Below are 72,089 nucleotides of genomic sequence, written 5' to 3' on the forward strand. Positions count from 1 at the left end.
TTAACGGGACACACTCAGATTGGGTCACTATCACTAGTGGGGTACCTCAGGGGTCAGTATTGGGCCCTATTCGCTTCAATATATTTATTAATGATCTTGTAGAAGGCTTGAACAGTAAAATATCAAGTTTTGCAGCTGACACTAAACTGTGTAAAGTAATTAACACTGAAGAGGACACTATACAGCTACAGATGGATCTGTATAGATTAGAGGCTTGAGCAGATAAGTGGCAGATGAGGTTTAACACTGACAAATGTAAAGTTATGCACATGGGAATGAATAATGCAAATCACCCGTACATACTAAATGGTAAAACACTCGGTAACACTGACAAATGTAAAGTTATGCACATGGGAAGGAGTAATGCAAATCCCCTGCACATACTAAATGGTAAAACACTGGATAACACTGACATGGAAAAGGACCTAGGAAACTAAGCAGGCAGCTGCTGCCAAGGCCAATAAGATAATGGGTTGCATCAACAGGGGCATAGATGCCCGTGATTAGAACATAGTCTTACCAATTTACAAATCACTGGTCAGACCACTGTCACGGCTGAGGATGGGGGAAACCCTCAGCCGTGCGACGCCACGAGATGTTAGTCGCTGCTCGGCCAGGACAACAGAATAAGGGAGCAGGTCACCTCCTAACGCATCCCTAATCCGACCCTGACTCCTAGCTGCATGAGCCGACCTTGAAGGTAGGAGGGCTCATGCTCAGGAACCTCGGATCCCTACTCACCCTCCGCCGATCCCTGAACTAGGAAATGGGTAGACCACCTGTTCCTCCTGGATCCGGAGAAACAGGAGTCTAAACTGGCCGAGCTGCAAGGGGATATAAACATAAACAGACTATGGATATGGCAGGAGAGTGAAAGACTTCCACCTCTACTTGCCACAGACACACTGACTGGATCCCTGGACACAAGTGCTAAAGTCCACACACAGACATAAACACACAGGAAGCCAGAACCATAGCTGCAATAATAACAGACACCACATAAAAATAACTTAACATCACATAACAACATTTACGGTAAGAGCAGTGAGACTATGGAACTCTCTGCCTGATGAGGTGGTGATGGTAAGTACAACAAATGAATTCAAGAGGGGCCTGGATGTATTTCTGGAGTGTAATAATATTACAGGCTATAGTGACTAGAGATTGGTCTTTGATCCAGGGAGTTATTCTGATTGCCTTATTGGAGTCGGGAAGGAATCCCCCCCCCCCTTAAGTGGGGGAAATTGGCTTCTACCTTCTACCTCACAGTTTATTTTTGCCTTCCTCTAGATCAACTTGCAGGATAACAGGCCGAACTGGATGGACAAATGTCTTTTTCGGCCTTATGTACTATGTTACTATGTCACTATGTAAATGATCAGTTACAACTGCGGTACACTGCCTGTCAAAACAAAAGTCGTCACCAAAAAAAAAAAAGCCTTTAGCTTTGATTATGGCACGCATTCGCTGTGGCATTGTTTTGATAAGCTTCTGCAATGTCACAAGATTTATTTCCATTCAGTGTCTTGCATTGATGATGGTAGAGTCTGATTCTCCAGCACATCTCAAAGATTCTCAATGGGGTTAAGGTCTGGACTCTGTGGTGGCCAATCCATGTGTGAAAATTATGTCTCATGCTCCCTGAACCACTCTTTCACGATTTGAGCCCAATGAATCCTGGCATTGTCATCTTTGAATATGCCGTGCCATCAGGGAAGAAAAAATCCATTTATGGAATAACCTGGTCATTCAGTATGTTCAGGTAGTCAGCTGACCTCATTCTTGGAGCACATACTGTTGCTGAACCAAGACCTGATCAACTGCAGCAACCCCAGATCATGGCACTGCCCCGACAGGCTTGTACAGTAGGCACTAGGCATGATGGGTGCATCACTTCATCTGCCTCTCTTCTTACCATGATGCACCCATCACTAAAGTCTTTTTTTCTGGTTTGCCTCACTAGTGGTTTTCTTTTGGCTACACTGCTTTTCAGTCCCAATCCCTTGAGTTCCCTTCACATTGTGCGTGTGGAAATGCTCTTACTTTCACAATTAAATACAGCCCTGAGTTCTACTGTTGTTTTTCTCCGATTTGATTTCACCAAATGTTTAAGTGATCGCCGATTATGATCATTCAGGATTTTTTTCCCGCCACATTTTCTACTCGAATACGATGGGTCCCCACTATCCTTCCAGTTTTTTATAATGTGTTGGACAGTTCTTAACCCAATTTTAGTAGTTTCTACAATCTCCTTAGATGTTTTCTCTGCTTGATGCATGCCAATTATTTGACCCTTCTCAAACAGACTAACATCTTTTCCACGACCACAAGATGTGTCCTTCGACATGGTTATTTAAGAAATGTGAAGCAACTCATTGCACCAGTTGGGGTTAAATAACTTATTGCCAGCTGAAACATAATCGACCATGCAGTAATTATCCAATAGGAGGCTCATAACTATTTGCTTAGTTAAATCTTAAAGGTGGAGACTTTTTGGGGGGACAGGCAGTGTATATGACCATTTACATTTGAAGTTCACAATTAATTTAAGTAACATAAAAAATCCATCATAACATTTTCAAAGTTCTTCAAAACAAAACTTGCACAACTATATTAAATCATTTTTTGAACATGGTGTTTGAGCTGCAGTTAGCATGTTATAGAGCAGGAGAAGCTGAGCAGATTGATATATAGTTTTATAGGAAAGGATTCAGTAAACTTTGTACTTTATTCACTTAAATTCCTGTTCATTCTCGGCTTTGAAGTCAATGAGGTGGTCCTATCACTGATTGGCAGCCTTCCTTTCAAAACTATATCAATCTGCTCAGCTTCTCCTGCTCTATAAAATGCTGCCTGTAGCTTAGGCCTCATGCACATGGCCGTTGTTTGGGTATGCATCCACGCCACCGTTCCGGCAGCTCGGATGCGGACCCATTCACTTCAATGGGGCCGCAAAAGGTGCGGACAGCACTCCGTGTGCTGTCCGCATCCGTCGCTCCGTTCTGCGGCCCCGCAAAAAAATATAACATGTCCTATTCTTGTCTGCGCTTTGCGGACAAGAATAGTCATTTATATTGACAGCTGCCCGTTCCGCAAATTGCAGAAGGCACACAAACGGCTTCCGTTTTTGGCGGATCCGTGGTTTGCGGACTGCAAAAAACGGCACGGTCGTGTGCATGTAGCCTTACACTGCATTTTCATGGTTCCTTTTAAGAGGTCAGAGTATAAATTTGATGATCTATGCTCAGAATAGGTACTTAATATCTGATTAATAGGGTTCCAACTCATGACAGCAGTCTGAAGAGGCTATAGTTTTCTGGTGAGTGTTTTGACCCCCTCACAGCATACCAAACACAGTTCCATGTAATGTATATTGGCTGTGCTTGGTATTGGAGTCCAGGACCATTCACTTGATTGGGACCGAGATACACATAGGCCATGCGACTGATGAACATCACTGGCCTAGAAATTTGCCTCAGCCTAACCTGAGGATAAGTCATCAATGCTCTACTTCCGTAGAAACTCTTACATTTCAAAAGTCAAGCTGATCTCTGGTGGGTGTTAGCCACCTGACCCCTTGTACAGTCTTTACAACTAAACTATGAAAAATAGTGTTGATCGAGCATGTTCGTCCGAACACCAGTTCGACTTGCGCATCTCGATGTTGGGCACATGGTGTTATGCGGCCAAATACCGCATGTGCTCGAGCACAATGCTCAAGTCTCTTCCCCACATGTTTCTTGGCTGCTAAGCAGCTCATAAATGTGCAGGTAAGTACTGCCCTCACTGTAATGCAGTAGCCATGTTGTTTACTGGCTGTACAGTGTTTGGCTGGCCAGAACGCATCATCGGGTGCTATATCGGCTCAGTCTTAGTCAGGGAGAGCTGTGCTGAGGAGGGGACAGACAGTGTAGGCAGTGATATAGGAATATTTTTATTAGAAAAACTTTTCCGAGACCCAAAAGTCCTTTTAAGGACTATTGTGTGTGTGGCAGCAGCAATATATATTTTTAGTGCAACCTGCGCTAAATTGCTAAAAATTAACAGACCCAAAAGTCATTTTAAGGACTATTGTTGTGTGTGGCAGTAGCAATATCTATTTTTAGCACAAACTGCGCTAAATAGCTAAAACTTTACAGACCCAAAAGTTCTTTTAAGGACTAGTTCAGCAGTAGAAAGGAAAGAAGGTGGCACTCACCACAGTAGAAAAATTCACTCGCTTTATTCCTCCATAAGTAAAAAAGTAGAGGTTGGAGCATACATGCAGTTAATCACAGCAGGTGTAGCAGCAACGGCCATTTCACGCTGGACTAGCGCTTCATCTGGCCACTGACCAGGAGTGCCACCTTCTTTTGTTTCTACTGCTGAACTTGATTGATACTTTTTACTGGCTGAGCACCATCCTTAGGGCTGTTTCACACGAGCGGATGCCGTGCGTGGCATCCGCTCCGTGAAAGAGTGCCAAGACCCGATGCAGACTGCAGAGGAACGGAGCATTAACATGACTGATAATGTTTCGTGCCTCTCTGTGACCTCTTTACTACGAAATCACAGTGACAACTTTATCTCACTGTGATTTCGTAGTAAAGAGCATTATCAGTCATGTTACCGCTCAGTGCCTCTGCAGTCTTCATCGGGTCTTGGCACTCTTTCACGGAGCGGATGCCACGCACAGCATCCGCTCGTGTGAAACAGCCCTTACTGTTTCTATTTTTACACGGTGTAACATACTTGGTGTGGATGAAGACACGTGGCAGTGCCAATCAGCTCTGTACTCTCATTCATATATACCCATATTCCTTTTAAGGACTGTTGTGTGTGGCAGCAATATCTATTTTTAGAGCATCCTGTGCTAAATAGTGTGCAATAGTTAGGTCGCTGCAGACAGCGAAACTAGCTGCACCACATCTCCTGTGTAAAGTGTGCGCATCCCAAAAATTTGTGACATCCAGTGTACTTTTTCTGTAGACGGTGTCTGCTGCGGACAGTGACATTAGCTGTGCCCCAACTCCAGTGTAAAGTGTGAGCATCCAAAAAATATCTGTGACATGACGCCCTACGCTGAAAAAAGTTCTTGAGCTTCTTTGGGGCATTTTGTCACGCGTTTGCGGCCATAGGATTGCATAGGAACGCGCAAATATGTTATTTTGCGCGTTTGTGACCAGAAAAACGCGCGTTTGGCACATAGCAACAGTCAATAAAAGGCCACACCCTAGTGATCGACAAGTGTATAGCCTGACCAAGATAGTGGAAGACATTATCCAAAACAGTGCAAGAAGCCAAAGGTATTGACATGTGTGTTCTGAGTGTAAAAAAAACAAAACTCCTTGTGTGCACTGGTGTAAAAACTAACAAACTCCTTGTGTGCACTGGTGTAAAAACGATATGTAATAGTCCAGCCCAGCTCTACCTGTGGCCCTCCAGCTGTTGTCAAACTACAACTCCCAATATGCTGTGCTATATTTTACTTGCTGTAGCCTGTCCAGGCATGCATGGAGTTGGAGTTTTGCTACAGCTGGAGGGCCACAGCCTTACCATCCCTGTTCTAGTATATGGCCAGTCAATGGTTCCCCGTCACCCACATTCTGGCACAATGTAGTGGGCCAGTATGCTCAATTTGCACTTGTTCCAATCTGGCAATGTATTTTAAATTCAAATGTTGGCCTACATTTGTGGTGCGGATTTGTGTTATAAAGTTGATATGGATATTGTCTACGTTGAAACAATATTGTGCTTGTGGGCTATTGCAGCACTGGCACATTATAGGTGATTGTATGTCTATATAGTACCAGTATTGGGCACATAAATGGGACCCCTAATTCCGCCCACATTGTTTTCCCTTGTTAATGGACGAGTATTGGTGGGCACTATTGGGGCTTCTACAAGGGGCATGATATAGGTGAAAAAACGGCATTGCACAAATTAACTCTTCAAATCTTTTAATTCAGCCATTACAATAAACAAAGAAAATGGAATATTACAAGTTAAACAATTTTTGCAGCTGCAAAAGACTAAATAATATAAATGTATATGGCTTGCATTTGCCAAGGTAACTCCCCCTGTGGTGACATAAAATAAGCAGTGAAGTGGTCCCGAATGGCGGCACCATGTGTGGTCCCACGAACACCGCTGCAAATCTGACTCTCCATGGAATGGCTTAACGAATCCTCAAAATTGAAGCCATCCCTTTCTTAGACAAAATTGTGAAGAGCACATGTTGCCTTCACAGCCGAGATGGCGGTCTCCAATTTGAGATTTATGGGTGAGTGCAGAACTCGCCATTTGTTGGCTAATATGCCGAATGCGCATTCCACCACCCTGCGTGCTCTTGTCAGGCGATAATTAAAAACATGTCGCACAATGGAGAGACTACGGCTGAAGTATGGCCTCATAAGATGCTTACCTAGAGCAAATGCCTCGTCACCAACAAAAACAAATGGCATAGATGGATAAGTGGTGCCAGGCAGTGTGGTGTTCCCGGGAAGGTCAAGGGCATTAGTACTGAGCATTTGACCAAAGTCAGAATGCCCAAAAACAGCAGAGTCAAAGCTGCTGCCCTAGGAACCCACATCGATATAACGGAAACAATAGTTCACATCACATACCGTATTTTTCGCCGTATAAGACGCACCGGCCTATAAGACGCACCTAGGTTTTTGAGGAGGAAAATAAGAAAAAATATATTTTGAACCAAAAAGGTGCACTTTTGGTGGGTTTTGAACTAATTGTGGTCTGTGGGTGACGTACTGTTATGGGGGATCTGTGGGTGGCACTGTTATGGGGGATCTGTGGGTGACACTTATGGGGGATCTGTGGGTGACACTTATGGGGGATCTGTGGGTGACACTTATGGGGGATCTGTGGGTGACACTTATGGGGGATCTGTGGGTGACACTTATGGGGGATCTGTGGGTGACACTTATGGGGGATCTGTGGGTGACACTTATGGGGGATCTGTGGGTGACACTTATGGGGGATCTGTGGGTGACACTTATGGGGGATCTGTGGGTGACACTTATGGGGGATCTGTGGGTGACACTTATGGGGGATCTGTGGGTGACACTTATGGGGGATCCTCTCTGGATGGCACTGTTATGAGGATGAGGATCTGTGAATGACAGTTATGGGGGGGATCTGTGGATGACACATATATAGCATCTTATGCTATGTGTCATCCACAGATCCCCTCCATAAGTGTCCCTGTAGTGAATGACCCTCAATACAGGGGGTGGGGGTCGCATCTGCTTTAATGACAGCGGGGCCCGTGCAGTGACTATTCTACTACACGGGCCCCGCTTACTGTATAATCATATCTCTCTAATAGTTAATAGTTCTATGCATGTAATCGCATAATGAGCGCTAATGAGCGCTGTGTATTACCGTACTTAAAACTAGCAGCGCTCGCCGTTCGGAGCAGAGAGGAGGCAGGAGGCAGGCCGGGAGGACGGGCGCTTGCAACGTGAGTCATACGTCACGCGCCTGCGCCGCCTGCTTCATTCATAAGTGGGCGGTGCAGGCGCGTGACGTATGACTCACGCTGCAAGTGCCCGTCCTCCCGGCCTGCCTCCTGCCTCCTCTCTGCTCCGAACGGCGAGCGCTGCTAGTTTTAAGTACGGTAATACACAGCGCTCATTAGCGCTCATTATGCGATTACATGCATAGAACAATTAACTATTAGAGAGATATGATTATACAGTGAGCGGGGCCCGTGTAGTAGAATAGTCACTGCACGGGCCCCGCTGTCATTATTAATGCAGATGCCGCCCCCAGCCCCTCCTCCCTCACAGCTGATACACCCGCCGCACGGCATCGCGGCGGGTGTATCATTGAAAACTGGGCAAAATAAGCTACATTCGCCGTATAAGACGCACTGCTATTTTCCCCCCACTTTTGGGGGGGAAAAAGTGCGTCTTATACGGCGAAAAATACGGTACCGCAAAAAGAACAACAGAAAAGTATTTTTTGCAATTATAGAACTGACTGCCACTCCTCTTTGGCTTCAGAACGCGGATGTGTTTTCCATCAATTGCTCCTACACAGTTCGGGAAATTGCAGGTTTTTTGAAAAGTATCCGCAATTTTTAGCCACTCCTCCTTGTTTGGTTGGCCCATCACAACAGCATGAAGGACCTGCCAAATGGCGCTGCAGGTTTCCTTAACGATCACACTGGCTGTGGATTTCCCAATCTGAAAGGTGTAGTGAATACTGATCAAAGATTGGCTTGTAGCTAAATAGCTGAAAAAAATGAGAGAAAATAAAGATAAAAATTAATGGATGTTATTTTTTTTAAATGATAGTAAACTTACTAAAAAGCAAGTGGAAGAGCCTCAAAGATGCCTTCATTCGTCATCGGCGCAAGGAGAAGGAACAGAGGAGCGGAGCTTCGCCAAGTGCACGGTCCAGCTATGTCCATGCGGAGGAAATGGCCTTTCTAATACCATGCACTGAAATGCGTAGGAGAGTCCAGGGCATGCACATGCAGGAGAGGGTGTGGTATGACATGCATTCACTTTCATATCTTGCACATACTTATGTATATTTTCATGTTCACAGCACCGATAGTAGCTGGTCGAAAAGACAACAGCAGTAGGAGGAAGAGGAGGAGGTCACCAGGGACAGTGAGGCCTGTGCGTCTACGGGGCCACTAAGTCCTCCTCCACCCAATCCCACCCCTCCATTCCAAACACCCACACAGCCTGCCCCACCTGTCGTGGAACCCGAAAACATTCAGACTCACCGTCCAAAAAGGAAAAGAACAGATCGCCAGGAGGAACGGCTAATTGCATGCCTGGATGCACTTGCCCATCCAGCACCCAAACTCACTAGTGATGCCCATTTCTTACTAAGTTTGGAGGAAAAAATGCAGCAAGTTCACAGAAGTCGCATAACTGAAGCGAGGGAGGCCATAACAAGGACCCTAGACAGCTTAATTACACATTATGACATCACACAGCCCAACAATGCACCACAACATCCACCACAACATCCACCAACCACTCACACATACACATCACAAACATACCCACAAACTAACATACCACACCCTGGCACACACAACCACAATCATCATACAGCTATCCCTCCACCAGCATGGGCAACATCTCCACCACCACTCAAATGCAACCTGGCCAGCAATCAGGCGGAATGAGAGAGGCCATGCGGGATACCGAGCCACATTTTGCATTCCCACAATACCAAAACCTTTGAGAAATACCATACATAATTTGGTGCATCAGGGGTGTTCGACCTTCATTGCTAATATCTGAAAATTACCTAATAATTTTAAGTTAAAAAGTACGATACTTATGTTGATTGTGTTAAACACAGTTTGCGCATTTTTGGAGAAACTGTAAGATGTTATTACTTTTCCCAAAAATAAAAACATTTGCAAACTTTTTGGGACTCTTATTTCGAAGAGAGTGTTTCCGTAGGGAAAAATGTGGGCAAACTATGTATGTATGGTATCTATATGCCAAATTTAAAAAGCATACACATCCAATACCCCCCCTCAAAACACTTGAAACGTCACAACCACCAGTAGAAAATAACAAAGGCCACACTAATATCCAGTCACCACACAATGCAAATGCTTTATAAGGCCACAATTACAGTCTACTTACCGCAAAGTAATAATCAGTCTTTCCGCTGGTGGTATACTGTCCCGCATGAAGGTGTCCTGACGTTGCAAATGGGTGCCCAACAACCCCAGGAGTTCATGAAAGCTGTTGAAAACGAAAATGGTGAGGGTTAACAATACCAAAAAACTACAACTGGTACCTTCACAATTGGAACCCCACTACTATAACTAATGTATATGTACAAACCTGGTGATGGACATCCGCGTGTAGGAAAAAAAATTGTCTTCATGGGCCCGGAAAGTCTTGTACAGTGCCCAGAACTGTCCCCTTTCCTGTCGATTGGCAATGACAGGATGGACCCAGAAGCGTCGCCTGCTCTCTCTCCTTTGCCGCAAACGTCGGAGAAGGATTGCTGACACAATTGCCGGAATTTGTCGCCTTCTGGAGAATTCCATGACTGCAAACAATCCACTCTCCCAACACACATGAAATTTCTCACCTCCATTTCTCTCTCATTAGACACCTTTCATATAGATAGGGCTGTATTTTCATTGGACAACACTGCTGTCAATCACACAAACGCACGTTTTACGCGCGTTGACTATGGACAAAAACGTGCAACAAAAACGCGCAAAAAAGTGTGTTTTGTCGCTCATAAAATGCACATATCAAATACGCTCAGGTCTTAGAAAAAAACTAAGATAGAAACATCCTGCACAATATGATATGGAAAAGTGCGGATGTCCCTGGCCATATCATTAAAGAAAACCACAGAAAACCACAGAAATGCACTTTGTAAAGTAGATGCAAGCATTAGATGCAAGCTTTGTAAAGTAGATGCAAGGTGTGAATGCGCACCTATTATCTTGGGAGTAGCATTCCTCTGCACTTTTGCCCCCTCCCCTATCCAATAGAGCGCCTTAATTAGGCGGTACATATGGCTGTGCTTGCTCCTCCTTCCATTGGTTGCATGATACACATGGAGGTGACTAGGAGCAGCACACCATATGTGCGGCATCTTCGCTCCTGAACATAGAAGCCCAATGGCTTAGGTAGGTTTAGCGTAGGACCAACCTGACCTGAGACTACCTTGGCGCTTGGTAGGCGGGCTCAGATGTATTTTGTTCAAAATATATTGGCTAAGTGTCTCAGATATTATCATATCAGAATGAGGGCTTAGTCCATATATAATGCTTGCATCTACTTTACAAAGTGCATTTCTGTGGTTTTCTGTGGTTTTCTTGGATAATGACATTAGCTGCGCCACATCTCCAGTGTAAAGTGTGCACATCCCAAAAATATCTGGGGGATATCTCCTGTGTGACGCTTCCACATCCCAAACCTTTTTAAATTTGTCTGTGCATACACTCCTAATCCTACGCTACTGTATGTGTGACAGACTTTCAAGCATATATAACATTTAATATGAAAAAGTGAGCAGTAAGGGACGGGTCTGTGGCCGTGATGCTGATGGTGCATGCAGAGGACGTGGAGCTGGGTGCAGTGAAACTATGCCTGCTGCCAGAGCACAAGAAAAACAATCATCCACAATACCTAGCTTCATGTCCCAGTTTGCAGGGCAGCACATGACACAACTCTTGAAGCCAGACCAGTGCGACCAGGTGGTCGGTTGGATTGCAGCAGATAATGCTTCCAGTCGGTTAAGCACCACCCTGTCTTCGAGCAAGATAGCCAAGAGTCTCAGTAGCCAAGAGTCTGCTCAAAACAATCCTCACCCTGATCTTTCTTCCTCCCACCATGGAGAGTCTGGGCAAACAAGTGATCTCACACTCGGATATTCCGAGGAGCTCTTTTCAATGCCATTCCTTGATTTGGCCCTCTCACCAAGCACGCTTGAAGAGGGACAGATCTTGTACCCTGATTCCCAAACTCTTGAGCATCCAGAGTCACAAGAAGATGACGGTGGGGAACGGCAATTACAGTTTAATAAGGTGGAAGATGATGAGACACAGTTGCCAATAAGTTATTGGCAATTACTGTATCAAGAGGTTGATGAAGAGGATGAGACATAGTTGTCAGTCACTGAGGTTGTGGATACATCAACAAGTCAGCAGGATGAGCAGAGTGAGGAAGTGGAAGAGGACGTGGTGAATAGTGTTGAGCGCGAATATTCGAATTGCAAATTTTCGAATATTTAGCAAATCGTTCTATATATTCGCAAAATCGAATATTCAATTTTTTTTTTTTACTGCTCCAGTCAGTGCCCGTTGCCGCTTCTGCCGACTTCCGTGCTCATGGAGCGTCCCCATCACCATGGGAACGTCTCCATATACTAGAATGTACTGTCAGATTTGAGAATTACGTTGAAATCGCAATTCGATTAATTCAAGTTATAATAATCGAATTGCGATTTCTACTTAACACTGCTATATTCAATATTCGTTCATTCTAGCCTAATATGTAATATAGCAGTGCTAAGCTGTAATCGCAATCCGATTAATTCAAGTTTTTATAATCGAATTGCGATTTCTACTTGTACATATATTCTTAATATTGCTCTAACTTCGTCTTTTAGAATATTCGTAATATTCTAAAAGACGAAGTTAGAGCAATATTACAAAATTTCGTAAAATATTCTATATGTGTATTTTACGAAATTTCGTAATATTGCTCTAACTTCGTCTTTTAGAATATTCGTAATATTCTAAAAGACGAAGTTAGAGCAATATTAAGTATATACGTAAAAAGTTGAAATCGCAATTTGATTATTTCAAGTTATAAGAATCGAATTGTGATTTCAACTTAACACTGATATATTCCATATTCGTTAATTCTAGCCTAATATGGAACATAGCAGTGCTAAGTTGAAATCGCAATTCGATTAATTCAAGTTATAATAATCGAATTGCAATTTCAACTTCTTATGAGTGACGTAATCGTGTCACGTGATATGTACCCTGGTTTTGGTTTTGGTTTTGCATTGCTTCCAGTGGAGTTTTCTGTCTTAAAATCGTCGATCGAAAATGGGCAAAATTCGATTTCAAAAGGATGAAGAAGAAATTATTCTCACTGTAAGTAATATTGTATTACAGCACTGTATTTTATTTCATATTGCATGCATGTCAGAACAATATTTAGCATTAGCAACACTCGACCTACAGCTTTAGGCTACTTTCACACTTGCGTTCGGAGCGGATCCATCTGGTGTCTGCACAGACGGATCCGCTCCTATAATGCAGACGATGGGATCCGTTCAGAACAGATCCGTCTGCATTATATTTAAGAAAAAAGTCTAAGTCCAATTTGTAGTCAGACGGATCCGTCCTGACTTTACATTGAAAGTCAATGGGGGCGGATCTGTTTGAAATTGCACCATATTGTGTCAACGTCAAACGGATCCGTCCCCATTGTAGATTGAGTGTATGCAAATATTTTATTTTTATTTTTTTCCGTTCACATAGCTATATGAGGCCTTTTTTTTTGCGGGACAAGATGCATTTTTTATGCCACCATTTAATTTACCATGTTTTGCATTAGAAAAAAAAATGTTATATGTAAAATTGGGAAAGGGTGGGGATTCAAACTTTTAATATAGTGGCGTTTATTAAACTTTATTAACTTTTTTTTTTTACAGCAATTAGCCCCCATAGGGGTCTCGTACATGGGATCTTTTGATCCTGTCTCCTATTCATGATAATAGAGATCTATTACGGTCAATAGGATTCTTACACACTCCATTCTGCGCTGTGCCTCGTGCATAGCTCAGTATGGAGAAAGCCATGACAGGCCTGAATAGCTTCAGCAGCGTCCATGCTGCCATGGCAACCGATCGGAGCCCCGCGATCTCACTGCAGGGGGTTCCGATTGGAAGGAAGATGGAGGCGCATCATGTCACAGGTGCCGCACTGAGCCTTGATCGCGGCACCTGAGGGGTTGAATGGCAGGGGCGGCGCGATCGCCGGATGTCGGCTGTATCTTATAGCCGGCTCACTGCAGAGGCCCGCTCCATACATCCCCTGTCACGCAATGACATACCTTTACGTGATAATGTGTGAAGGGTGTAGGAAGGCGCAAGGGTCCGTCATTGACGGAAGGTACGTGTCACCGAGGTTCCTGGCCTCGGTGAGATAAGAACCAGTTATTTTATGTGTCAGCCGCAGCTAGTGCTCACTGACACTGTTTTATTCTTAGTGTGGCTGAAAAGCCGATCCGGGACGGTTCTTATTGGGAGCAGCCAAAGAGCAGGGTGGGTGGCTGTTCCCCTCGTCCAGGCCAGGTTTTGGGCTGGGGTTTAAAAGCCCAGCCAGAAGCTCAGCTGGGTGTGGTCTGTTCCTCCAAGTGAGAGTGGAGCTGTGAAGGCTCTGGGCTTCTAGGAGCTGCATGAGAGCCGCCAGCTGGAAGCCAAGCGCCCTAAAAGCCTGCTGTGGACATCCAGATGACTTGTTTGAGTTTGGTGGACTTTGAAAAAACCACGGAGGAATTCCTGCGGTGTGAATTAACACCAGGACTCTGCCAAGTGTTTGTTTTATTTTGTTCCTTGTTGTGTGAATAAACACTGACTTTTGCTTTACAACCTTGTTTTTGCCTCTGTACTGCGTCCGCTTACCTTGCCTACCAGAGTGAATCCCCACAATTGGTGGCTTGGAGCTGGCAAGCGCAGTGAGGCTGGTGTGAACGCCGAAAATATTTTTTTCTCACGGTTGTATGTCATATATCAAACCGGCTAGATTCAAACTGGTGTCAAGAGACGAAATGGAGGCTGTTATGAAGGCCCTCGTGGAAGCTAACCTGCAGCAACGCGAGGCTAATAAGCAGCAGCAGGAGACCAACCAGTTGCTGCTACAACATGTAATGGCGTTACAGTCAGCAGGAGCAACCCCAAGCTTACACGATGCCCGGAAAGCAGTACGTGCAGCGATCCCTAAAATGACCCCCGCAGACGATGTCGAGACCTACCTGGCGATGTATGAAAAAGTGGCCACCAGGGAGAAGCTGCCCCAAGACCAGTGGGCTGAGATTGTCGCTCCGTTTCTGACATCAGAGTCCCAGCGGGTGTTTTTCGACTTGCCTCACGCTCAAGCGGCCGACTACCCAAAGGTAAAGGGGGAGATCTTGGCAAGACTGGGGGTGAATGTGCTGGTCCGGGCCCAGCGGGTGCATCAGTGGGGGTTCAATCCGGCGGAGCCCGTGAGGCCCCAGTATTATGACTTGCATAACCTGTTACAAAAGTGGCTACAACCTGACGTGTTGAGCCCCACTGCTATGTTGGACCGGTTATTAGCAGACAGGTTCTGGAGGGCTCTGCCACCCCCTCTCCAGCAATGGATTGGCCAGGTCTCCCCAGGGAATGCGCTGGAGATGGTCGACCTGGTGGAGCGCTATGAGGCTACCCGGAACTTACAGGGGGGTTCTGTTGGGAGGGGGGCAGTCAGATCCCGTAACTCTCCACCCCGGACCCAACAACCGGTGCCCACCAAACCTGCCCGGGATATAACCCCTGTGGACCCCGCTCCAATAATCTGCTGGCGGTGTCGGGAGCCAGGTCATGTTCGAGCGGACTGTCCACGTCAGGGCGAACCCATGGACACGAACTGTGGCTTCCGTCAATCATTATATGCCAGGAAACTGTGTGCAGTGTGTGCTTCGGAGTCTCTGAACCACCTATGCCAGGTTGAGGTGGGAGACACTCCAGCGGAGGCTCTGTTGGACTCAGGAAGTCTGGTGACCCTGGTAAGGGCTTCCCTGGTACGCTCCGCTGAGTACACCGGCCGTAAAGTTGAAGTCATGTGTATCCATGGGGACTTAAAAGACTATCCTACTGCTATGGTGTCTCTGTCTACGGTTTCCGGCAGGTGGATCCACGAGGTGGCTGTTGCAACCCACCTCCACTATGAACTTATAGTAGGGAGAGACTTCCCGGGTTTCACGGCACTGTGGCCGGTTCCGAGAGTGACTGATATGCATGATACAGGTGTAACCCTAGCAGAATGGCCTGGCTCAGGGGGGAGACCAGAACCCTGGGAACCTGGGTCTAAAGGTCCCGCAGTAGGGGTGACCGCCACTTTGGTGGAAGAGGAGGAGACAACCCCGTTGAGTGTAATGGTGGGAGACATGGAGGACTTGCCGCCGGGGCCTGAGCTGGCAGACCTCAATGTCTCCGGGGATAATTTTGGTACCGCGCAACACCGGGATCCAACCTTGTCCCGAGCCTGGGAAAATGTGCTAATAATAGATGGTGAACCACAACAACCAGGGGCAGAGTTGGTGTTCCCCCGTTTTGTGGTCCATCAGGATATGTTGTATCGGGTTAATCAGCTGCGAGGTGAATCCATTGAACAGTTGGTGGTGCCTCAGGCTTATCGCAAACTCGTGTTAGAGTTAGCACACCAGCATGTTCTCGGGGGTCATCTGGGAATGCAGAAAACTCAGGACCGGATACTACAACGGTTTTACTGGCCCAGTGTGTTTAAAGAGGTGGACGAGTTCTGTAAGTCTTGCCCGACCTGCCAGGCAACTAGCCCCCAGCACCTTTTTCGCAGTCCCTTGGTACCCCTCCCGATCATTGAGGTACCGTTTGAGCGAATCGCTATGGACCTGGTAGGTCCTGTACCAAAGTCCGCCCGGGGACACCAGCACATCTTGGTTGTCCTTGATTACGCTACTCGGTACCCGGAGGCAGTGCCACTGCGACATACTTCTGCGAAACTTATAGCTAAAGAGCTAATGGAGATGTTCTCCCGAGTGGGGCTACCTAAAGAGGTCCTGACTGACCAGGGGACCCCTTTTATGTCCAAGGTCATGAGGGAACTCTGCAAGTTGCTGCGTATAAAACAGTTACGGACGTCTGTGTACCATCCACAAACGGATGGACTGGTGGAAAGGTTTAATAAAACTCTAAAAACCATGTTAAAAAGGGTGGTGACCAAAGATGGAAAGGATTGGGACCTTCTTCTGCCCTATCTCATGTTCGCAGTGCAAGAGGTGCCCCAGGCCTCTACTGGGTTCTCGCCCTTCGAATTGCTATATGGCAGACATCCTCGTGGCTTGTTGGACGTAGCCAAGGAGGCATGGGAACAACAACCCACTCCACATAAAAGCGTCCTGGAATATGTTACCAAGATGCAACAGCGGATAGAGACCGTTTTGCCTCTTGTCAGGGAACATATAGAGGCCGCTCAGCGAGCCCAGAGTCGGATCTATAATCGGCAGGCTCGGGTCCGGAACTTTAACCCGGGTGATCGGGTTTTGGTTCTGGTGCCGACAGTGGACAGTAAGTTCCTAGCCAGGTGGCAGGGGCCCTACGAGGTACGTGAAAAAATAGGAGAGGTAAATTACAAGGTACACCAGCCGGGGAGGCGGAAGCCGGAGCAGGTTTACCATGTTAATTTGCTAAAACCTTGGAAGGATAGGGAAACCTGTACGGAAGACAGCCCGCGACCGGGCTTTCTTGGACAAGAGGTTCCGGCTCCTAAGTCTGATGCAAGGGAAGCGGTTGCCACAATAAAAATTGCTGACAGCCTCTCCCCTAAACAGGCTCAGGAAACCAGGGAGTTTGTTAGTCGGAACACGGATGTGTTCTCAGACCTCCCTGGACGCACTTCCGTAATCCAACATGATATTGTCACCGAGCCTCAGGCAAAAATCCGGTTAAAAGCATACCGAGTACCCGAGGCTCGACGAAAAGCCATCTCGGAGGAAGTGCAACTTATGTTGCGGTTGGATGTTATCGAGGAGTCTAAAAGTGAGTGGGCCAGTCCGATAGTATTAATACCCATGCCAGACGGGACATTGAGGTTCTGTAATGACTTCCGCAAACTTAATGAGGTGTCCAAATTTGACGCGTATTCCATGCCCCGAGTGGATGAGCTTATTGAAAAGTTGGGCCAATCCCGGTATTTTTCTGTGTTGGACCTCACCAAAGGCTACTGGCAGGTACCCTTGACAGAGGCTGCCAAAGAAAAAACGGCTTTTGTCACGCCAGAGGGGCTGTATCAGTACAAGGTATTACCCTTTGGTCTACATGGTGCTCCCGCCACGTTTCAAAGGCTAATGGATATTGTACTCCGTCCACATCGTCGATACGCTTCGGCGTACCTGGACGATATCGTTGTCCATAGCACCGACTGGGAAAGTCACCTTCCTAAAGTACAGGCTGTAGTGGACTCCCTTCGAAAAGCGGGACTAACAGCTAACCCAAAGAAATGTGCAATAGGGTTAGAGGAGGCTAAATACCTTGGGTATGTCATTGGACGTGGAGTCCTTAAACCCCAAGTGAGCAAAATAGAAGCGATACGGAATTGGCCCCGACCTGCCACCTCTAGACAAGTAAGGTCATTCCTGGGAATAGTGGGCTATTACATGAGGTTCGTTCCCCATTTTGCCACTTTAGCGGCTCCGTTGACAGGGCTTTTAAAGGGACGGAAGTCCGTGATAGTCCGCTGGAATGACCAGGCGGAAGAGGCTTTCTCCGCTTTGAAGTCGGCCCTGTGTGGGTCCCCGGTTTTGGTGACGCCCGACTTCAAGAGGGAATTTGTGGTCCAGACTGATGCCTCTGAAGTAGGCCTCGGTGCGGTACTGTCTCAGGAAGTCAACGGGGAGGAGCATCCCGTTGTCTTCCTCAGCCGTAAGCTCACTCCAGCGGAGACCCGGTACAGTATAGTGGAGAGAGAGTGCCTGGCCATCAAGTGGGCACTCGAGTCTCTCCGCTATTATCTGTTGGGGAGGAAATTCCGTCTGGTGACCGATCACTCCCCTCTCAAGTGGATGAGCCAGGCCAAAGAGAGGAATGCTCGGGTCACCAGGTGGTTCTTGTCGCTGCAAAACTTCAAGTTCACAGTAGAACACAGGGCAGGCCGGTTACAGGGAAACGCGGATGCCCTGTCCCGAGTACACTGTCTGGCGTGTGTTCACCCCCTCAGGGTTGAACAAAGGGGGGAGGTATGTAGGAAGGCGCAAGGGTCCGTCATTGACGGAAGGTACGTGTCACCGAGGTTCCTGGCCTCGGTGAGATAAGAACCAGTTATTTTATGTGTCAGCCGCAGCTAGTGCTCACTGACACTGTTTTATTCTTAGTGTGGCTGAAAAGCCGATCCGGGCCGGTTCTTTTTGGGAGCAGCCAAAGAGCAGGGTGGGTGGCTTTTCCCCTCGTCCAGGCCAGGTTTTGGGCTGGGGTTTAAAAGCCCAGCCAGAAGCTCAGCTGGGTGTGGTCTGTTCCTCCAAGTGAGAGTGGAGCTGTGAAGGCTCTGGGCTTCTAGGAGCTGCATGAGAGCCGCCAGCTGGAAGCCAAGCGCCCTAAAAGCCTGCTGTGGACATCCAGGTGACTTGTTTGTTTGAGTTTGGTGGACTTTGAAAAAACCACGGAGGAATTCCTGCGGTGTGAATTAACACCAGGACTCTGCCAAGTGTTTGTTTTATTTTGTTCCTTGTTGTGTGAATAAACACTGACTTTTGCTTTACAACCTTGTTTTTGCCTCTGTACTGCGTCCGCTTACCTTGCCTACCAGAGCGAATCCCCACAAGGGGTTAAAGGCGTAACTACTTTTTGATTATATTTTTTTTGTGGATATTTCTTTGAATATTTGTATAATAAAAAAATTGTGATGATATGCTTTCATCTTTATCCTTCAGCGCTTTCTGGAGAGGGGATACCCTTGGACCAGCAAGAGGGTAGAAAAAGAGGCCATTGTGCAGTCTGTCCGGGTCCAATTAAAATTAAAAACCGGCTTATGGCGTGACCCCAAGGCCATACAAAAACAGTTTTGTGACCTGAAGCGGCTACACAAAGAAAAGGTCGATGAGTACAGTCGGCGATTATGCCCAGGTACAATGCTTACCTGATTGTTGTATTTCTCTCTACAACACTCAGTAATGTATACATTCAGTTATGCTGCTAATCCGTACAGATGTAGTAGGGTTAACACACAACCTCTTAACTCATCACCTAATCCTGAAACACAAGGTATTTTTAAAATATCTTAACGCATTTAATTGCATGAAATTTACATAACACGTCTCATAAAGCATGTGTGTTACCTCTGCTACATCCGTGTTTCATCCCTTTTATAATACCTGTTGTGAAATGTACAAAATCTTCCGGTTACATCATACAGCTCTACCTCGCTGAGATTGTTCATATATATATAGTTATACACACAGCGCGGTACCGATGTATGATGTCACCGGACGATTTCATACGTTTCACACGTTTATATCCACATAAACTGCAAACATCATTCTGCATTCCGGTCAACGTCCCCGACCATTACATACATCCCCCACTTAATTTGCATGGGATTCAAGTTCCGCAAAAACTATAAAACGCAACCATCGATTTAAACAAAACTTGGTATACACATCCCTTGCTACCTGGAAATAAATCTTGCAGGGTCTCGGCTCTCTACAACGTACACGAGATTCCAAAAAAATGACCTGTATTATCCAATACAAGCGTGCCAGCTTTTCAATTACCCTGGGTTCACACCTGAGCGTTCTGAAAGGAGCGCTCTGTATGCGCGATTGTACCGGCGTTTACAATCGCACATAAAGAGACAAGCGAACGCCCATTGTCGCGCGTTCCTGAAAGTCTATGTACGGGAACGCGCGACAAAACGCCCCAAAGAAGCTCAAGAACTTTTTTGAGCGTAGGGCGTTTTTCAGCACATTCAAACGCGCTGTAAAACGCTAAAGTGTGAACCAGGGCCATAGGGAAGCATTGGTTTTCATGTGTTGAGCGTTTTACAGCGCGTTTGAACGCGCTGTAAAACGATCAGGTGTGAACCCAGCGTAAAATCCTAACTGCCAATTGACGGGAGCTGTGGAGTTCACAGTTAAAGGGGCGTTCACCGTGAAAGTCACTGTGTATTAGGGCCGGTCACCATCAAAGTCACTGTTAAAGGGGCGGTCACCGTCAAAGTGACACTTAAAGGGGACACTTTAAGCCTCCTTCTAATTATAAAGTTACCATGACAACTAAATCAACAGATCTTCAAAATGCGGCTTAGCAGACAGTATAACGCTGGCAGCCCCTTATCTAATTTCCGAACTGTTGTTTGGGTTACCTAAACATCCAATAACCAGTCACAATACCCTATAGGGCACCTTCCTAACAAATCCCATGTTACCTCATCCTACCTTGTAACTTAGACTGTTTTTTTTAAAAAAAAAAGGTAAATCCACAATTGGCATATTTCATAATCCCATGCAGATTCCACCATATAGGAATTTCTGGATCTTTACCTTGGTTATGGTTTATGAGTTGTTTGTGTAAATTCTTAACATTGTGTCATTATTACAGGTCAACCCCTTCCCATGATCCGCCACCACAAAAAAATTATAAAAAGAACGCAAAAAAGTTAACAAGAAGCAGGGAGAAAATGTGGAGGCGCCCATGGAGGAGGAGAGGGCAAATGTCGAGGCGGCCATAGAGGAGGAGGGGGAAAATGTAGAGGCCACTTCCCCCCAAGATGTATGCGAGACAGAGGCCACTGAGGAGGAGGCCGGACCTTCCCAGCCACCTGATTCCGCCCCCACCCCCCAGCTCCAGAAGAGGAGGAAGAGGTGGTCTCCATCCCCCACCGGGAGGGTAAATATGTGCACACATTACTATAATTTGATATACATAACATATTCACAAGCATCCCACGATCCCCCCACCACTCTGCATCTCCGGAGCTGTAATGCACATGTGTAAGGAATCTGACTAATAACAGCCCTTAGGCTACTTTCATATTAGCGTTCGGGGTTCCACTTGTGAGTTCCGTTTGAAGGCTCTGACAAGCGGCCCCAAACGGATCTGTACTGCCCCAATGCATTCTGAGTGGACGCGGATCCGCTCAGAATGCATCAGTCTGGCAGCGTTTGAGCTCCACTCCGCTAAGCAGGCGGACACCTGAACGCTGCCTGGCCGTGCGGAGGCGTGCGGATCCATCCAGACTTACAATGTAAGGCTACTTTCACACTTGCCTTCGGGGCTCCGCTTGTGAGTTCCGTTTGAAGGCTCTCACAAGCGGCCCCGAACGCTTCCGTCCAGCCGTAATGCATTCTGAGTTAATGCGGATCCGCTCACAATGCATCAGTCTGGCACCGTTTGTCCTCCGCTGCTTGTAGCGATCGGGTGTCCGAGTGGCCGTGTGGAGGCAAACGGATCCGTCCAGACTTACAATGTTAGTCAATGGGGACGGATCCGTTTGAAGTTGACACAATATGGCTCAATTTTCAAACGGATCCGTCCCCCATTGACTTTCAATGCAAAGTCTGGACGCATCATGAACAAAAAGAAAAAAAACGCAGGTGTGAAAGTAGCCATAGTTAACATGGCTGCCTGTTTAGCTGAGTTGCATTTGTACCCCGGTTCACAAACGATTATGCCTGGGGGCAGCGTGTTTGTTTTTTCCATATCCGTAATAGATTGTCCCTCTGCATCAAGTCACGTTTCGCTGAGGCCTACGCTTAATGGCCGGTTGTGAAGTGGTTAAAAGTGGTAACAATAAGGGGACAACAGAAACGAGTGTTATATTAAAATTAAAAAAAATGCACTATTTGTCTTATAAGTAGAGTTGAGCGAACACCTGGATGTTCGGGTTCGAGAAGTTCGGCCGAACTTCCCGGAAATGTTCGGGTTCGGGATCCGAACCCGATCCGAACTTCGTCCCGAACCCGAACCCCATTGAAGTCAATGGGGACCCGAACTTTTCGGCACTAAAACGGCTGTAAAACAGCCCAGGAAAGGGCTAGAGGGCTGCAAAAGGCAGCAACATGTAGGTAAATCCCCTGCAAACAAATGTGGATAGGGAAATGAATTAAAATAAAAATTAAATAAATAAAAATTAACCAAAATCAATTGGAGAGAGGTCCCATAGCAGAGAATCTGGCTTCCCGTCACCCACCACTGGAACAGTTCATTCTCAGATATTTAGGCCCCGGAACCCAGGCAGAGGAGAGAGGTCCCGTAACAGAGAATCTGGCTTCATGTCAGCAGAGAATTAGTCTGCATGTCATAGCAGAGAATGAGGCTTCACGTCAGCCACCACTGCAACAGTCCATTGGCATATATTTAGGCCCAGCACCCAAGCAGAGGAGAGAGGTCCCGTAACAGACAATCTGGCTTCATGTCAGCAGAGAATCAGTCTGCATGTCATAGCAGAGAATGAGGCTTCACGTCAGCCACCACTGCAACAGTCCATTGGCATATATTTAGGCCCAGCACACAGGCAGAGGAGAGAGGTCCCGTAACAGACAATCTGGCTTCATGTCAGCAGAGAATTAGTCTGCATGTCATAGCAGAGAATGAGGCTTCACGTCAGCCACCACTGCAACAGTCCATTGGCATATATTTAGGCCCAGCACACAGGCAGAGGAGAGAGGTCCCGTAACAGACAATCTGGCTTCATCTCAGCAGAGAATCAATCTGCATGTCATAGCAGAGAATGAGGCTTCACGTCAGCCACCACTGCAACAGTCCATTGGCATATATTTAGGCCCAGCACACAGGCAGAGGAGAGAGGTCCCGTAACAGACAATCTGGCTTCATGTCAGCAGAGAATTAGTCTGCATGTCATAGCAGAGAATGAGGCTTCACGTCAGCCACCACTGCAACAGTCCATTGGCATATATTTAGGCCCAGCACACAGGCAGAGGAGAGAGGTCCCGTAACAGACAATCTGGCTTCATGTCAGCAGAGAATCAGTCTGCATGTCATAGCAGAGAATGAGGCTTCACGTCAGCCACCACTGCAACAGTCCATTGGCATATATTTAGGCCCAGCACACAGGCAGAGGAGAGAGGTCCCGTAACAGACAATCTGGCTTCATGTCAGCAGAGAATCAGTCTGCATGTCATAGCAGAGAATCAGGCTTCACGTCACCCACCACTGCAACAGTCCATTGTCATAAATTTAGGCCCAGCACACAGGCAGAGGAGAGAGGTCCCGTAACAGACAATCTGGCTTCATGTCAGCAGAGAATCAGTCTGCATGTCATAGCGTAGAATCAGGCTTCACGTCACCCACCACTGCAACAGTCCATTGTCATAAATTTAGGCCCAGCACCCAGGCAGAGGAGAGAGGTCCCGTAACAGACAATCTGGCTTCATGTCAGCAGAGAATTAGTCTGCATGTCATAGCAGAGAATGAGGCTTCACGTCAGCCACCACTGTAAGAGTCCATTTTCATAAGTTTAGGCCCAGCACCCTGGCAGAGGAGAGAGGTCCCGTAACAGAGGATCTGGCTTCATGTCAGCAGAGAATCAGTCTTCATGTCATAGCAGAGAATCAGGCTTCATGTCAGCCACCACTGTAAGAGTCCATTTTCATAAATTTAGGCCCAGCACCCAAGCAGAGGAGAGAGGTCCCGTAACAGAGGATCTGGCTTCATGTCAGCAGAGAATCAGTCTGCATGTCATAGCAGAGAATGAGGCTTCACGTCAGCCACCACTGCAACAGTCCATTGGCATATATTTAGGCCCAGCACACAGGCAGAGGAGAGAGGTCCCGTAACAGACAATCTGGCTTCATGTCAGCAGAGAATCAGTCTGCATGTCATAGCAGAGAATGAGGCTTCACGTCAGCCACCACTGCAACAGTCCATTGGCATATATTTAGGCCCAGCACACAGGCAGAGGAGAGAGGTCCCGTAACAGACAATCTGGCTTCATGTCAGTAGAGAATCAGTCTGCATGTCATAGTAGAGAATCAGGCTTCACGTCACCCACCACTGCAACAGTCCATTGTCATAAATTTAGGCCCAGCACCCAGGCAGAGGAGAGAGGTCCTGTAACAGACAATCTGGCTTCATGTCAGCAGAGAATCAGTCTGCATGTCATAGCAGAGAATCAGGCTTCACGTCACCCACCACTGCAACAGTCCATTGTCATAAATTTAGGCCCAGCACCCAGGCAGAGGAGAGAGGTCCCGTAACAGACAATCTGGCTTCATGTCAGCAGAGAATTAGTCTGCATGTCATAGCAAAGAATGAGGCTTCACGTCAGCCACCACTGCAACAGTCCATTGGCATATATTTAGGCCCAGCACACAGGCAGAGGAGAGAGGTCCCGTAACAGACAATCTGGCTTCATGTCAGTAGAGAATCAGTCTGCATGTCATAGCAGAGAATCAGGCTTTACGTCACCCACCACTGCAATAGTCCATTGTCATAAATTTAGGCCCAGCACCCAGGCAGAGGAGAGAGGTCCCGTAACAGACAATCTGGCTTCATGTCAGCAGAGAATTAGTCTGCATGTCATAGCAGAGAATGAGGCTTCACGTCACCCACCACTGTAAGAGTCCATTTTCATAAGTTTAGGCCCAGCACCCAGGCAGAGGAGAGAGGTCCCGTAACAGAGGATCTGACTTCATGTCAGCAGAGAATTAGTCTGCATGTCATAGCAGAGAATGAGGCTTCACGTCAGCCACCACTGCAACAGTCCATTGGCATATATTTAGGCCCAGCACCCAGGCAGAGGAGAGAGGTCACGTAACAGACAATCTGGCTTCATGTCAGCAGAGAATCAGTCTTCATATCATAGCAGAGAATCAGGCTTCACGTCACCCACCACTGTAAGAGTCCATTTTCATAAATTTAGGCCCAGCACCCAGGCAGAGGAGAGAGGTCCCGTAACAGAGGATCTGGCTTCATGTCAGCAGAGAATAATTCTGCATGTCATAGCAGAGAATCAGGCTTCACGTCACCCAACATTGGAACAGTCCATTGGCATATATTTAGGCCCCGGCACCCAGACAGAGGAGATGTTCATTCAACTTTGGGTAGCCTCGCTATATAATGGTAAAATAAGAATAGGATTGAATGAGGAAGTGCCCTGGAGTCCAATAATATATGGTTAAGGGGAGGTAGTTAATGTCTAATCTGGACAAGGGACGGACAGATCCTGTGGGATCCATGCCTGGTTCATTTTTATGAACGTCAGCTTGTCCACATTGGCTGTAGACAGGCGGCTGCGTTTGTCTGTAATGACGCCCCCTGCCGTGCTGAATACACGTTCAGACAAAACGCTGGCCGCCGGGCAGGCCAGCACCTCCAAGGCATAAAAGGCTAGCTCTGGCCACTTGGACAATTTAGAGACCCAGAAGTTGAATGGGGCCGAACCATCAGTCAGTACGTGGAGGGATGTGCACATGTACTGTTCCACCATGTTAGTGAAATGTTGCCTCCTGCTAACACGTTGCGTATCAGGTGGTGGTGCAGTTAGCTGTGGCGTGTTGACAAAAGTTTTCCACATCTCTGCCATGCTAACCCTGCCCTCAAAGGAGCTGGCATTGACACAGCTGCCTTGGCGACCTCTTGCTCCTCCTCTGCCTTGGCCTTGGGCTTCCACTTGTTCCGCTGTGACATTTGGGAATGCTCTCAGTAGTGCGTCTACCAACGTGCGCTTGTACTCGCGCATCTTCCTATCACGCTCCAGTGCAGGAAGTAAGGTGGGCACATTGTCTTTGTAGCGTGGATCCAGCAGGGTGGCAACCCAGTAGTCCGCACAGGTTAAAATGTGGGCAACTCTGCTGTCGTTGCGCAGGCACTGCAGCATGTAGTCGCTCATGTGTGCCAGGCTGCCCAGGGGTAAGGACAAGCTGTCCTCTGTGGGAGGCGTATCGTCATCGTCCTGCCTTTCCCCGCAGCCACGCACCAGTGATGGACCCGAGCTGCGTTGGGTGCCACCCCGCTGTGACCATGCTTCATCCTCATCCTCCTCCACCTCCTCCTCATCCTCGTCCTCCTCGTCCTCCAGTAGTGGGCCCTGGCTGGCCACATTTGTACCTGGCCTCTGCTGTTGCCAAAAACCTCCCTCTGAGTCACTTCGAAGAGACTGGCCTGAAAGTGCTAAAAATGACCCCTCTTCCTCCTCCTCCTCCTCCTCCTGGGCCACCTCCTCTTCCATCATCGCCCTAAGTGTTTTCTCAAGGAGACATAGAAGTGGTATTGTAACGCTGATAACGGCGTCATCGCCACTGGCCATGTTGGTGGAGTACTCGAAACAGCGCAACAGGGCACACAGGTCTCGCATGGAGGCCCAGTCATTGGTGGTGAAGTGGTGCTGTTCTGTAGTGCGACTGACCCGTGCGTGCTGCAGCTGAAACTCCACTATGGCCTGCTGCTCGCACAGTCTGTCCAGCATGTGCAAGGTGGAGTTCCACCTGGTGGGCACGTCGCATATGAGGCGGTGAGCGGGAAGGCCGAAGTTACGCTGTAGCGCAGACAGGCGAGCAGCAGCAGGATGTGAACGCCGGAAGCGCGAACAGACGGCCCGCACTTTATGCAGCAGCTCTGACATGTCGGGGTAGTTGTGTATGAACTTCTGCACCACCAAATTCAGCACATGCGCCAAGCAAGGGATGTGCGTCAAATTGGCTAGTCCCAGAGCTGCAACGAGATTTCGCCCATTATCACACACCACCAGGCCGGGCTTGAGGCTCACCGGCAGCAACCACTCGTCGGTCTGTTGTTCTATACCCCGCCACAACTCCTGTGCGGTGTGGGGCCTGTCCCCCAAACATATGAGTTTCAGAATGGCCTGCTGACGTTTACCCCGGGCTGTGCTGAAGTTGGTGGTGAAGGTGTGTGGCTGACTGGATGAGCAGGTGGAAGAAGAGGAGGAGGAAGCCGAGAAGGAGGAGGTGGCAACAGGAGGCAAAGAATGTTGCCCTGCGATCCTTGGCGGCGGAAGGACGTGCGCCAAACAGCTCTCCGCCTGGGGCCCAGCTGTCACTACATTTACCCAGTGTGCAGTTAGGGAGATATAGCGTCCCTGGCCGTGCTTACTGGTCCACGTATCTGTGGTTAGGTGGACCTTGCTACAGATGGCGTTGCGCAGTGCACACTTGATTTTATCGGATACTTGGTTGTGCAGGGAAGGCACGGCTCTCTTGGAGAAGTAGTGGCGGCTGGGAACAACATACTGTGGGACAGCAAGCGATATGAGCCGTTTGAAGCTGTCTGTGTCCACCAGCCTAAATGACAGCATTTCATAGGCCAGTAGTTTAGAAATGCTGGCATCAGGGCCAGGGATCGAGGGTGGCTAGGTGGGAATTTATGCTTTCTCTCAAATGTTTGTGAGATGGAGAGCTGAACGCTGGCGTGTGACATGGTTGAGACGCTTGGTGACGGAGGTGGTGGTGGTGGTGTTGGTGGTACATCCCCTGTTTGCTGGGCGGCAGCAGCAGAAGAGGCCGAGGTGGCAGCAGCAGAAGAGGTAGCAGGGGGAGCCTGAGTGACTTCCTTGGTTTTAAGGTGTTTACTCCACTGCAGTTCATGCTTTGCATGCAGGTGCCTGGTCATGTAGGTTGAGCTCAGGTTCAGAACGTTAATGCCTCGCTTCAGGCTCTGATGGCACAGCGTGCAAACCACTCGGGTCTTGTCGTCAGCACATTGTTTGAAGAAGTGCCATGCCAGGGAACTCCTTGAAGCTGCCTTTGGGGTGCTCGGTCCCAGATGGCGGCGGTCAGTAGCAGGCGGAGTCTCTTGGCGGCGGGTGTTCTGCTTTTGCCCACTGCTCCCTCTTTTGCTACGCTGTTGGCTCGGTCTCACCACTGCCTCTTCCTCCGAACTGTGAAAGTCAGTGGCACGACCTTCATTCCATGTGGGGTCTAGGAGCTCATCGTCCCCTGCATTGTCTTCCACCCAGTCTTGATCCCTGACCTCCTGTTGAGTCTGCACACTGCAGAAAGACGCAGCAGTTGGCACCTGTGTTTCGTCATCATCAGAGACATGCTGAGGTGGTATTCCCATGTCCTCATCATCAGGAAACATAAGTGGTTGTGCGTCAGTGCATTCTATGTCTTTCACCGCTGGGGAAGGGCTAGGTGGATGCCCTTGGGAAACCCTGCCAGCGGAGTCTTCAAACAGCATAAGAGACTGCTGCATAACTTGAGGCTGAGACAGTTTCCCTGGTATGCATGGGGGTGATGTGACAGACTGATGGGGTTGGTTTTCAGGCTCCATCTGTGCGCTTTCTGCAGAAGACTGGGTGGGAGATAATGTGAACGTGCTGGATCCACTGTCGGCCACCCAATTGACTAATGCCTGTACCTGCTCAGGCCTTACCATCCTTAGAACGGCATTGGGCCCCACCATATATCGCTGTAAATTCTGGCGGCTACTGGGACCTGAGGTAGTTGGTACACTAGGACGTGTGGATGTGGCAGAACGGCCACGTCCTCTCCCAGCACCAGAGGGTCCACTAACACCACCACGACCATGTCCACGTCCGCGTCCCTTACTAGATGTTTTCCTCATTGTTATGGTTCACCACAACAACAAAAATATTATTTGGCCCAATGTATTGTATTCAAATTCAGCGGGATATAAATTTGAGGCCTAGTATTTAGGCGCTGGGTGACCAGTATGGATTTACTGACAGAATTAGACTTGGAAATGCACAGTAGCGTGTGTGTGAAGTTATTCTGAATGACCCTATGTGCACCTTGAATATTATATACCCTTTTAGGGATAGATTTCAAATAGCTCTGATATAGCAGAAACCACTAAATTATGAAATTGCTAAATTGGGAATTGTATTTCAACCCAGAACAAAAAATGTGCTTTGACGGACACTAAATAACTTTCCCAGCCACAACAGGACAGCGGTAACTAGAGATTTAGCGGGATATAATTTTGAGGCCTAGTATTTAGGCGCTGGGTGACCGGTATGGATTTACTAACAGAATTGGACTTGGAAATGCACAGTAGCGTGTGTGTGAAGTTATTCTGAATGACCCTATGTGCACCTTGAATATTATATACCCTTTTAGGGATAGATTTCAAATAGCTCTGATATAGCAGAAACCACTAAATTATGAAATTGCTAAATTGGGAATTGTATTTCAACCCAGAACAAAAAATGTGCTTTGACGGACACTAAATAACTTTCCCAGCCACAACAGGACAGCGGTAACGAGAGATTTAGCGGGATATAAATTTGAGGCCTAGTATTTAGGCGCTGGGTGACCGGTATGGATTTACTAACAGAATTGGACTTGGAAATGCACAGTAGCGTGTGTGTGAAGTTATTCTGAATGACCCTATGTGCACCTTGAATATTATATACCATTTTAGGGATAGATTTCAAATAGCTCTGATATAGCAGAAACCACTAAATTATGAAATTGCTAAATTGGGAATTGTATTTCAACCCAGAACAAAAAATGTGCTTTGACGGACACTAAATAACTTTCCCAGCCACAACAGGACAGCGGTAACGAGAGATTTAGCGGGATATAAATTTGAGGCCTAATATTTAGGCGCTGGGTGACCGGTATGGATTTACTAACAGAATTGGACTTGGAAATGCACAGTAGCGTGTGTGTGAAGTTATTCTGAATGACCCTATGTGCACCTTGAATATTATATACCCTTTTAGGGATAGATTTCAAATAGCTCTGATATAGCAGAAACCACTAAATTATGAAATTGCTAAATTGGGAATTGTATTTCAACCCAGAACAAAAAATGTGCTTTGACGGACACTAAATAACTTTCCCAGCCACAACAGGACAGCGGTAACGACAGATTTAGCGGGATATAAATTTGAGGCCTAGTATTTAGGCGCTGGGTGACCGGTATGGATTTACTAACAGAATTGGACTTGGAAATGCACAGTAGCGTGTGTGTGAAGTTATTCTGAATGACCCTATGTGCACCTTGAATATTATATACCCTTTTAGGGATAGATTTAAAATAGCTCTGATATAGCAGAAACCACTAAATTATGAAATTGCTAAATTGGGAATTGTATTTCAACCCAGAACAAAAAATGTGCTTTGACGGACACTAAATAACTTTCCCAGCCACAACAGGACAGCGGTAACGACAGATTTAGCGGGATATAAATTTGAGGCCTAGTATTTAGGCGCTGGGTGACCGGTATGGATTTACTAACAGAATTGGACTTGGAAATGCACAGTAGCGTGTGTGTGAAGTTATTCTGAATGACCCTATGTGCACCTTGAATATTATATACCCTTTTAGGGATAGATTTCAAATAGCTCTGATATAGCAGAAACCACTAAATTATGAAATTGCTAAATTGGGAATTGTATTTCAACACAGAACCAAAAATGTGCTTTGACGGACACTAAATAACTTTCCCAGCCACAACAGGACAGCGGTAACGAGAGATTTAGCGGGATATAAATTTGAGGCCTAGTATTTAGGCGCTGGGTGACCGGTATGGATTTACTAACAGAATTGGACTTGGAAATGCACAGTAGCGTGTGTGTGAAGTTATTCTGAATGACCCTATGTGCACCTTGAATATTATATACCCTTTTAGGGATAGATTTCAAATAGCTCTGATATAGCAGAAACCACTAAATTTTGAAATTGCTAAATTGGGAATTGTATTTCAACCCAGAACAAAAAATGTGCTTTGACGGACACTAAATAACTTTCCCAGCCACAACAGGACAGCGGTAACGAGAGATTTAGCGGGATATAAATTTGAGGCCTAGTATTTAGGCGCTGGGTGACCGGTATGGATTTAGTGACAGAATTAGACTGGGATATGGCCAAAAAATAACCACACTATTGCTGGTTAAATGCACTTGGTGTGACAGCTTGACCAACCACACTACTGAGGGTTAAATGCACTTGGTGACGGGCGCAGCTTGCCCCTGATGTAGTATATGGCCAAAAAATGAACAGACTATTGCTGGTTAAATGCACTTGGTGTCACAGCTTGACCAACCACACTACTGAGGGTTAAATGCACTTGGTGACGGGCGCAGCTTGCCCCTGATGTAGTATATGGCCAAAAAATGAACAGACTTTTGTTGGTTAAATGCACTTGGTGTGATAGCTTGACCAACCACACTACTGAGGGTTAAATGCACTTGGTGACGGGCGCAGCTTGCCCCTGATGTAGTATATGGCCAAAAAATGAACAGACTATTGCTGGTTAAATGCACTTGGTGTCACAGCTTGACCAACCACACTACTGAGGGTTAAATGCACTTGGTGACGGGCGCAGCTTGCCCCTGATTTAGTATATGGCCAAAAAATGAACAGACTATTGCTGGTTAAATGCACTTGGTGTGACAGCTTGACCAACCACACTACTGAGGGTTAAATGCACTTGGTGACGGGCGCAGCTTGCCCCTGATTTAGTATATGGCCAAAAAATGAACAGACTATTGCTGGTTAAATGCACTTGGTGTGATAGCTTGACCAACCACACTACTGAGGGTAAATGCACTTGGTGACGGGCGCAGCTTGCCCCTGATGTAGTATATGGCCAAAAAATGAACAGACTATTGCTGGTTAAATGCACTTGGTGTCACAGCTTGACCAACCACACTACTGAGGGTTAAATGCACTTGGTGACGGGCGCAGCTTGCCCCTGATGTAGTATATGGCCAAAAAATGAACAGACTATTGCTGGTTAAATGCACTTGGTGACGGGCACAGCTTGCCCCTGATTTAGTATATGGCCAAAAAATGAACAGACTATTGCTGGTTAAATGCACTTGGTGTCACAGCTTGACCAACCACACTACTGAGGGTTAAATGCACATGGTGACGGGCGCAGCTTGCCCCTGATGTAGTATATGGCCAAAAAATGAACAGACTATTGCTGGTTAAATGCACTTGGTGACGGGCGCAGCTTGCCCCTGATTTAGTATATGGCCAAAAAATGAACAGACTATTGCTGGTTAAATGCACTTGGTGTGATAGCTTGACCAACCACACTACTGAGGGTTAAATGCACTTGGTGACGGGCGCAGCTTGCCCCTGATGTAGTATATGGCCAAAAAATGAACAGACTATTGCTGGTTAAATGCACTTGGTGTGACAGCTTCACCCTGATGTAGGCTTTAGCCAAAAAATAACCACACCATTGAGGGTTAAATGCACTTGGTGACAGGCGCAGCTTGCCCCTGATGTAGTATATGGCCAAAAAATAAACAGACTATTGCTGGTTAAATGCACTTGGTGTGACAGCTTAACCCTGATGTAGGCTTTAGCCAAAAAACAACCACACCATTGAGGGTTAAATGCACTTGGTCGCAGCTTGTGCTGGCGCACCACAAGACACAAAATGGCCGCCGATCACCCCAGAAAAATGTGACTGACAAACGGTCTGGGCAGCCTAAAAACAGTGAGCAATTGAGGATCAGCAGCTCAATGATCCACAGCTGCAGATCGATCAGTTAATCAAGTCCTTTGGAGGAGTTAATCTGCCTAATCTCGCCCTACTGTCGCAGCCGCAACCTCTCCCTACGCTAATCAGAGCAGAGTGACGGGCGGCGCTATGTGACTCCAGCTTAAATAGAGGCTGGGTCACATGGTGCTCTGGCCAATCACAGCCATGCCAATAGTAGGCATGGCTGTGATGGCCTCTTGGGGCAAGTAGTATGACGCTTGTTGATTGGCTGCTTTGCAGCCTTTCAAAAAGCGCCAAGAAAGCGTCACAAAAGCGCCAAGAAAGCGACGAACACCGAACCCGAACCCGGACTTTTACGAAAATGTCCGGGTTCGGGTCCGTGTCACGGACACCCCAAAATTCGGTACGAACCCGAACTATACAGTTCGAGTTCGCTCATCCCTACCTATAAGTAACCCTAATTTTAATTATAATATTTATTTATTTTTTCCAGTTGTGAACATGGCCATACAAGAGCTGGAGGCCACCAAACAAGAATTCCGAAAAAATATAGCGGAGCTAAAAAAAATTCAGCAACGCTTTAATCGGAAGTTGCGGCAAATGGAGGAAATAAACCTCCACCAGCTCCGAAAACTGGACAAAATAGTTTCGGAGCTGAAAAAGTTGCCATAGAGGCTTTCTTTATTATTTTTGTTTTAATAAATACATTTTTTACAGTTTGATAAAGTGTTTTGTTTTTTATTTTTATGTAATGTTACGGTGTAATTTTAGACATTTGTTGTAAGGCCCCTTTATTCCACGGTCAGGAGGACAGACAGCAGAACAGACAGCATTAGGTACACGGTAAGGCTACTTTCACACTAGCGTTCGGGGCTCCGACCATAAGCGGTGCCATGTCTATTACCCTGTTTCCATGTAACTGTGGCTGCTGTATGTAATGATAATGAATTATTACTTTGGCCCAGACTAAAAACAAAACACAACAAATTTTATAGAACAATAAAGTTTTATAAAACAATTTTTAAATAAAAAAAACAGCCCCAAAAAGCAAATGAAAAAATAAAAAATTACGGCAATTTTTTTATTTCTTTGATTTTTTGCAGCGGTCCATCCATGGCCCTTTTGTTGGCCTCCTCTTCTAGGGTCAGCTCGTCCCTCACCCTTTTCAACAGTTGCGCCCTCAATTTTCTCATACGGTCGCACTGCTCCTGCTGTACTTTTTTGACTTCTGTCAATAACTTGTTGATCGCTGTAAAAGTAAAGGAAATATACATTTTAAATCTACTTTAACCCTTTCATGACCAAGGGTCATTGATGCCCCAGTGTCCAGGTCAAAATTTACAAATCTGACATGCGTCACTTTATGTGGTAATAGCTTTGGAACACTTTTACTTATCCACACCATTCTGAGATTGTTTTCTCGTGACACATTGTACTTCATGATAGTCATATATTTGAGTCAATATATTTCACCTTTATTTATGAAAAAATCCCAAATTTACCAAAAATTTGGAAAAATTCACAATTTTCCAAATTTCAATTTCTCTGCTTCTAAAACAGAAAGTCATACCTAATAAAATATTCATTACTTAACATTCCCCATATGTCTACTTTATGTTGGCATCATTTTTGAAATGTAATTTTATTATTTTAGGACGTTACAAGGCTTAGAAGTTTAGAAGCAATTCTTACAATTTTTAAGAAAATTTCCAAAACCCACTTTTTAAGGACCAGTTCAGGTCTGAAGTCACTTTGTAGGGCTTACATAGTGGAAACCCCCCATAAATGACCCCATTATAGAAACTACACCCCTCATGTTACGCAAAACTGATTTTACAAACTTTGTTAACCCTTTAGGCGTTCCACAAGAATTAAAGGAAAATGGAGATGAAATTTCTAAATTGCACTTTTTTGGCAGATTTTCCATTTTATAATTTTTTTTTCTTTAACACATTTAGAGTTAACAGCCAAACAAAACTCAATATTTATTACCCTGATTCCGCGGTTTACATAAGCACCCCACATGTGGTCGTAAACTGCTGTACGGGCGCACGGCAGGGCGCAGAAGGAAAGGAATGCCATACAGTTTTTGGAAGGCAGATTGTGCTGGATTGGTTTTCTGAACGCCATATGTTTTTTATTTTTCTGCCCATCGTCTTGTGCAGGGGCTCGTTTTTTGCAGAAAGTGTGGAGGTTTATATTGGTATCATTTTTGGGTACATAGGATTTTTTGATCATTCATTATTACACTTTATGGGGCAAGGTGACCCAAAAATTGGCTGTTTTGGAACAGTTTTCATTTATTTATTTTTACAGCGTTCATCTGAGGAGTTAGGTCATGTGATAGTTTTATAGAGAAGATCGTTACGGACGTGGCAATACCTAATATGTATACTTTTTCTTATTTATTTAAGTTTTACACAATAATAGCATTTCTGAAACCAAAAAAATGATGTTTTAGTGTCTCTATAGTCTGAGAGCCATAGCTTTTTTATTTTTTGGGCGATTGTCTTAAATAGGGTATCATTTTTTGCGGGACGAGGTGACTGTTTGATTGATACTATTTTGGCGGTCAAACGCCTTTTTGATCGCTTGCTGTTGCACTTTTGTGATGTAAGGTGACAAAAATTGCTTTTTTTTACACAGTTTTTATTTTTTATTTTTTATGGTGTTTATCGGACGGGGTCTATCATGTGATATCTTTATAGAGACGGTCGTTACGGACGCGGTGATACCTAATATGTGTAGTTTTTTCATTTTTAATTTTTTATAGGAAAATGTTATTTTTTTTAATTTTACATTTTTATTTAATAATTTTTACTTTTATTTTTTTTTCACTTTTTTTTATCAAGTCCCTCTTGGATCATGAAGATCCAGTGGGGCTGATGGCTGTACTATACTTTGCAATGCTCTTGCATTGCAAAGTGTAATACATTCAGATGCCCTGTAGGTGGCAACAGCGGACGCTTTTGCAAAGCGTCCGGTTGCCAGGGCAACCATCGGGGCTGCCATCGCAGCGCAGCAGCCCCGATGGTGGAGAGAGGGAGCCCCCTCCCTCTATTAACCCCATAGATGCCGCTGCCGCAGCATCTATGGGGTCACAGAATTTACAGCAGAGTGTCAGCATAGAGCTGACACTCTGATGATGGCGGCGGCTCAGGAATGGAGCCGCCGCCATCAAACAGCAGGGGGGCAGACGGGGGTCAGCGCTGGAAGGGGGAGGGGGGGAGGGAGGTATGACAAGGCAGCAGGGGGCGGACTCAAGGAGGGGGCAGTGCCGCAGCACTAGGAACAGACGGAGGGGGCACAGATGGGCCTGCACAGATCGGGGCAGGGGGGTAAGTGTCTGCAGGCACAGATCGGGGGCGGGGGGCTGCACAGATGGGGGGCTGCAAGGACACTGATTTCAGGCTCTGATCTGCAGAGCGTAGATCAGAGCCTGAAACCGGCATTTTAACACTGTCGCGATCCGATTGGTTAGTCTGCACAGACTAACCAATCGGATCGATTGCCGGCAAGGGGCCACTCTGATTGGTCCCTTGCCGGCATTACTGCACTGTATCCTGTCCGTGACAGCAGCAGGGCAGGGGCAGAAGCTTTAATCCAAGCGCTTTGCAGCGCTTGGATTAAAGAGCTGCCAGAACGTATATATACGTGGTAGCTGCACGGGGTATGTGCAGCTATCACGTATATATACAGATTGCGGTCGGGAAGGGGTTAAAGACAATCATTGGTTGGTGTATAAAGCAGATAAAGCCCTGTCTGACTCAGAAAGAAGTACATCAGCGACTTAAAAATATTAAAATAGACAAATCGCCAGGCCGGATGGCATACACCCCCGTATCCTAAGGGAATTAAGTAATGTCATAGCCAGACCCTTATTTCTGATATTGTGCAGATTCTATACTGACAGGGAGTGTTCCACAGGATTGGCACATAGCAAATGTGGTGGCAATATTCAAAAAGGGTCCAAAAACAGAGCCTGGAAACTATAGGCCGGTAAGTTTAACATCTGTTGTGGGTAAGCTGTTTGAAGGTTTTCTAAAAGATGCTATCTTAGAGCATCTCAACAGAAATAAGCAAATAACGCCATATCAGCATGGCTTCGTGAGGGATCGGTCATGTTAAACTAATTTAATCAGTTTCTATGAGGAGGTAAGTTGTAGACTTGACAGTGGCGAATCAATGGATGTCGTATATCTGGACTTCTCCAAAGCATTTGACACTGTACCACATAAAAGGTTAGTATATAAAATGAGAATGCTCAGACTGGGAGAAAACGTCTGTACGTGGGTAAGTAACTGGCTCAGTAATAGAAAACAGAGGATGGTTATTAACAGTACACACTCAGATTGGGTCACTGTCACTAGTGGGGTACCTCAGGGGTCAGTATTAGGCCCTATTCTCTTCACTATATTTAATAATGATCTTGTAGAAGGCTTGCATAGTAAAGTATACATTTTCGCAGATGACACTAAACTGTGTAAAGTAATTAACACTGAAGAGGAAAGTAAACTATATATATATACTACAGAGGACTGTATACTATATATATATATATATATATATATATATATATATATATATACACACTACAGAGGACAGTATACTGTATATATACTACAGAGGACAGTATACTATATATATATATATATATATATATACACACACTACAGAGGACAGTATACTGTATATATACTACAGAGGACAGTATACTGTATATATACTACAGAGGACAGTATACTATATATATATATATATACACTACAGAGGACAGTATACTGTATATATACTACAGAGGACCGTATACTGTATATATATACACTACAGAGGACAGTATACTATATATACTACAGAGGACAGTATACTGTGTATATATACCACAGAGAACAGTATACTACTACAGATGGATCTGGATAGACTGGAGGCTTGGGCAGATAAGTGGCAGGTGAGGTTTAACACTAACAAATGTAAGGTTATGCACGTGGGAAGGAATAATGCAAGTCACCCTTACTTATTAAATGGTAAAACACTCGTAACACTGACATGGAAAAGGATCTAGGAATTTTAGTGAACAGCAAACTAAGCTGCAAAAACCAGTGTCAGGCAGCTGCTGCCAAGGCCAATAAGATAATGGGTTGCATCAGAAGGGGCATAGATGCCCGTGATAAGAACATAGTCCTGCCACTTTACAAATCAGTAGTCAGACCACACATGGAGTACTGTGTACAGTTCTGGGCTCCTGTGAACAAGGCAGACATAGCAGAGCTGGAGAGGGTCCAGAGGAGGGCAACTAAAATAATAACTGGAATGGGGCAACTACAGTACCCTGAAAGATTATCAAAATTAGGGTTATTCACGTCTGAAAAAAGACGACTGAGGGGAGATCTAATAACTATGTATAAATATATCAGGGGTCAGTGCAGAGATCTCTCCCATCATCTATTTATCCCCAGGACTGTGACTGTGACGAGGGGACATCCTCTGCATCTGGAGGAAAGAAGGTTTGTACACAAACATAGAAGAGGACTCTGTACTGTAAGAGCAGTGAGACTATGGAACTCTCTGCCTGAGGAGGTGGTGATGGTGAGTACAATAAAGGAATTCAGGAGGGGCCTGGATGTATTTCTGGAGTGTAATAATATTACAGGCTATAGCTACTAGAGAGGGGTCGTTGAACCAGGGAGTTATTCTGATTGCCTGATTGGAGTCGGGAAGGAATTTATTATTCCCCTAAAGTGGGGAAAATTGGCTTCTACCTCACAGGTTTTTTTTTTGCCTTCCTCTGGATCAACTTGCAGGATAACAGGACGAACTGGATGGACAGATGTCTTTTTCGGCCTTATGTACTATGTTACTATGTTAATCCATTATATATTGGTTTAGTTAGGATTAATAATAGTTCTTTAGACTTTAGGGTTATGGACTTAGTAGTTAAGTTGATGCTTTTGATGTAGATTAATTACTTTATAGTGTTCATGTTTTATATTACTGTTGTGTGTTGTACGTTCTTTGTTGACAGTTTCATAGTTTTTACACCATTTTTTAGATAAATATTAATATGGTTTTGTGCACTTTATGTTTTAGTCTAAGAAAAATGTTATATTTTGGATGCTCATTACATCCAATATTAAACAGTATGCTTTATTCAGATACTTTACAGAAATCAGTACACCAGTAACATCAGCTAGCTGTAACAAAAAACTTTACGTGGAATTAATTAGGGTCCGTGTTTTTGTACTGAGTGCCCAGACAGATATTTTGGCACAGGTCACTCCGTACTCCATCAAGCCTTTTTATAAAAGTCTGGATTAAAAATGCTGTTCTTTTCAAGTGTGGACCCGAGATGTGAAAACTGAACCTGCAGAGAAATGAGCATGGTCTTTGACAGACCCTAAAGAGTGGTGATATACTAATATTTTTGTTACACTGCTTGGAGCGAACGCAAAGTGTGGGACTTTAGGTTCTGTAATATCTCAAGTCTGAATAACAATTAGAGGTTGAACTTGAACTTGTTTATAATTGTTTTCTTGAATAAAATCTGCCTGTGGTGAAGACACCTGTATGTGTGTGGGGACATTAAAACATTAACAGAATATATTTACCCTCCTGGCGGGGGGTGGTCACCACCTCGTCGTCCTCCTCCTCATCCTCCTGGACATTATCTGCCTCAGGTGGCCTGATGCCCTGATGGTCCTGCCTGCTCCTGTTCCTGCTCCTCATCCTCCTCATCCTCCATCAGCTCCTCTTCCACCACCACCACCTACTTCTTGTTGGAGCGCTTAGGGCGCACTTTCGGGAGAGGCACCCCTGTAATGGACACATTTTTTAAAAATAACAAGATAAACAAGCAAAGCAAAAAAAAAAAAAAAAGCTAACGTAACACAAATTAATTTATGGTGGGATCTGAATGGCATAATGATTACCCCTATGTTCGATTTCACATGATTTGGTGTTCCATGAAACTATGAATGAAGTCATGAAGTCTTTCAAATGGTTTACAGTTGAGTACGTTAATACTAGGATGAGGTACCGGGGGGTATTGGTTCGCAAGGTACTGTTGCAGGGTTATTGAAATGAGGTGGACCAAGTCAACTGTTTTGACATTGGATAAGGGTTTACATCATATATCTGTATCTTGCTGTGAGTGTATGTATATATTGTAAAGGGATAATCAGCTACGTGTCCCACCATGTACTAAATTCGTGCTGGAGAACTTTTAGGCAGAAGAGAAACCCAACTAAATTATTTATTGCAAATTTCCAACGTTCCCATTGTACCTGAATACCAGTATAGTCTGTCTTCCACACAATTATCATTTTGCTGTAACAGCTGCCTACATTCAATATGCTGACTAAGCTGTTAATAGTGTGCCTGCCAAGCTGTATGGTAGGAAATGTCTATAGCCGATTACGCCTTAGATCTTTTCAAGGGTATGAGTGCCGCCTCTAGAACCCATCCCATCGGTTCGACACCACTGAACTAAGTTATCAGTTGTAAAGGGATAGAAATACTTATTTGCATAACTGAACACATAAATAACAATAGGTGGGTGATAGAAAAATAATGTAAGCATCATACCTGGACAGTTCTTGTCTCTGACCTCTTTGACGAGGTCCATCCTGTGGCGCTTGAGGTCCGACCACTTCTTGAGCATGGAACTTTTGGAGTGTATGGTTCCATGCAGGTGCCACAGCCGGCGTGCCTCTCGCCGCACTATGGCCTGCTTCTCAGGACGACATTTTATATCATCGTATCCCTTCTCCAACATCGTCTGCAAGATAACAATGAAAGGATGTAATCCCAAAGTTGTAACATACAATTAATAGTAATTATAGTCATGTCAACCATCAAAAATATAATGTTATATCAAAACGGTAAAAGAGTAGATATTTATATAGTTCCCTAGTTCTTATATTCAAGGCAAATATAAGAACTAAACTCCACAGTGGCCACCCCTTTAAGAGTGACTTGAATAGTGACCGCCCGTTTAACAGTGACTAGAACTGTGACCGCCCCTGTAACAGTGACTAGAACTGTGACCGCCCCTTTAACAGTGACTAGAACTGTGGCCGCCCCTTTAACAGTGACTAGAACTGTGGCCGCCCCTGTAACAGTGACTAGAACTGTGACCGCCCCTTTAACAGTGACTAGAACTGTGGCCGCCCCTGTAACAGTGACTAGAACTGTGACCGCCCCTTTAACAGTGACTAGAACTGTGGCCGCCCCTGTAACAGTGACCGCCCCTTTAACAGTGACTAGAACTGTGGCCGCCCCTTTAACAGTGACTTGAACTGTGGCCGCCCCTGTAACAGTGACTAGAACTGTGACCGCCCCTTTAACAGTGACTTGAACTGTGGCCGCCCCTGTAACAGTGACTAGAACTGTGGCCACCCCTGTAACAATGACTAGAACTGTGACCGCCCTTTAACAGTGACTATAACTGTGACCGCCCCTTTAACAGTGACTTGAACTGTGGCCGCCCCTGTAACAGTGACTAGAACTGTGATCGCCCCTTTAACAGTGACTTGAACTGTGACCGCCCCTTTAACAGTGACTAGAACTGTGTCCGCCCCTGTAACAGTGACTAGAACTGTGACCGCCCCTTTAACAGTGACTTGAACTGTGGCCGCCCCTGTAACAGTGACTAGAACTGTGATCGCCCCTTTAACAGTGACTTGAACTGTGACCGCCCCTTTAACAGTGACTAGAACTGTGTCCGCCCCTGTAACAGTGACTAGAACTGTGTCCGCCCCTGTAACAGTGACTAGAACTGTGTCCGCCCCTTTAACAGTGACTAGAACTGTGTCCGCCCCTGTAACAGTGACTAGAACTGTGACCGCCCCTGTAACAGTGACTAGAACTGTGGCCGCCCCTGTAACAGTGACTTGAACTGTGACCGCCCTTGTAACATTGACTAGAACTAAATCTCCACAGTCCCTTTAGAGATCCTCGGGATATAAATTCATAATGCTATGTTGGTCTATAGGACCAAAAAAATCCCTTTAGGGATCCCTATTTAACAGTTAAAAACGTAGCTTTATTATTTGTAATTTGTACTCACAAACATAGAATAGAGAAAATACAAAGAAAAATAGATTAAAACTCTCAGTTGTAAGGAGTTATGAGACAAAAATAAACCTGGTTGCCTGGTTTTTGCAACCTTTAATGGCTATGTCTTTGTATGTGGCTGGATACAGTGATTGACTCTTATTGCATAGCGTGGGGGCAGTTGGTGTGTAGCAGCCTAGCCTTTATTTAAGATTCACTTAGAATTCTCAATATGGGTTTAGCACTTGAACTATATGCTTTATTTTATTTGGGGTGCATATAGAGAGCCTTTATTTGAGGCCTCCTAAGCTCAGTTGTTATTGTACTGGGGCTCACAGATTGTTACCAGTCCCCTACTTTGATACTTTTGTATCTGCACACCAATGATTCAGATTGGCAACAATGTTGCCTCTATTTGTGCCATAGAGGTCAGTGTAACCTTATCTCTGTATCCATTACACTGCTAAACATTCCTATACCTGCAATGCAGGCTGCCTGACACTAGGGGTAGGTATTGCACACCACACCAATCGCTGCCTCACTCTGCCTCACTATGCTTATCTAATATCTCTGTATCTTATAGCCAATAACTCCTTTCACTCGCTTACAAACTGCCTAAAACAGGATCACATAACTACACCCCTCCCGACATGTTTCGCCGCTGTTGCGGCTTCGTCAGGGGATGCGGGGTATATGTGCGAGCGCGCTCGTCTCGACCTCCCTTTATGCACTCCAGGGTCCCACCCCTCCAGGTCATTCAGCCAATCCGGTCCGTGCATGTAACCACGGTTCAGATGTCAGTTACATGACGTGTATCCTAAGCGCTTATCCTTTGCGGTCTCAGGTTAATGACGTCCGGTCTCACCTCGATGACGTCAGGTAATGTTTACATGATAGAACTGTCATAGTAAAATTAGAAGTTATCCAAAGTATACCGGTTGAACCACTCGATTCCAACAATGATGAATTTATTGTAAGCGATCGGTATCTATAGTTGACACTATATACAATGATACAAGTAATAACTATAACCCGATTGTTATAATTGATGGCTATAACCCAATTAATCTATCTTATTGGATTAAAATAGATGAATATATTATTATTAGACGTTTTTAGGTCAGGATGATATAATAATAAAGTATACAGTCCTACCATAGCTGTTAATTTTGATTTTATTGATCAGGCTTATTTTTATTTTTTATATATATATATATATATATATATATATATATATGGTAAACAGTCTATAAATTTATTAGGTCATTCTCACTGTATATGGTCTATCTTTTATAGATGTAACATCATCCCCCTAATAGGTTTTATCGTCCTGAAAACCATCAAATCAAATTTATGTATTATATTAATTTTATTCCAAATTTTAGTATTTAATTTTTATTAATTTTATTTGATTTTTAATATATATATATTTTAAATTTTTAGTTATTTATTGTATATTCAATTATTCATTATATAGATAACTAAGGTAGAAATATCATTATAAATGGAGCCAACAATTATTATTAGAAATGGGTACAATTTATTACCTAAAGGTGATTCCTGAGGATGGGTGGGTAAATTTCTGGGAATTTTGGGGGGTCACTATTCTTTATTTCTTCTCCTTTATGTTGTTTTATTTGTCATTATCAAGTAAATTTATATATTTATTATTATTATTTCATGTGCTATCTCGTTAGATGAAGGCTGTATATGAAAAGCCTTCATTAAGGCCTCCTGGGCTCAGGGTCTGTAGCCTTTGAATCCACCTGGCTTCTTCTTGTAAGAGTTTAATATCCAGATTTCCACTCCTGGGTCCCAGAGTCTTTTTCGTCAACCCCCAGAATTTGAGAACTTCAATGTTTCCCCCATGGGCGTATGTAATATGCCTATAGAGAGACGTGTCTTTCCCTGTATTTATTGCACTGATATGTCCAGATATTCTTCGCCTTAACTCCTGTGTGGTTTTGCCCACATACAATTTTGGGCAATTACAGGATGCAATATAAATAATTCCGCTGCTGCGGCAATTAAAATATTCTCTTATTGCATATTCACGTCCATCTGAGGGGTTTCTGAAATTTTTTACTCTGGGTAGGTACTTACAGAACGTACAGTTACCACATGGGAAGGAGCCAACAATACTGGATTTTAACCAAGTTGTATTTGTTGTTTCATTTGCAGGCAAGAAGCTGTGAACCAGTTTGTCCTTTAAATTTTGTCCCCTCCTATACGTTACACTGGGATATGATAAAACAGGTCTTAATTCATCATCGCTGGTAAGTATCCTCCTGTGCATTTTCAGAATTTTCATTATTTGTTGGTTATTACAATCATACGTGCCAATGCAGCTTAGGCTACTTTCACACTAGCGTTCGGGCGGATCCGTTCTGAACGGATCCGCTCATAATAATGCAGACGGAGGCTCCGTTCAGAACGGATCCGTCTGCATTATTTTTAGCATAGAACAGCTAAGTGTGAAAATAGCCTAGTACGGATCCGTCCAGACTTTCAATGTAAAGTCAATGGGGGACGGATCCGCTTGAAGATTGAGCCACATTGTGGCATCTTCAAACGGATCCGTCCCCATTGACTTACATTGAAAGTCTGGACGGATCCGTACTAGGCTATTTTCACACTTAGCTGTTCTATGCTAAAAATAATGCAGACGGATCCGTTCTGAACGGAGCCTCCGTCTGCATTATTATGAGCGGATCCGTTCAGAACGGATCCGCCCGAACGCTAGTGTGAAAGTAGCCTAAGCTGCATTGGCACGTATGATTGTAATAACCAACAAATAATGAAAAGCAAGCAGCGTTCAGCTGTCCGCCTGTCCGTGCGGAGGCGAGCGGAGCGGAGGCTGAACGCCGCCAGACTGATGCAGTCTGAGCGGATCCGCCTCCATTCAGACTGCATCAGGGCTGGACGGCTGCGTTCGGGTCCGCTCGTGAGCTCCTTCAAACGGAGCTCACGAGCGGACCAGCGAACGCTAGTGTGAAAGCAGCCTTATCTTCTTTTCTTCATTTTTCTTTTTATGCTCATGAGATAAAAGCTCTTCCCTCTTGATATTCTTAACACGATTATAGGCTTAGATTAGAGGCATTTCCCAGGGTAGCCTCTACTCCTGAATCGTTTATAAAGTTCATCAGCCTCCTTTTTGAAAGATTCTTCCGTTGTGCAATTTCTCTTGGCTCTTAGATATTGTCCTACTGGTATTCCTCTCTTCAAGGCTACCGGGTGCCAGCTCATCCAATGGAGGAGGCTATTAGTCGCAGTAGGTTTTCTAAAAATATCAGTAAGGACTTGGCCTTCCAGGTGTGCAGATACAAAAGTATCAAAGTAGGGGACTGGTAACAATCTGTGAGCCCCAGTACAATAACAACTGAGCTTAGGAGGCCTCAAATAAAGGCTCTCTATATGCACCCCAAATAAAATAAAGCATACAGTTCAAGTGCTAAACCCATATTGAGAATTCTAAGTAAATCTTAAATAGAGGCTAGGCTACTACACACCAACAGCATCCACGCTATGCAATAAGAGTCAATCACTGTATCCAGCCACATACAAAGACATAGCCATTGACTAGAACTGTGACCGCCCCTTTAACAGTGACTAGCACTGTGACCGCCCCTGTAAAAGTGACTAGAACTGTGACCGCCCCTGTAACAGTGACTAGAACTGTGACCGCTCCTTTAACAGTGACTTGAACTGTGGCCGCCCCTGTAACAGTGACTAGAACTGTGACCGCCCCTTTAACAGTGACTTGAACTGTGGCCGCCCCTTTAACAGTGACTAGAACTGTGGCCGCCCCTGTAACAGTGACTAGAACTGTGACCGCCCCTTTAACAGTGACTAGAACTGTGGCCGCCCCTTTAACAGTGACTAGAACTGTGGCCGCCCCTGTAACAGTGACTAGAACTGTGACCGCCCCTGTAACAGTGACTAGAACTGTGACCGCCCCTTTAACGGCGACTAGAACTGTGGCCGCCCCTGTAAAAGTGACTAGAACTGTGACCGCCCCTTTAACAGCGACTTGAACTGTGATCGCCCCTGTAACAGTGACTAGAACTGTGACCGCCCCTTTAACAGTAACTAGAACTGTGATCGCCCCTGTAACAGTGGCTAGAACTGTGACCGCCCCTGTAACAGTGACTAGAACTGTGGCCGCCCCTTTAACAGCGACTAGAACTGTGGCCGCCCCTGTAACAGTGACTAGAACTGTGACCGCCCCTTTAACAGTGACTAGAACTGTGGCTGCCCCTGTAACAAAGACTAGAACTGTGACCGCCCCTTTAACAGTGACTAGAACTGTGACCGCCCCTGTAACAGTGACTAGAACTGTGACCGCCCCTTTAACAGTGACTAGAACCGTGGCCGCCCCTGTAACAGTGACTAGAACTGTGACCGCCCCTTTAACAGTGACTAGAACTGTGGCCGCCCCTGTAACAGTAACTAGAACTGTGACCGCCCCTTTAACAGTGACTAGAACTGTGGCCGCCCCTGTAACAGTGACTAGAACTGTGAACACCCCTTTAACAGTGATTTGAACTGTGGCCGCCCCTGTAACAGTGACTAGAACTGTGGCTGCCCCTGTAACAGTGACTAGAACTGTGACCGCCCCTGTAACAGTGACTAGAACTGTGACCGCCCCTTTAACAGTGACTAGAACTGTGACCGCCCCTGTAACAGTGACCTGTGACCGCCCCTTTAACAGTGACTAGAACTGTGACCGCCCTGTAACAGTGACTAGAACTGTGGCCGCCCCTGTAACAGTGACTAGAACTGTGACCGCCCCTGTAACAGTGACTAGAACTGTGGCCGCCCCTTTAACAGTGACTAGAACTGTGACCGCCCCTGTAACAGTGCCCTGTGACCGCCCCTTTAACAGTGACTAGAACTGTGACCGCCCCTGTAACAGTGACTAGAACTGCGACCGCCCCTGTAACAGTGACTAGAACTGTGGCCGCCCCTGTAACAGTGACTAGAACTGTGACTGCCCCTGTAACAGTGACTAGAACTGTGACCGCCCCTGTAACAGTGACCTGTGACCGCCCCTTTAACAGTGACTAGAACTGTGACCGCCCCTGTAACAGTGACTAGAACTGCGACCGCCCCTGTAACAGTGACTAGAACTGTGGCCGCCCCTGTAACAGTGACTAGAACTGTGACTGCCCCTGTAACAGTGACCTGTGACCGCCCCTTTAACAGTGACTAGAACTGCGACCGCCCCTGTAAAAGTGACATACTTTTTTCGGTAGAATTACTTACAGTGATCAAAGCTTCCAGCTCCTCTTGATTAAAATTGCTCCTTGCCATTTTCGAATAAAGTTCTCTGTCTCTCTCCAGTCTCCACTCCCCTTGCAATCCAAAGACAAAGACAGGCACGCACGCACGTACGGACGCACAAACACGATTTTTTAAATGACGTATTATCGCGATAACAAACAAAACATGGTAGACTGTATAAGTTGAAATCGCAATTCGATTCATTCAGGTTATAATAATCGAATTGCGATTTCAACTTTTTACGTATATTCTTAATGCTCTAACTTCGTCTTTTAGAAGCAAGAGCAATGAAACGAATATTCTAAAAGACGAAGTTAGAGCAATATTGAGAATATTCGTAAAATACACATATAGATTGTAATTTAGCTAATATACTAATATAGTAATTTTTTTAATAGTGTACATATTTTACAAAACTTAAGTTCATAAGAGACAACAAAAATTTGAGAAAAAAAAAAGGATTATAGCACTATATTAGCTAAATTACAATCTATATGTGTATTTTACGAAAATTCGTAATATTGCTCTAACTTCGTCTTTTAGAATATTACGAATATTCTAAAAGACGAAGTTAGAGCAATATTAAGAATATTTGTAAAATACACATATAGCCTAGCCTTAGTCAATTAGTCATAGGAACGTTGCCTAAGAAAAAAAAAAAATCGCAATACGCAATTAATTAAATCGCATATTAATCGCGATAATAGGATTAATTACGAATATTCGATTTTGACGAATATAACACGAATATTCAATCGAATATTCGCGAAATATCGCGAAATCGAATATGGCACCTCCCGCTCATCACTAGTGGTGAATGATGAAGTCACTGCCCCAACCTGGGAAGGTGGAAAGCAGAGCAAGGACAGCAGTACAGAGGGGGAGGGATCTTCTGCACCACAACAGGCTGGAAGAGGTAATGGGGTGTCAAAAGGGAGAAGGCGGGCCACACCAAATAGGCCCGCAACTGTTCCATGGAGCACCCTCATGTGGAAATCTCTCTTGCCAAGAGTTAGGTGTTCTGCAGTATGGCGCTTTTTTAGGAAAGTGCAAAGACAAAAGAATAGTAGTTTGCAACCAGTGCCGTACCAAAATGAGCAGGGGCGTGAACACTAGAAACCTAGCAACCTCACCAGCATGATCCGCCACATGGTATCGAAGCACCTTAATAAGTGGGCCAAACACCTGGGTCCACAATCTTTGTCTGCACGTCACACCACTACCTCCACTTCCCCTTTGGTATGTGCTGGCCAATCGCCTGTCGAAGGTGCAGGCCTGGATGCCTCCTGCCCTGTACCTGGACCTTCACAAGCATCATCAGCAACCACATCCACTTCCGTGTCCCAGCGCAGCTTCAAAATGTCCTTACCCCAGACCTTTGAATGCAAGCGCAAATACCCACCCAGGCACCCACCCACAGGCCATAGCACTAAATGCGCAACTTTCCAAATTTCTGGCCCTGGAAATGTTGCCATTTAGGCTAGTGGACACTGAGGCCTTTCGTAGCCTAATGTTGGCATTGCGCATTTTGCAGCCCCCATCTTTTTTTTCATGGTGTGCCATGCCCACCTTACACCAACATGTGTCCCGTAACAGCTTTTTTGAATCCTACATTATGAGTATCTTCTCAAGATGGCTCTTCTGAAAGTTCTCTGAGGCCAAAACAGCATTCCCTCAGGTCACATACAAACTTGCTTTAGCCAGCAGCTTCCTGCCAGCCAATCAGATTGGATTACTGAGAGACACGCCTCCTCACTCTGAAGCCTAATGCAGGCATGCAGTGTGAAGGAACGCCCCTCCGTCTTCATAGCCAGAGACGGATGAGCCATAGCAACAGTCTTTTAAGGGAGCAGTGGAAAGGGACAGGAGACATTAATGAAAGCTGTTATTATAAGGAAATTACAGATCTTTTGATAATCATTGGCAGACTAACTCAGGTATGCATGCCTAGCTCTAATAAACTAGCAAAAAATAAATAAAAAATATGACAGTTATCCTTTAGGAATACACCCATGTACTGCAGTACATGGTTGAATTCTTTAGGATGAGGGGGATTATAGTCACACAATAGTATATCACCCACCTCCCAAATATCCTCATAACAGTGTGTCATCTGCAGATCTCCATAACAATGTGAAAAATGATGTTATTTGGTTCATCATATTTTTTCCTATTTTCCTCCTCTAATACCTAGGTGTGTCTTATCAGGTGCATCTTATAAAGCGAAAAATATGGTAATAGATAACATGTATGGAACAAGATAGAGTAGCAGTAATATTGCCAAGGTAATCCAGGAAGAATACCAAGGCAACAGTTGTAGAGCTGACCTACTGTATATGACAACAATATAGAATGCAACTGGGTAATCATTAGTTGCCTCTTTCTTCTTAGCAACTTCACTATTCAATACACAGCTAATATAATATGTATTTTTTTGCAATTTTTTATCATTCCAACAGGTCCCCTTCTCAATTTTGGCATATATAGGAAATTAGTAATAAAATGTGTCCTTTCTTCCTAAGGATTTATAATCAAATACTTGGCTCCTTCTTGTACATTTTAATGACATTGGGATATCTTCCAGAAAACTGTGCTTTATATATTGTATTTAGTAAACCAATTATTTTCTAGATAAAATGTTAAGTGCACTTAATATCTAAGATATTAATATTACGTTTTTTATTTAATAAATGAATAGTGTCCTCTTTGACACATTGATTGCATATAAATAACTCTGATGATTTGATCCTGGCATTTTGCTGATTTTAGCAGAAACCAATTAACATTGATGTCCTGCGTAACTGGTTAATCATTATATTGTTGTCAGTTTCTCACCTTCCAGCAAGACATTCAGCTTGCCAGCAGAGGCACAGATAGCACTCCAGAATAATTGTAAAGCACTTTGGAAGCAAAATGTATTATATAGTTGTGAGAAAGTATCATTATTTGTTAAATCTTATCTTAGATGCAGCTTTAGCTTTCAATGCATCCAGGAGCAAAAATCACACTACAGTTTTGACTGATCATAAAAATAGCACATTTTGGTTAAAGCTTGAAGTATTTTCCTTAAATCAGTAGATATTGTAACAAAGATCATGCACAGCACCTCTAAGTAAAAATGCCATAGAGTAATTGGATATTAGTGTAGAGAGGAGTTGTTACTAACAAGAAAATCTGCTGTTCTTGTTTTTAAGACAAGAAAACCTTACCTTGAAAAATGTCTCAGACAAAAGCAGATTTTTATTTTATCACCACTTGTGATGTTAATAAGCCAAAGCATATGTATTTCTCTTTTATGTCGCTCTGTTACAGCAGCTACACATGCTGCACATTATCCTTTACTCTGCTGCTGTGCTTCACTCTTTAGAACAATACAAGTCTTCTGAACGTCTGACTCTACAAGTTTAAAAAGTAATTGTGAAACATGAGAAACCTGCCTCAAAGAGGCAGAAGCCACTCTTGAAACACCAGCTCCATGGATCATGGTATATAGATGAGTAAATCAAAAGGAAAAGAAAGAAAATCAGGCAAGATAGAAACCTAGAGAATGATTTTAAAAAAAGTCAGTGATAAGATCAGCAGGTGTCTACGTCTGATGGAAATTTAGCTTAATAGTTCATTTTCTATAAAGCATTGATCCTGTCAGTGATTTTTATCTTTAATTTCCTTACATGGGAGATTGTTTAAAACAAACAAAAAAAATAACTATTGAGTTCCATTTGACAAGTTCATTTATGCTTTTTCCAGTGTGTGTGAGATATTTATTCACTACAGTGAGCTCAGAGGGGAAAAAATGTGGAACATTGTACAGAAACATTCCACCTTGGTGTGACAAGCATCACAGCGATATATTCTGCCATGTACTTACAGAAGAAAATTGAGTATTGTATGATGTTGCTAAATCATGGGTTGTTTGTTGCGCTCAATTGAAAAAATTGGTAAATTCATAGTTTATATATCAGTACTGTAAGGCAACATCACAACAGTATGAATACGCTGAGGATTTGCAGCATCTTTGCGTGACAAATCCACTGTATTTTACAGTGTCATCAAAGTATGCAAGATTTTAAGAAATCTCATCTGCACTCGTCAAAAAAACCCCATAAAAACTGCAGTGTAAGTTGAATTCTGGTGCAGCGGTAAAAAGTTATGCTACAGAAGGGTGGCAAAATGGACAGTGGATATCTACTCCACATGGCTCTGCCTTAATACAGAAACATGTACCATTATTAGTAAAAAGAAACACAATGCCAAGATCCACTTAAATAATTCTGACCTATTCAGAAGCACTTAACAGACATTGTCATCACACAGTGTCTCCAATGGGGCTAGCAATCTAAGCTCCCTATCAGTATGTACTTGGGAGGAATCCAAAGTACCCAGAAGAAATTCACACAGATGCTGTCCTTTGTCAGATTAGAACCTAGAACTCCAGGGCTGCAAGGCACCAATGCCAAACACTGAGCCAACCTGCTGCCTGGCAATGCAATCTCCCAGTAGACCACAAAGAAAGTTTTTCAGCTGTACTCCTCCAATAACTAGAAGACTTTTCTGAGAGTTTGAGTTATCTGAGGAGATATTAAGGGCTTGAAAAATGATGTTCAGAATATCACCCTAAAATGGAACCCAGTGGGAACTCTAGAAATTCTTATGTAGTGAGCTCCCATTAGGTCATCCATTTCTCTTCAATGAGCATTAATGGGCCCCGACTACAGGACCTCCTCTACTGCCCTGATGGTAAATTTATCTGAAACCTTTAAACCACTTGATCTTTATCTATCTGCTTGATAGATAAGGATTTCAGGGGGGAAGGGGGATTGTCTTCTTAATTAGGAATTGCCTACAAAGATATTTCCATTCCACAGAAGGTTTACAATCCTTTTTTTTTTTATGCCATCAGAAAACTAGAATCACTAAAAGACCACCAGCTAAATAGAAATCTAAGCTGACCTATTCTTTCTTGGGGTGAATATTATATTTGGCTGGATTATGCTAAAGTTTCATTTTTCCCTGCCTTTATTTTTCCCAGCTGAAAATAATAACCATCCTGCTCAATGAGACCACTTTCAATAGCTGTATTCATATCATTGTAATTTCTTATATTGTTAAATAAAATAGTGAAATGGTCTTTGGGTTAAGGAAAGAATAGACATGAAGATAATTCACTATCTTAAGTAAGTTAGAGCGTGTGTGTAACATCATTCTTCACTGTAGAGATGCAAGAAAATCCTTGCTCAGCAGCTTAACACAGAGGTGCCGTAGCTTTATTAATCATTGATTAAACTGTCAAGCATCCTTTCTCTTCTCAACCCTTCAGGCCTTTTTATCTAAGAGTAGGTATTCTGTAATTCCTCTATTAAGCTGCTATATAGACCCATAAAAACTCAACATAACAGGGGTCTATCATCATATTTGTTGATAGCTTTGTTCTATTATTTTCATATTCAAATTTAATAGTTGGTAAGTAAAATAATACTGTTGACATATTATGGACTTTAGGAAAAGTAAAGGGGGTTTACCCGGATCAGGATATTGATGGCCTATACTTAGTATAGGCCAACATTATCAGCGCAGTGTTAATCCAACTCTAAGCACCACTGCCAATCAACTGTTTTAAATAGGGCACGTGAATAAGATGAAGCTTAAAAATCCAACATTGCTGCTACTAAATAGATGGTGTGAAGGGAGATGGCCTGAGTTAGACAATAAAATGGCTAAAGTGCTTACAAGAATGCTGCAGCCACTTCAAACAGCAGTTTGTTAAGGGTGCTAAAAGATGCACCTTCACTGATCTGATATTGCTGCAAATCCTGATGATAGGTAAAAAATATCCTTATCCCAGAAATCCCTTTAAGTCTAAATAATGCTTTTCAAATATTACATTAAAAGTACTTTTTATAGTATAAACATCACAGTTTGATGTACAAACTGCATTATATGCAGATAAAAGGTTCTGCATAGATATGCAGATTGCTTTTGCACGTTTCTTGTTCCAATGACTGACTGTGTACAATGATGTATTTTTTTAAAGTTTTCTCCAGCAACTGCAATTTCCCCTTTATTCATGTGACGAGGGTGTCGCGACCTATCGCTGACCCTGTAGTGCCTGGGGTCAGAAGCGCAGCAGGTGGCTACGCACTCGGTTTCTCAAGAGATCGCTCCATGACCTAATGGTGAGAATAGATTTCGGTCCAGGTTTTCCTGCTTAGGTTTGCGATCCTTTTTGTCCCATTTAGGAATCTGTAGCTTTTCCTTTCAGCTGTTCTCTGTCATCCACTCCCAGTTACTATAAATTCTCCCTTTCTGCTTCCCTTGTGGCCAGATATAGACCTTCCTTTCAGATCTTCTATTCTGACCTCAGATGGACAACTGTTGCTGTGGAGCCATTGGAACTGGAGCTGTTGGATCTCTTGTTCACTCCTGCTGTTGTTGTTTCCCTTTGAGGATTGTTTGTGGTGCTTGTGTTGTTTTTCCTTTCCCTGTTGTTACCCTACATGTCAGTGGTGAGGACTAGTGCTTCCACCGCCAGGTGCCAGTGCCAGGTGTGCTAGGGGTCACCACTTCTCTCTCTCCCTAGTGGAAGGGTACTCCTCTTCACTCCCTTCTGTGCCACACGTCTGTTACCTTCCATCTCAGACATGATAATTCAAGGATCACTCAGAATCTGTTTGTGATGAATAAGAGATAATATAATCATGGTATAATTCAAGTACCATGACCTGTATGAATGCACAGGACTGGCATCCTCAAGCCTTTATATAGTCACAGAATTCCATGGTGACTTCTAGTATTCTTACATCTTACTGTAGGGGATACAATATCCACCATATATAGCACATTTAAACAAGTATTTACCTCTTTGGTGTTTCCTGTATTGTTGCATTCCAATATATAATTAAAATAGATTTTAATTAAGATTTTAAATTATGAACCTGACAAAATAGTCCAAATTGTTACACTGGAATAAAAAAAATATTTTTTTTATGAAACCCTAAATAAAGGCATGTCCAACCAAGCTCACCCTGTGTGCAATTAAAGTGTCACATAATCTGTCAAATGATGTGATTATAAATGCACCCGCCCTGAAAGGCTCCTGAGTCTACAACACTACTAGCAAGCAACATGGAGATCAAGGACCTCTCCAAACAGGTCTGCGACAAAGTATTGGATAATTATAGATTAGGGTTGGCTTAACCCCTTAAGGACATAGGGCGTACCGGTACGCCCTATTTCCCGAGTCCTTAAGGACCAAGGGCGTACCGGTACGTCCTAACTTAAAATCTTAATTCCGGCGCCGCTGGGGTTAATCGGAACGGGATTTCGGCTGAAATCATTCAGCCGGCATCCCGTAACAACGCAGGGGGGGGTCATTTGACCCCCCCGTATCGGCGATCGCAGAAAACCGCAGGTCAATTCAGACCTGCGGTTTGCTGCGCTTTTTGCCGTTTCTGATCCCCGCGGTCCCTGACCGCGGGGATCAGAAACTTCAGAGTGCCCGAAATCAATATTGTTAACCCCCCCCCCTGCACCCCTGTATGATTTGATGGCGGCGGGAGGTGCAGGGGGGGTGTCGCATGCAGTGGGGGCGTTGCGGGAGGCGGGCGGTGCGGCAGGCGGGATCGCGATCCCCCGCCCGCCTCCCATTGCATAATCGTTGGTGTACAGTGGGTATACCAGGGTGCCAGCACATTGCTGGCACCCTGGTATAAACGGCTGACATCGTTGATGCGATGTCAGCCGTTTAACCCTTTCCATACAGCGGTCCGTACGGACCGCTGTATGGAAAAGGTTAACAGTAAGAGGGAGCTCCCTCCCTCTCCGATCGGGGGGCTGCTGTGCCTTTGCAGCCCCCCGATGGGAGAAGGAGAGAGCCCCCAGACAGCCCCCCCAGAACCCCGTCCTTACCCTTCCCCGTCTGCGAAGTTCTGACCATAACTGAGCAGACGGGGAAGGTTCCCATGGCAACAGGACGCCTGATCAGGCGTCCTGCTGTCCATGGTGCTGAACAGATCTGTGCTGAAAGCATAGATCTGTTCAGTGTAAGTAAAATACAGTGCAGAACCCTATATAGGTTCTGTTCTGTATTTTACAGACATCAGACCCACTGGATCTTCAAGAACCAAGTGGGTCTGGGTCAAAAAAATCAAATAAAAAGTGAAAAAAGTTAAGATAAAAAAAAAAATCATTTATCACTGAATAAAAATTAAAAAAATAAAATACACTACACATATTAGGTATCGCCGCGTCCGTAACGACTTGATCTATAAAATGGTCATGTTACTTTCCCCGCACAGTGAACGCCATAAAAATAAAAAAATAAAAACTATGAGAAAATTGAAATTTTGCCCACCTTACTTCCCAAAAAAGGTAATAAAAGTGATCAAAAAAGTCGCATGTACGCCAAAATAGTACCAATCAAACCGTCATCTCATCCCACAAAAAATGAGACCCTACTCAAGATAATCGCCCAAAAACTGAAAAAACTATGGCTCTTAGACTATGGAAACACTAAAACATGATTTTTTTTGGTTTCAAAAATAAAATCATTGTGTAAAATGTACATAAATAAAAATAAAGTATACATATTAGGTATCGCCGCGTCCGTATCGACCGGCTCTATATAAATATCACATGACCTAACCCCTCAGATGACCACCGTAAAAAAAAAAAAAAAAAAACTGTGTAAAAAAAGCAATTTTTTGCCATCTTACGTCACAAAAAGTGTAATAGCAAGCGATCAAAAAGTCATATGCACCCCAAAATAGTGCCAATCAAACTGTCATCTCACCCCGCAACAAATTAGACCCTACTCAAGATAATCACCCAAAAACTGAAAAAACTATGGCTCTTAGACTATGGAGACACTAAACAATTTTTTGGTTTTCAAAATGAAGTTATTGTATAAAACTTACATAAATAAAAAAAATTGTATACATATTAGGTATCGCCGCGTCCGTGACAACCTGCTCTATAAAATTACCACGTGATCTAACCTGTCAGATGAATGTTGTAAATAACAAAAAAAAAAAACATGCCAAAAAAGCTATTTCTTGTTACCTTGCCGCACAAAAAGTGTAATATAGAGCAACCAAAAATCATATGTACCCTAAACTAGTACCAACAATACTGCCACCCTATTCCGTACTTTCTAAAATGGGGTCACTTTTTTTGGAGTTTCTACTCTAGGGGTGCATCAGGGGGGCTTCAAATGGGACATGGTGTCAAAAAACCAGTCCAGCAAAATCTGCCTTCCAAAAACCGTATGGCATTCCTTTTCTTCTGCACCCTGCCGTGTGCCCGTACAGTAGTTTAGGACCACATATGGGGTGTTTCTGTAAACTACAGAATCAGGGCCATAAATAATGAGTTTTGTTTGGCTGTTAACCCTTGCTTTGTTACAGGAAAAAAAATATTAAAATGGAAAATCTGCCAAAAAAGTGAAATTTTGAAATTGTATCTCTATTTTCCATTGAATCTTGTGCAACACCTAAAGGGTTAACAAAGTTTGTAAAATCAGTTTTGAATACCTTGAGGGGTGTAGTTTCTTAGATGGGGTCACTTTTATGGAGTTTCTACTCTAGGGGGGCATCAGGGGGGCTTCAAATGGGACATGGTGTCAAAAAAACTGTCCAGCACAATCTGGCTTCCAAAAACCATACGGCGCACCTTTCACTCTACGCCCCGCTGTGTGGCCGTACAGTAGTTTATGGCCACATATGGGGTGTTTCTGTAAACAGTAGAGTCAGGGCAATAAAGATACAGTCTTGTTTGGCTGTTAACCCTTGCTTTGTTAGTGGAAAAAATGGGTTAAAATGGAAAATTAGGCAAAAAAATGAAATTCTCAAATTTCATCCCCATTTGCCAATAACTCTTGTGCAACACCTAAAGGGTTAACGGAGTTTGTAAAATCAGTTTTGTATACCTTGAGGGGTGTAGTTTCTTAGATGGGGTCACTTTTATGGAATTTCTACTCTAGGGGTGCATCAGGGGGCTTCAAATGGGACATGGTGTAAAAAAAACTGTCCAGCAAAATCTGGCTTCCAAAAACCATACGGCGCACCTTTCACTCTACGCCCCGCTGTGTGGCCGTACAGTAGTTTACGGCCACATATGGGGTGTTTCTGTAAACAGCAGAGTCAGGGCAATAAAGATACAGTCTTGTTTGGCTGTTAACCCTTGCTTTGTTAGTGGAAAAAATGGGTTAAAATGGAAAATTAGGCAAAAAAATGAAATTCTCAAATTTCATCCCCATTTGCCAATAACTCTTGTGCAACACCTAAAGGGTTAACGGAGTTTGTAAAATCAGTTTTGAATACCTTGAGGGGTGTAGTTTATAGAATGGGGTCATTTTTGGGCGGTTTCTATTATGTAAGCCTCGCAAAGTGACTTCAGAGCTGTAGTGGTCCCTAAAAATTGGGTTTTTGTAAATTTCTGAAAAATTTCAAGATTTGCTTCTAAACTTCTAAGCCTTGTAACATCCCCAAAAAATAAAATATCATTCCCAAAATAATTCAAACATGAAGTAGACATATGGGGAATGTTAAGTCATCACAATTTTTGGGGGTATTACTATGTATTACAGAAGTAGAGAAACTGAAACTTTGAAATTTGCTAATTTTTCCAAATTTTTGGTAAATTAGGTATTTTATTATGCAAAAAAATTTATTTTTTTGACTTTTTTTTACTAGTATCATGAAGTACAATATGTGACGAAAAAACAATCTCAGAATGGCCTGGATAAGTCAAAGCGTTTTAAAGTTATCACCACTTAAAGTGACACTGGTCAGATTTGCAAAAAATGGCCTGGTCCTTAAGGTGAAAATGAGCCCGGTCCTTAAGGGGTTAAACATCCCAGAGAGCACTATTAGATTGTAGTCAAATCCGTTTTTTTTTTTGCGGACCCATTGAGTTCTGAATCCATATGTCTGTTCCACAAAAGATAGAACTTGTTCTGTTCTTGGCCACAAATGCAGACCACAAACTCAGTAAAGTATTTGGGTCCACAAAAAAAAAAAAACAGATGCAACATGGAAGTCACACAGAAGTCATCCTTATTTTGCAGGTCCGAGTTTTGTATTCAGCAAAATACATACAGGCTTGTGAATGCAACCTTAAATCAGTTATAACAAAATCAAAGGAATATGGCACAACTACAAAGTGAGAACATAAAGCTGTCCACCAAAACTCATACACCAGGTAAGGAAGGCATAAGCTGAGACATAAATGATAACACTTAAAGGCTATATACACCTTTGGAAGCACCACTTCCTGTTAATTTTACTTCACTTTGTCACGGAAGTGTAGTGCAATGCAAGTAATCACTCCATTCAATTGTATGGAGCGAGTACATGTAATTTTATGACACCCCTCCACAGGAGATAATGCGTAGTGTAAAGACGAGGACGAGGAGATTACATGGAATGTGGCCTCTAAATCAAACAGGTGATCAGCGGGGTATTAGAAGAATAGCATTCTCATAGTAAAGCATGATGGTGGTAGCATCAGACTGTGGAAATGCTTTTCATTAGTATAATTTGGGAATTCTTGAGGAAACCCTATTTTAGTCAGTTAGAGACTTAGTAATGTGATGGAGGTTCACCTTCTAGCAGGACAATCACCACAAACATGCTGTTAAAGCTACACTAGAGTGGTTTGACCAAAACCCCTTCCTGACCAGACACATATTACTTTTTTCCATGTGGTTGTATGAAAAATTGTTGTGCTATTTTTTATTATTTATTTTAACTATTTTGTTAATTTATTTTATTTTACACTTTATGACATATCAGCACCAGTTACAAGGGGAATACAGCCCCCATAGAGGATTTACAATCTTTTACAGCTTCATTGCAGAGCTGATCTGGGTCTGCTAAGACTCAGTAGCTCATGCAGACACCTGGCCCCCAGTGATCACATGACCTCTTGGATAAGAGCATAAAGTGGTCAGCCCTGCCTTCTCTATGTGATCTCTGCTCTCACCAACTGATTAGCATGCAGCTGTAGTCTCTGCAAGGACATTTCTAAACGTCTGTGCAGAAATAAGTGACGATTACCCAAACATATATAGTCAACAGTCGTTTGCAAGGGGTTAAGGGGAAACATTTAAATGTCTTGGAATTGCCAAGCCAAAACCCAAACCTCAATGTAATTGGGAATCAATGGCATGACTTAAAGACTGCTATACACCAACACAGCCCCTTTTTATTTAAAGGGGTTCTGCACTTTCATTTAACTGATGATCTATCCTCTGGATAGAAGATCATCAGCTTCTGATCGGCGGGGGTCCGACACCCAGGACCCCCGCCGATCAGCGGTTTGAGAAGGCAGTGGTGCTCCAGCAGCGCGGCGGCCTTCTCACTGTTTACCACCGGGTCGTCGGCTCACTGACGTCACGACTAGTATCAACTAGTGTGGGCGGGGCTAAGCTCTGTTCACTTGAATGGAGCTTAGCCCCGCCCACGCTAGTTGATACTAGTCGTCACTGCAGTGGGCTGGCAGCCCGGCGGTAAACAGTGAGAAGGCCGCCGCGCTGCTGGAGTGCCGCTGCCTTCTCAAACAGCTGATTGGCGGGGGTCCTGGGTGTCGGACCCCCGCCGATCAGAAGCTGATGATCTATCCAGAAGATAGATTATCAGTTAAATGAAAGTGCAGAACCCCTTTAACGGAGTTGGAACTGTTTTGCATGGAAGAATAGGCAAAAATCACAGTAGATAATAGAGGCATGCTTGTAGAAAAAGTTGGCTTCACAAAGTGTTGACTGTTGGTGGATATTTATGCACATAAAATCTTCTGTGTTTGGCCTTAATTATTGCTTGTGCTACAGTAACAGATAGTTTTGAACCTTCAAAGTGGTAGGATTGTGTAAATCAAATGGTACTATAATCCATATTAATTCAAGGTTGCAATGCAATGAAACAGGAAAGAAACCAAGGGGTGAATACTTTAACAATACACTATAATATAATATGATATAAAGCTATTTTATATTTATTTCATAGCATGAATATGGTAGCAATAAAATAATTGTACCATTTTTTTCTATGCCTTTTTCAAAGTACAGTACCTCTTAATAACAGACAGCCTGATGTGTTTCTTTAGAAACCAAGGGCAATGACAGCATAAAAAAAATCTAAAGACATCTTCCCATGAGGAATAGAATATTGCAAAGTATCTATCATACATAAAAGAGTCATTCTCTTGGGAAAAACACAAAAATTGTTGCTCAGATAGCATTACATCCGTCAAGACACCCAAGTCTTCAACATCTGAAAGGAGAAGAAAAAACAATTCCAGTATCTTCAAACCGGAGAATAATATTGTTTATAATTCTCTTCTGGTTTAATAAGCATGATTGAGCCAGCATTTTTCACTTTAAATAAATAATGTATATTTGATATTGACATGGGAATATCACAATGTTATATAATATGCTTCAGTTTTGTTCAGAATCTTTCTTACTTTCTTTTCTGTCAAATGTGCTAGTAGGAGGAGTAATTGTGACCCATTCAAGGAAAACTTCTGTTTTCTTTAGAGAGTTATAAAATGCCAACAGAATATAGAGAAGTATCTAACTCAAGATGGTTATGCTCTGGTGTGCCCTGGATCGCACACATTATGCTTCGGAGAGATTCTCTCTGGAAGCTGTATGTGAATGTTATATCGTCAGCGCCCGGCGTCTTGTAGCATAGTAACCCATGGTCAGGTGACAATACGTCACCAATGATACCGAGTCATGTGATTGGGAACTCCGACGCATGACAGGAGGTTTAGGCCTGGCGGAAGTAAAATCAGAAGGCCGGATGTGACGACATGTGCGCAAGCGCAGTCTGAACTAAGGGACGCCGGGGATGAAATACACAGCGTGTTAATATACTGGAGTGATGCAAGTCCGGTGGAGGCTCCTGCAGCATGGAGGCATTGTAGGCAAAGATTTGAAATATATGTTTGGAATGTTGTAGAATGTGCACAGGGGGTTAATGGGTATGGTTAATGCTGTAACCAATGAGAGGCTAAGGGGAGGTATGTAAATGTTCACTATGCTATTGTTGTACTGTGCTTGATAAAGACTGTTTGATCGAAACGTTTCCACAAGAGGTGAAATAAAAGAAATTGAAATTGATCCATTTGAGTGCCGTGGCTTCCTTATCTGCTGCTAACTCAAGAGAAACATATACATGTACAATCTCTTTAACATAACCGCTTTATTACAGGAGTGTTTACCTCCCTTCGTTACCAGGCCATTTTTTCTATTTTAGCAATGGGTCTATCTAACTGCAAATATGCAATTTCTGAGCTAATCTCCATGTATTTGATGTTATTTTTCACAGGACACCTTAGACTTTGCTTTTGTGGCCTTAGATGACAGATAGAACATTTTGCAAAAATATTTAAGAAAAAAAGTGTGAAAATGTAAAAAAATAAAATTCTTATCAATTTGTTTTCCAAATTGTTCCAAAACATTTCAAGACAAAAACATTTCTAAAATGGTTACTGTATATTTATTCCATGGAAATAGACCCTATTTGTTGAATTTTTCTATTGGCTGAGCCTACCACATAACTTTAAATGACTGGAACGTTATTTGGCTGTCTATTTTTCAATTGCTGGTTCTAATGCACCTTACTACCAGTACAGATGTTGTAAAGTTCCAAAGCAGTTTTTTTTTTTTTTTTTTTTTTTTATGCTGACCCCCTAAGGAATTCATCTTGGGGAAATTTGAACATTTATTTTTTGCAATTTAAAAAAAAAAAATACATTTATTTATATATTACTTTTTATTTGACTTTTTATGATAAAAGTGAATTAACCCCTTCCCGCCACAATCAGAGCAGGAAGGGGTTAATTCATAGACTGTAGTCTCATAGTTAATTTTACAGCCAGCAGGGGGGGTTTCATCAAGAAGAGTATGCCCCTGCCAGCTTTTTTACTTTACATTGCAATGGATAGCTGTCACATTCTGTCACAGCGATACCATGCAGGGAGATCACTTTGGCTTGTCTCCGGGATACTTACTGTGACTACAGCTGTCTAACAACAGTACAGTCACAGAGATCTGCAGCTCCACGGAACGTCCACAAATAGTAACGCAACCCAGAGCTTTTATATGTCGGGTTACAGATAAGAGCTTACCGCCAAGATGTATATAGTCATGTATCAGTAAGCCAAAGGTTAAAATGATATATTTAACCATTTCAGACCAACTCTGCCTTAACTCCTTTGCAAAGCAGCCATTTTGAGCCTGGAAGTGACCACTTTATTTATTTTTTATTATGGAATGAGTTGTATTTTTTATTGCCACTATTGCCATTATTAATTATTGATGGGAGCATTGGGTCATTATATATTTAGCTGGCTTCCATGAAGTGGGTTCGGTATCCCCATGGGCATTGCACCAATGCATATCTTTGCAGTTGGGTCTATGGACAGTCTTCCCTTGAATGTGTATATAAAGATGTTAGACATATGGCCTTCATTAGGTCTTTAGCTGCCTTGACAGCTCAACAACCCCGCTCAGAGGGAAAAATGCTATGTGAACAGACACATTAACCACTTCCGGACACAGCCATTTTTCACCTTAAGGATGCAGCCTAATTTTGAAAATCTGTGTCACTTTATGTGTTAATAACTTTATATGGCTGTACATAAAATCCGAAATTGATGTTGAATTAGTTTTCCTTTTCTTTAGTATTTTTCTTGAGTAATATTTATTCTTAATCTTCCTTTAAGGGTGAATTTAGCATGAATACAGGCACATATAGGTCTAGTTCTGTGTTACCATATTGTCACCCTAATCATGTCAAGTGCGGTAATGCAGTACCTTTGCGTTTTTTATTAGCATACATCATGTTTATATTGTAACAGCTTTTGCTCTTAATGTTCATATATAAATATAGGGTATAAGAGCAGCATATACTGTAATTAACAGTCTGTACAGGAGGACTGTGTAGGTCCAAAGAATGGGCATTTTTTTTTTCATGTATTAGGTAAAAATAAGATTATAACAGTCTGTACAGGAGGACTGTGTAGGTCCAAAGAATGGGCATTTTTTTTCCATGTATTAGATAAAAATAAGATTATATGTACAGTAATAAATAATATATATATATATATATATAAAAGAGGTTGATAGATGTAAAATGCAATAAATCTCAATATAACTAATTAATTAATTTCTCTATTGATGTTTTTAATTTTCCAGAATTTTTTTGTGAGTTTTTTTAGTGTTTGATGACAACGTGGAAGGATGGAATGAATGGATTGACAAGGTCTACATACATATGGGTTAGATACCATCAGGGCTAGGTATCAGTGGAGAATATTGGGGGTAGGCATCAGAGAGAAACTGGCATCAGAGAGAAATTAGATTCAGAAAGAATTAGGATTCAGAGAGAAATAGATGGGTATGTGGTCGGGGGCCTCACCCCGAGGGGGGATCGGGGTGCAGGTAGACAGCCAGACCCCGATCTGCCATCGGTCGTGAGGCACCCACCCCGTGAATTACAGGAAGCTGAAAAGTTCAAGTTATGCATTTAAACCTCTGGGCAGAAGTGTATTGGACTCAAAAATGTATTTTGACTCCACACAGGACATTTGCATGATATGTTTTCCTCTCCTCCAATGTACTGGAACTTTCTCTATTACTGTAAAGATTAATCCATTCGGGTCTTGGTTGTGATGTGTTTTGAAATGTTTGGAGAGTGAATGTTTTTCATATCCAGTCCTAATATTATTAATGTGTTCTGATATTCTTTTCTTTAGTGTCCATTTGGTTCTTCCCACATATTGTTTTTTGCAGGGGCACTGTATAATATAGATTACATTAGTACTATTGCAGGTTAGAAAATCCTTAATTTTATTGGTATATGAGTTGGTTATTCATTTTATGGTATCAGTCTTCTTTTGGAATGCGGTTGTTCTACAGTTGCAACATCTGTCACATCTGTAAAACCCCTTTAGGTTCAACTAGCCACTTATTGTCTTATCCTGTTTTTTTATGTGATTTGACAGACGGGGCAATCTTCAATCCTAAATTTGGTTCTTTCGTATACACTATATGTGGGTGAGTTCGAGATTAATGGATGTAACAGCTTGTCTTTTAAAAATAAAGTGCCAGTGTTTTTTTATAATCCTTTCAATTGTTTTGTACCGTGCATTAAAAGGTAAGACAATGCGTATATCATTGTCTGTGTGGGTTTTCATGTCGTCCTTGTTGAAAAAAGCATCTCTGTCCAGGTTTCTGATTTTAGTCAATGCTTTTTCTATCTCTATTGTAGGGTAGTCTTTAGCGATAAATTGCTTTGTCATTATTTCCGCTTCCTGTTCAAATTGTTTGTCATCTGTACAGTTCCTTTTTAAACATCTGAACTGGACTGCCGATATGTTAAGGAGCCATCTCAGTAAATTGCAGCTAGAAGGAGAATGTAGCTGTTCCTTGCTCTAGGTTTCTGGTAAATACAGTAAACCAGCCTATCCTGGACTACCTTAATTTGTATGTCTAAAAATTTGATTTGGGTTTTACTTATATTAAAGGAATTGTGGAATTGTGATTGATTTCTCGTAAGCAGTCTGAGAGCTCTACAGCACTCTTTCTCCAGATGAAAACAATATCATCGATATATCGATATATCGATACCATAGCACCAGGTCTGTCCCCAGTCTCAATGTCTAAAAAAATATTGTTTAAAAATCCCATAACATATTGTATAAAACAAGATGATAATTATATACACACAGATCTAAAATCAAGATCTATTACATTCCCGAGACAAGAAATGAGCCACAAAATGGCCACCTTTCGCAAATATGTTGAGACAGACTTAAAACAAATAAAAACATAAAAATATAAGGAATAATTTATCAAATCAGGAGATCCAAGCTATAAAACAATTACAAACGCAAAACAATATAGCGATTAGGCCGGCAGACAAGGTCAGAAGGAGGGCTATTGTCATTTTAGATACTGAGAAATATAATCAAAAATGTAATAAACAATTATCAGATCGAACCACATATAAAAAATTAACTAAGGATTCCACTATAGAGATGTCCCGAACTATTCGCCAGCAAACAGTCCCCGGCGAACATCGCTTGTTCGCGTTCGCCGCGGTGGGTGAACATATGTGATGTTCGGTCCGCCCCCTATTTGTTATCATTGAGCAAACTTTGACCCTTTACCTCACAGTCAGCTGACACATTTCAGCCAATCAGCAGCATACCCTCCCTCTCAGACCCTCCCACCTCCTATCAAAAAGCAAGGACAGCATGCATCTTAGATTCATTCTGAAGCTGCAGTGGCAGTGAGAGCAGGGAGAGTGCAGCTGCTGCTGATTTAATAGGGAAATCGTTAGCTAGGCCAGTGTTCTGTGTCCACTCCAGTCCTCAAAGACTCATCTGATCTGCTGTAAGGACAGCGTCCTGACAGCACCCCAAAAAGCCCTTTTTAGGGCTAGTACATCAGTCATTTTTTTTTTCCTCTGTAATATAATTGTAGTTGCCTGCTAGCGTGTGTCAGGCCCACAGCGTGTACTGTGCCCACTAATGCCAGTGCCCACCACTCATATCTGGTGTCACAGTAGCTTGCATTTAAATTATATATTTTTTTGTCTCTGTAATATAATTACAGTTGCCTGCCAGCATGTGTCAGGCCCACAGCATGTACTGTGCCCACTACTGCCAGTGCCCACCACTCATATCTGGTGGCACAGTAGCTTGCATTTAAAACAGCAAAACAATTTTGTCTCTGTAATATAATTGCAGTTGTCTGCAAGCGTGTGTCAGGCCCACAGAGTTTATTGTGCCCACTGCCAGTGCCCACCACTCATATCGGGTGGCACAGTACCTTGCACGCATAGTACCACTAATCTAAAAAAAATGACAGGCAGAGGCAGGCCACCCCACAGGGGCCGTCGTGATCGTGGTGCTGTGATTTCCTTTGGCCCTAGAATAATGCCCAGTGTTCAGAGGCCACGTACCCTGAACTCGAAAAGTTCTGAGGACATAGTTGACTGGCTAACACAGGACATCCAATCTTCTACAGCTTCCATACAAGCTGGTGGAGTCTGAGGCCTTCAAAAAATTAGTAGCTATTGGGACACCGCAGTGGAAGGTACCCGGCCCAATTTATTTTTTTCTGCAAAAGGCAATCCCTAACCTGTACTCTATTGTGGAAAAGGAAGCCATGGCATGTCTGACACATAGTGTTGGGGCAAGGGTCCATCTGACCACTGACACCTGGTCTGCAAAGCACGGTCAGGGCAGGTATATCACGTACACTGCACATTGGGTAAATCTACTGACAGCCAGCACTCCTGTCCGCCCTGAACGCACAGGTGGATCAGTGGCTGACTCCGCACCAACTAGACACATGGCCGTGCATGGCATATGTGTTGAATCTGATCGTACAACGCTTTGTGCATAAGTACCCAGGCTTACAGGACGTCCTTAAGCAGGCCAGGAAGGCGTGCTGCCATTTCAGGCATTCCTACACAGCCATGGCGCACTTTTCAGATATTCAGCAGCAAAACAACATGCCAGTGAGGCGCTTGATTTCCGACAGCCCAACACTTTGGAATTCAACACTCCTAACGTTCGACCGCCTGCTCCAACAAGAAAAGCAGTCAATGAGTATTTGTATGACCGGGGTGCTAGGACAGCCTCTGCAGAGCTGGGTATTTTTTTGCCACGTTACTGGATGCTCATGCGCAATGCCTGTAGGCTCATGAGTCCCTTTGAGGAGGTGACAAACCTAGTCAGTCACACCGAAGGCACCATCAGCGACATCATCCCATTTGTTTTCTTCCTGGAGCGTGCCCTGCAAAGAGTGCTGGATCAGGCCGTAGATGAGCATGAAGAGGAAGAGTTGTGATCACCATCACCACCAGAAACAGCTTTATCAGCATTGCCTGCTGAACCTGCGGCAACGTTGGAAGAGGAGTCTGAGGAAGAGGAGTCAGAGGAGGAATGTGGCTTTGAGGAGGAGGAAGACCAATCACAGCAGGCATCCCAGGGTGCTTGTTGTCACCTATCTGGTACCCGTGGTGTTGTACGTGGCTGGGGGGAAGAACAGACCTTCAGTGAGATCAGTGAGGACGAGGAACGGGACATGAGTAGCTCGGCATCCAACCTTGTGCAAACGGGGTCTTTCATGCTGTCATGCCTCGTATAAAAAGGCTGAGGGAGAACGACCTGTATTGGATAGCCACGCTACTAGACCCCGCGGTATAAGCAGAAAGTGGCTGAAATGTTACGTAATTACCGGAAGTCGGAAATGGTGCAGCAGCTCCAAAGCAAGTTAAAAATATGCTTTACACAGCGTATAAGGGTGATGTCACAGCACAACGGGAATCTAACAGAGGAAGAGGTGAAATTAATTCTCCTCCTACCACAACAATGCCGGCAAGGACAGGACGCTTTACAGACGTGTTGTTGAAGGAGGACATGCAGAACTTTTTAAGTCCTACGCAACGCTACAGCCCTTCGGGGTCCACCCTCAGAGAACGACTGGACCGACAGGTAGCAGACTACCTCGCCTTAACTGCAGATATCGACACTCTGAGGAGTGATGAACCCCTTGACTACTGGGTGTGCAAGCTTGACCTGTGGCCTGAGCTATCCCAATTTGCGATAGAACTTCTGGCCTGCCCCGCTTCAAGTGTCCTGTCAGAAAGGACCTTCAGTGCAGCAGGAGGTATTATCACTGAGAATAAAAGTTGTCTAGGTCAAAAAAGTCTAGATTACCTCACCTTTATTAAGATGAATGAGGCATGGATCCCGAAGGGACTGACAGTGGGCAATACATTTGACTAAAAAAGGCCTGATGAGATAAGATGCCTTGGGCTAAAAATTTCCACACGCTGCTGTATTTAATTTATGCATGCCGGATGTGTCATGGTCTTACCTCCTTGCTGTCCTCCTTCGTTTGACATGTGCTGGCGGCCATCTTGGTTTCTGGGTTTCTTGTAGCCTCCCACCCTGCGGCTCCTCCTTCCCACTGGGAGGAGCTGGATGCCTAGCTCATATATATAGGAGGTCTGTGGCTTCAGTTCCTTGCTTGGTCCTCCTGTGCCCACATGCTTCTAAGACTGCTGCTGCTTCTGGTTCCTGATCCTGGCTTCGTCTGACTACCCTGCTGATTCCTGATCCTGGCTTCGTCTGACTACCCTTCTGGTTCCTGATCCCTGGTTTCGCAAGACCCTGCTTCGGTTTAGCCATCCGTTTGGACTTTTGCCTTACAGCTTTATTTTCAATAAAGCCTTCTTATTTCCACTCATCTCTTGTTGTACGTCTGGTTCATGGTTCCATGACATTAGGACCAAGCCATGAATTCTGACGGTACAGGGCCATCCTCGCTACCTACGCTGGTTGCCAGACTTGATCAGCAGGATCACCTGTTGGGTCGGTTCGCTGTGGCGTTGCAAACCCTGCTTGAACGCACGGCTCATTTAGCTTCCGTTGCCGATGGGTCGGTTGTCGCTCCTGGGCCCGCTCCTACTGCCGCTCCGGTTGTTGCGCCAGAGTCTACCCCGACACCTGTTGCTGCGCCTGCGGTGTTTCGGGGTATGACCGGTTCTGCCCCCCTTCCACAGCGCTTTGGGGGAGAGCCAACTCAGTGCCGAGGTTTCCTTAACCAGGTGGGCATTTACTTCGAGTTGCTGCCACATGCCTTTCCTACTGAGAGATCAAAGGTGGGCTTCTTGATCTCGCTGCTCTCGGACAAGGCCTTGGCCTGGGCCAGCCCTTTATGGGAGAACAACAATCCGGTGGTTGCCGAGTTTTCTGGTTTTGTTGCTTCTCTTCGGAAGGTATTCGATGTGCCGGCTCGTGCTGCCTCTGCTGCGAAGCTCCTTATGTCCATCAGACAGGGTTCACGATCCGTAGCTGAATACGCCATTGAGTTTCGTACCCTGGCAGCAGAGGTGGGCTGGAATAATGAGGCTCTGGTCGCTGCTTTCTCTCATGGTCTCTCGGATGCCTTGAAGGATGAGGTTGCAGCTAAGGACCTACCAGTGGAGCTTGAGTCTCTTATTTCTTTCCTGATTTTGATTGACACCAGACTCAGGGAGAGACCTTCCTTTAAGGAGAGCCTGCGGAGGCCTTCTAACAGATTGGCGCCTACGTTTGCTGTCCCACCCGTGCCTCCCTCTCCTCCCACGCCTCCTGGGGATGACTTGTCTGGGGGTGAACCCATGCAGCTGGGGTTTGCTCGCCTGTCCGAGGGGGAGAGGGTACTCCGGAGACGCGAGGGCCGATGCATGTACTGTGGTCTCGGTGGGCATTTTCGGTTGGCATGCCCGAACCGTCCGGGAAACGCTCGCACCTGAGATCCTGTCGGGGGCAGATCTTGGGTGGAGTCTCCTCGTCCCCGGTTTCCCGTGTTGACAAACCACTGATTACTGTTGTCCTCTCCTGGGTCGGGGGCTCGGTGACGACCCAGGCGTTGGTGGACTCTGGTGCTGGTGGTTTGTTCATTGATAGTGTGTTCGCTGCCGCCAATTCCATTCCTCTGCAGCCTCGAGGTTCCCCACTGGCTCTTGAGGCGATAGACGGCAGACCCCTTCTGCCGCCACACGTGACTCATGAGACCCTTCCAGTGGGGATGGCCATTGGTGCCGTTCACAGAGAGTCGGTCTGTCTCCAGGTTATTTCGTCTCCACACTACTCGGTGGTCTTGGGGTACCCCTGGCTCCAGAAGCATAATCCGACTTTCGATTGGAAATCGGCCGAGATCCTCTCGTGGTCACCGCAGTGTGGGGCTAGTTGCATCCATGGGCCTGTCAAGTTGCTGTGTACTTCCTCGGACTCTCTGTTGCCTCCTGAATACGAGGAGTACCGGGATGTATTCGATAAGGTGCGTGCGGTTGCCCTACCTCCGCACCGCCCATACGATTGTGCCATAGAGTTACAATCTGGTGCCGTTCCGCCTCGTGGCAAAGTCTATCCACTGTCGGTAGCGGAGAATGAGGCCATGGAGGAGTACGTGAGGGAGGCGCTTTCACGCGGACACATTCGCAAATCCTCGTCCCCGGCAGGGGCTGGATTTTTCTTTGTGAAAAAGAAGGGCGGTGAGTTGAGGCCTTGCATCGATTACAGGGGTCTCAATCGCATCACGATCAAGAACGCTTACCCGATACCCTTGATTTCCGAGCTGTTCGATCGCCTCAAAGGGGCCACAGTCTTTACCAAACTCGACCTGAGGGCGGCATATAACCTGGTAAGGATCAAGGCGGGCGATGAGTGGAAGACCGCGTTTAACACCAGGACCGGTCATTATGAATCCTTGGTTATGCCCTTTGGGTTGTGCAATGCGCCCGCAGTCTTCCAGGAATTCATCAACGATGTTTTCCGTGACCTGTTGCAGCAGTGTGTGGTGGTCTATTTGGATGACATCTTGGTATATTCTGAATCCATGGAGGCCCACATTCTGGATGTCAGACGAGTGTTGCAACGGTTACGAGAGAACAAGCTGTTCGGTAAGCTTGAGAAATGCGAATTTCACCGATCCCAGGTAACCTTCTTAGGTTACATCATTTCCGCTGAGGGGTTCTCCATGGATCCTGAGAAGGTTTCGGCTGTCTTACAGTGGCCCCAGCCCAGTGGTCTTCGTGCCCTGCAGCGCTTTTTGGGCTTCGCCAATTATTATCGGAAGTTCATCAGGGACTTTTCCAGGCTAGCCAAGCCTCTCACGGATCTGACCAAGAAGGGCAGTAATCCCCAGGTCTGGCCGCCCGAGGCCATCCGAGCTTTTGAGGCTCTAAAGTCCACCTTTGTGTCGGCTCCGATTCTGTCGCATCCCAACCCTGGGTTGCCGTTTGTCCTCGAGGTGGACGCGTCTGAGACGGGAGTAGGCGCCCTCCTGTCTCAGCGTAGAACACCAGAGGGTCCTCTGCTTCCTTGTGGGTTTTACTCCCGGAAACTGTCTTCCGCGGAGTGCAACTACCAGATTGGTGACAGGGAGTTATTGGCCATCGTGCAGGCCCTTAAAGAATGGAGGCACTTGCTCGAGGGCTCGGTGGTTCCGGTTCTCATCCTGACGGACCACAAGAATCTGACCTACCTCTCTGAGGCCAAGAGATTGACACCACGTCAGGCCAGATGGGCTCTGTTCTTGTCACGTTTTAATTACGTGGTCTCCTACCTACCCGGTTCCAAGAACATCAGAGCGGATGCCTTATCACGGCAGTACTCCGAGCTGTCCGGGGAGGAGTCGATTCCGACTTCGGTCATACCTCCGAATCAGATCCTGGCCGCCATTCGCACCAGCCTGACCTCTCCCCTGGGTGAGCAGATTTTGGCGGCTCAATCTGGTGCTCCCTCTGGGAGACCCAACGGCAGGTGTTTTGTGCCTGAGGAGTTGCGCACTCGGTTGTTGCGAACCTACCATAACTCCAAGGCCGCGGGGCATCCTGGAAAGAATCAGCTGTCCTGGGCTGTTTCACATCTGTTCTGGTGGCCTTCTCTACGTTCCGACATCGCCGCATATGTAGCGGCATGCTCCGTTTGTGCCCAGAGTAAGTCCCCTCGGCACCTTCCGTTGGGCCTTTTGCAACACCTGGGGATGGATTTCATTGTGGACCTCCCTGCATCCCGAGGCCATACGGTCATTCTCATGATAGTGGATCGGTTTTCCAAAATGTGCCACTGTGTTCCTCTTAAGAAGTTACCCTCTGCACAAGAGTTGGCCTCGATTTTTGCCAGGGAGGTCTTCCGGTTGCACGGTTTGCCCAAGGAGATTGTGTCGGATCGGGGGAGTCAGTTTGTGTCCAGGTTCTGGCGCGCCTTTTGCTCCCAGTTGGGGATTCATCTCTCTTTCTCCTCGGCCTACCACCCTCAGTCCAATGGGGCCGCAGAACGATCCAATCAGGCCTTGGAGCAATTCCTTCGTTGCTATGTCTCCGATCACCAAGACAATTGGGTTGACCTCCTGCCTTGGGCTGAGTTTGCCAGGAACACGGCGGTGAACTCTTCCTCTGGGACGTCTCCCTTTGTGGCCAATTATGGGTTCCAACCTGCCGTGTTACCGGAGGTATTCTCTCCCCAGGATATTCCGGCTGTGGAGGATCACCTTTCCGTCCTACGTGCTTCTTGGGTACAGATCCAGAGGTCCCTTGAGGTCTCT

This window comes from Bufo gargarizans, chromosome 2 (genome assembly GCF_014858855.1).
Source record: "Bufo gargarizans isolate SCDJY-AF-19 chromosome 2, ASM1485885v1, whole genome shotgun sequence".
NCBI lineage: Eukaryota > Metazoa > Chordata > Amphibia > Anura > Bufonidae > Bufo > Bufo gargarizans.